Below are 60,948 nucleotides of genomic sequence, written 5' to 3'. Positions count from 1 at the left end.
CCTAGAAATCCGCCTACCTCAGAGCCAAGGACTCAGTAAACAGTACACACTGCCTTCCTGCCACTGTGCTAATTTCTACTAACACAGTCACAAATAATCAGCATTTTCTGCTTGTTTTTAACGGAAAGTAGGGCACTCAATGAAAAGGAAATAAAAGCAGAGTCAAGAAAGTGCCTTCTATCCATGGAGTACCCAAGTGTTGTGCGGCCACGGTATATAGGGATGTGTCAGCACCTGAGGTGTTTCCTTCTCTGAGCTAGTTTCTTTCCTGGAAATCATGTTGGGCCCTTAGCCTTATGGTTCACCCTGTTTTTTAAGATCATCCCGGGGTTTCATTCCCGTAACCGCTCTTCCAGCTGGCCAAGGGGGCGGGAAGAAACCCCACCCTCTTGCGCAAGCGCCCAGTAGCGGAATCCGCTGGGTCGAGGGCTTTAGTGTGCGCATGTGCAACGAGAGCTGCGGCGGGAAGTGTTGCGCAGGCGCATCCGATCCACTCGGTAGGTGGGGAGCTCTTGGAGACGGCGACCCAGGCATCTGGGGAGCCCCAGAAGTCGTACTCCCTTAAACCGTGAGTTTCAGACGGTTTGTTCCGTGGCGCGGGATTGTGAGGGATTAGGAACGAATTCTGGATGGTGACTTCGGTTTTCTCGCCGTGCAGTTCCTTTCCCCGCCCCCCTTCGGATCCCTCCGACCTGCGGCGGGAAAGTCGCGCGCCTGCGTACTAAGCATCTGGTTCGGTCTCTGGCCCGAGGGAAGCCGGTCTTTTCCGGCTGACCTCGCGGCCAGGGCTGGTCGGAGGATTCCCATTCATTAAGCCATCTCCTCCTCCGCCCAGTACTCGTAGCCAGGGTCGTATCAGTTCTCCATCAACTTGCGTGGGGCCTTGGACGAGCTTCCTGGCGCTCCCTGTCAGTGGCGAAACGGTTTTCTCCCTCTGTCCTTTTCCTGACTTCAAACCGCCCCTGGCGCTCGGCCCCTCCCCCACGCGGTCCCGCAGGCTACGCCGGACTCGCAGCCTCGCCGTTTCCCACTGCGCCGGCTGCTGCGCGGGTACCCAAGCCGGGAAATTCTCCCTGCAGCCCCCTGCCGGCGTTTCTGATAGGTGAAAATAAAGCACATGGAATTCCTTAGAAAAGGCCACAGTGTGCCCTACTGTGGAGGTTTGGACACATGGTGCATTTGAAAATGTTTGCCCCTTTGGGGGCAGTGGCATGTTTTTAGTGCGTGGTTTAGCGAGTGATCTAAACTTCTCCAGTGTTACAATTTTTACAGCTGCTTTGCTTTCCCTGTGGATGTAACCCCTTAGCTGGCATTTTGCATCCCAATTGTCTTGTGATGGAGGCGTCTTTGGGGATTCAAATGGATGAGCCAATGGCTTTTTCTCCCCAGCGTGACCGGTCTCAGGCTGAAGGCTCTCTAAAAAAAAACGAGCAGAATTTTAAACTTGCAGGTATGTGTTTAATTCCAAAGATGTACAGTTGCAGAGATTTTTCAGGCAACAATTCTGTGTTTTCAGTTGCTCTCAAAAAATAAGTAGATTGAATCTTAAAGTGAGTTGTGTGTTTCTATAGGACAGTGTTTTAAAACAGAGCTTCATATGATCTAAATGTAGGACTGAATTGCAATTTGGAAGACTGTAATACAACCCGTTTTACGGTTGAAGTTGTTATGGTCATCAATATTGGTAACTAAGAATGCAGAAATTTGATGATGCCCAAATTAAATTTCTCTTCTCTACCTGTGTTCTTGTCTCTACTCACCACATTGCCTTAAGCTTAAATTTAGAAATTGACACTGGAGATCATCACTTAAGTATTCAAAAGCAGAACTCACAGAGAAAAAAATATGAAATGTTTGTAGCAATAATAAAGCACCATATCTCAGTGTAGAGCATGAAATGTTGTTTGGCCATAAACCAGACCTTGGGGTGAAGAGGACAGGATCAAGCAGTGCGTGCTTTTGTACACTCGCATGTGTGCTTTCATTTCTGCTCTGGCACAGGACCTGGGACATAGTAGGTATTTATTAATAATAAATATTTGTTAAATAGAGGAATTCTAGTTGACTGTATTTGTTTTCCTGAAAGGGTAGCCAGATCTTTTCCATCTTTGTCTGAAGTGAATTCTGTGCTTGTCCAAAAGATACTTATTTTGACCTTTTGTCCATATATTCTTTATAACCCCACCCTAGAAAAATATGACATCACATACTTTCTGCTTTGATGGAAGTCATTTATCCCAGTTACCTAAACTTGAAACTTTAATCTTCAGCTGATGCTTTTTATTTGTTCCCCATATCGTCACCTAGCTTTATTTCTTTTTAATAGGTATGGCATTGTGTCTTCTTTCCATTCCCATTTCCACCACATTAATTCATTTCCTTACACTTTGTTCCTGATTTACAACAGTTTCTCACCTATGCTGCCTGCTTGCACTTTTCCATCCTTCAGTTCATCTGGTACGTTGGTGCTAGAATAATCTTAAAATGCCACTTTCATCCAGTTTCGTGGATACTGTTCCTCTTCCTTTCCATTTTTCCAGCAGTTAGCTGTTTTTTTAGTTCATCTTTCCCTTACTAGTCATTGGACACATAACACAGTAACACAGTCATTGTAGTATTCTTTTTCTATCGCTTAGGATTCTGCATTTTGTCTCCACTGTAAGCCCCTTGGTGGCAGTATCTCCTCTGGCTTCTGAAGTATGTTGTGACTTCAGCAGAGTATCTGAATGGATGACTCTGACTTGGTTCTGGCATCTTGTTTAGGAGAATGCCACTATTCTAATATTCTGAAAATCTGCTGGGAAGTAAAGAATGGGGTGAATTTTATTCCAGATTTCAAAAGTTTTGTAGCATTTATGTAACAGAATATTGGACATTATAAATAATACGATAAATTGTAAAACATGCTAAAACTTTACTATTGCAGCTCTTTTTAAAATATGATCCTTAATAACAGCTAAAATTATATAAACATAACTTCAATGGGGAGTAAAGCTGATGAGGTCCAGGCACGTAACAGTCTCGTAATCTAATTGGGAAAGTAAATCAAATTAGATCATAAGACAGGTATATCCCTGCACCTTATCAGCTTTACTCCTTATTGAAGTTATATTTTTGATTGGATGTTTTATATATCTTTGCATTCCCAGAGCTTAACAGTGTCCAGCACATAGTAGGTGCTTGAAAATATTTGAATGAATGATTTAATGTAAGGATATAAAGTAAAATACTTAGTGTAATGGATGAATAGCATGTCTCTTTATTTTGAGATATTTGTAAGATTTTTTATAACATTTTTCTGATAAACATGATTATTGAAAGTTTTGAAGTAAAGAAAGCCAAAATAAAGTCTTTTTGCATTATTGAAATATTGCCTGAACCGGAGTATGAGATCTTATTTCTGATCTCCATTTTTTGTTTAATATATATCTTGAATATTGCTGATGTAGTAAATATTCTACAACTGGATTTAAGGTCCATTGTATATTATATTTAATCACCTTTTACTGTTGACCCTATAGATTGTTTCTATTTTTTCCTATTAAGAAAAATGCTATAATGCACAAACTATCTGGCATAATATTGGTCAAATGTTTATTCTTTCACTAATTTGGCAAGCCTTTTTTTTTTTTTTTTTCTTTTTTGAGACACAGTCTCTCCGTCACCCAGGCTGGAGTACAGTGGCGCAATTACAGCTAACTGCAGCCTTAACTCCTGCACTCAAGCCATCCTACCCCCTCAGCCTCCTGAGTAGCTTGGATTACTGGCATGTGCCACTACACCCAGCTAATTTTAAATGTTTTTTTAGAGATAGGATCTTGCTATGTTGCCCAGGCTGGTCTCAAACTCCTGACCTCAAGCAATCCTCCCATCTTGGCCTCCCAAAGCACTGCGATTACAGGTGTGAGCCACCATGCCTGGCCAGTAAGCTTTTATTATTTTTTTTAAGTATCTTACGATATGCCAAGTTTTAATAAGTGAGAAAGAAAGTGTCTATTATATACAGACACTTTTTTAGGTGCTAGGGATAAATCAAAGCATAAAACAGAAATGAACACCCTGATAGTTAGACAGTAGACAGACAGTAAACAAAAGAAATAAATACTAATGTTCAAAAGTGATTAGTGTTACAAAGAAAATGTAAAAGGGAAGGGGAGATAGGAAGTATTGGGGAAGGAGATTGTAATTTTGGTAAGTATAGTTGGTCATAGCCTTCTGTAATATTTGAGCTAAGACTTCAAGGTGGTGAAGGAGTGAGCTGTGCAGATATTTGGGGAAGAGCATTCCAAACAGAGGAAACAGCAAGTACAAAGACCCTGAGATGGGAGTGTGCCTAGCATTCAAGAATAGCAAGGAGGTCATTGTGGCTAGAATGGGGAAGGTAATTGGAGTGAAGTCAAAGAGACATGTAAAGAGACTTTCTAATGGAGTGAGATGTGGAAACCATTAAGATTTTGAGCAAAATCGTGACAAGGTGACTTAGCTTTATCAGAATACTCTGTTTAAACTGTTTGCTATGTTGCAAGCTGACTGACTGCTGCATTACGGATAGACTACAGGCTGGCAAGGAGTGTAGTTAAGGAGAGTATTGATATATTAAAACCAACTTGGATATAGTATGTAGCAGAAAACGAAGTTACTTAAAATGTCAAAATAGAAACCTAGACCTTCATGTATAAAATAGAGGCATTTAAATAATTTTTAGCATATTATAATAGACTTTTCAGGGTCCTCCTCCAATCCTCAAGTCTATTTCATTTGTCTGTCTTTAGTACTGTTTTCCAGCTTTTGACATGAATGTACTTTTCTGCTTTCTGCTCTCGTTTCCCACTTCAGAATTTGAAGATATTGCATTCACTTTGGTTGCCAGGAAGTTTTACTGTTGTTTAAAATTGTTGAAGTTGTTCTGAAGTGACAGGAAACCTTAATAAACATTTTGAGTTTTGTAAAGAGGAGTAGGTACATAGTAAGTGAGTAGTGGTGTGGAAGCACCCTTAATGTTTCTCCTCCCCTTCACATCTGTTCTCCACTTGTCATTTTTCTTCTTAAAAACTTTCTGTAGCTTTCATGTGCATTCTCTCTTCTCTTCCTTAGCCACATTCTATTTCTTTTATTAGTATTATTATTATTGAGACAGGGTCTCCCTCTTCTGTCGCCCAGGCTGGAGTACAGTGGCATGATCATAGTTTAGTAACCTCAAGCTCCTGGGCTCAGGGTATCCTTCTGCCTCAGTCTCTGTAGCTGAGACTACAGGCCTGTGTTACAAAGGCCAGCTAATTTTTTGTTTGTTTGGTTGGTTTTTAACTTTTTTAAGAGATGGGGTCTCAAACACCTGGCCTCAAGCAATCTTCTTGCCTTGGTCTCCTAAAGTGCTAGGATTACAGGCCTGAGCCACCACCCCAGGCCACATTGTATTTCGTTGTCTCTCAGCCCTCCCCCTGCCCTAATCATCCAAGCCTTTTTTGTTTTTTGTTGTTTTTTTTTTCTTGTTACTGTCTTTACAGACATAGTTAATTTTTCCTAAAGTGTTGTATTCGACTTTCACTACTTGGTGAATGCTTCAGAACAAAACTTAGCCATCAACTGAAGGCTTCCTATCACCTTCGGAAATCCTCCGCAACCTAGTAGTATATGCATTCTTTTATTACAGGTATCACCTTGTATTAAGAATGATAACATGTTTCCTCTACTAGACCAAGCTCCTAGTGGCTGTACCACATTTATTAGTTTTTTTACATGCCCATTGCTGAGCATTTTTTAAAACAGTATTTATTTAAATGAATTAGTTCTAGCCAGGTGTGGTGGCTCATGCCTGTAATCCCAGCACTTTGGGAGGCCAAGGTGGGCAGATCACTTGAGATCAGGAGTTCGAGACCAGCCTGGCCAATGTGGTGAAACCCCGTCTCTACTAAAAATACAAAAATTAGCCGGGCATGGTGGTGCATGCCTGTAATTACAGCTGCTCACTCTCTTGAACCCGGGAGGCAGAGATTGTAGTGATTGGAGATTACATCACTGCACTCCAGCCTGGGCAACAGAGTGAGACTCCATCTCAAGAAAAGAAAGAAAATTAGAAAATATATGTATAATTAAAATAAAGGAATAAGTTCTGTAGACATCAGCAACACCTCTGTGAAACTGGGCAAATGATTTAACCTCCCTGAATTGAGTTTCCTTATCTGAAAAATCAGGATAATAATTCCTGTTCTGCCAAGATCACAGTACTGTTAGAAAGATCTGAAAAGATAAGGCATGTGCAAGTGCTTTGAAAATGTCTTAAACTTATGCTACATAGGGCTAGTAGAGCCTAGATGCTGTAATAAAATCTGAAGAGTCTTACCTAGTTATCTTCTGTATCCAGTAGTTTACTGGGTTTTGTATTATTGTGTTCCCTTGTTTTAATTATGTACATTTTTATAAAGAACTGATATTTATTTAAAAGTAGCAATTTATCTGTAGTCAAGGATAGAGAGTACTACTGGCAATTGGGACAAATTTTTAAAAATATGTTTTTACATGCTTGAGAGCTTTAGTAGGCCTTCTCTCTGAAAATATAGGGTGAATATTCAATATGTAAAATTTTACCAAGCCTTTAAGATGTTGTATCTTTACGGGAAGTAGTTTTCAAGAACATTGCAATGTGTCCTTGTCATGCCATCTAGTGATCACAGCACAAATTGTTTAGTCATTTTAAAAATTTGGTGGTTTTTCATGTTGTAATCTATACAGTAACAATGTATCTATTAGTATATAATTCCAGTATAGTAGAAATTTGGTGTATTTAATTATGGGACTGTCATTTTTGCCTGTTCAAGAGGTGTGTGTGAGTTACAGCAACTTGATAGGGTTTTAATCTTACAAGTTTTATTAAAACTTTTATTTATAATTAATTATGTTTTATAATTTCATTTAGCTTTTTAAATTTTAAGAAACTATAAAATATACTGTCATTGATTAAAAGTCTAAATTTTTGTTTCCTTGAAAGGTGTTAAAAAAGATATTGAGAAGCTTTATGAAGCTGTACCACAGCTTGGGAATGTGTTTAAGATTAAGGACAAAATTGGAGAAGGTAATTTGGGGATATGCTTTACTATTTTTACAAGGTCTTTTTTCCCTCCTGTTTTCCTTTTGTAATCTTGCTTTTCATTACTACTTCTTATTGAAAAATATACCACTTTTTAGACTATTAAGACCGTAGTTTTATTACTAATTATGGTAGCAGCTTTTCTTTTTCAACCTCAAAGAAAGAATAAATAATAAATATTTACAGTAAAATGAAATCCTGTTTTAATCTATTATGCCATTGAAACAGTTTTTACAATCTATTTTAGAATTGTTTCATTAACATTTTTAAAAACCCTGATATTGAAAAATTTAATACATTGTTTTACAGGCACTTTCAGCTCTGTTTATTTGGCCACAGCACAGTTACAAGTAGGACCTGAAGAGAAAATTGCTCTAAAACACTTGATTCCAACAAGTCATCCTGTAAGAATTGCAGCTGAACTTCAGTGCCTAACAGTGGCTGGGTAGGCAATTTAAACATATTTTAATTGAACTTGTATATAATTTATAAGATTTTAAAGTAGATGCTTAGCAGGGATGAGGAGATTGTATGTGAATTAAATACATTTTTCAGTCAAGTGTTTGCAATTTGCTAGCACTTTCCTTCTAACCTTGCAATAGTTAGTTAAATTTATAGTAATTCTTTTAGATTGGATTTCCCTTGAGGCTCGGCTTGATTTCCTGTCTTTTATCACTGCTTTTTGTAACCTTCCTGCCAAATCATAAACCTTGGCTTTCATGGTTTACATTATTTTGTAAATGTAGGGAACTCACATTTCATATTTCCCCAGCTATTGACAACCTCATCTAATATTTTATTTAGAATAATGGAATCATCTGGTATGGTTTCTCTCTGCTGGGTCATTTCTGTCAACATAAGGACATGATTTAGTATCTTATCCTCCTAAACTGCCCTCCTTCTTCCACCTGCTCCATCATTTCTTTGTTCCCTCCTTAACAGCCAGACTTCTCAACAATTATCTGCATACATTGTTCTCATTTCACACCTCCCTTTCACTAAATACTCACTGCGGCTGTTCTCCTCTAAACTGGAAACTATAGAGTCAGCCATTACTCTAGGCATCATTTAGCACAATTGACTTGAACCCTTATCTTGACTTCTGTACTGCCACACCCTCGTTGTTTTCTTCTTCCCTCATTTGGCCTTTCATTTTGTGTCTTTGCCAGCTCTTCCACTTCTATCTGACCCCTGAATGTTGGAGTTCCTCATGCTTGCTCTTGGGTTTCTCTGTATTCTCCTTAGTGTCCTCCATTTCCACATGATCTAAAGTAATGATTCCCACAAGTATATAGTTAATCTCAGACCTTTTATCGTAACTACAGGTTTGTATATATCCACTTGCCTATTTAACATTTCCATTTGGTGCCTGATAAATATCTCAAACCTAATATGCCAAAACTAAACCTTAACATGCCAAAAATAACCCCACCACAACAAATGTTCTTATCTACCCATCTCTGCAAATGGCCCATCTACGCACTTGTTCGGGCCAGAAACCTAGAAATCATCCTCATTTTCTGTTTCTCTCCTAAACCACATTAATCACTAAGTCCTAGCCATTTTGCCTCTAAAATATATCTAGAAGTTCATCCATGTCTATCTTCTCTGCCACTACCTCAGCTGAAGCCTAGACTATAACTGTAGCCTGCTGCGTCTTTCTCCCCTTCATTCTGTCTTCACACAGCAGCCAGAATGATCTTTAAAATATAAAATATATATGTATATAACTTAAATTGGGTCATTAGTTCCCCCACTTAAAATCTTTCAATGGTTTCCCTTTGTACTTTGAAAAAAAATCCAACCTTCTCATGCCTGTCTTCCCACCTCCTTCACTGTACTCCATTTCTTTAGTTTATCGAATTTGTCTCAAGAGCCTTCTTACCTCAGGGCCACTGCCCAGACTGTTTGCCCATTCAGGAAGGCCTCTCCCAGTCATTGCCTGCTGACCCTTTATCTTCTGATCTGAGCAAGAGTGAAACTGGACACAGGAGTTCATACTTGTAATCCCAGCACTTTGGGAGGATTGCTTGAGGCCAGGAGTTTGAGACCTGCCTGGGCAACATAGCAAGACCCCATCTTTACAAAAAACTTAAAAATTGGGCAGGCAGGGTGGCACACATCTGTAGTCCCAGCTACTTGGGAGACTGAGGTAGGAGGATCATTTGAGCCCAGGAGTTTGAGGCTGTAATGACCTGCGATCGCTCCACTGCACTCCATCCAGCGTGGTCAGCAAAACAAGACCCTGTCTCTAAGGAAAAAAAAAGAGTGACACTGCTTAAAAGATGTCTTCTCTGAATTAAATTAGATTCTCCTATTTTCTTCTAATTGTCATAGCATCTTTTGATTTCTTTCAAAGCCCTTACCATAATCTGTCATTATAAGTTACCTTGTTATTATCTGTATTGTCCACTAGGTAGTAAACTCCATGAGGACAGAAATTCTGTAAATTTTATTCACTGTTGCATTACTAATGTCTGTAATCCCTAACAGCAAATAACAGTGCCTACTAAATATTGAATGAATGAATAAGTAAGCCTGTTTGTTTCAGCCCTCTGTGTACTATAGAAGACAAGAAAATGAGATGGCCTCTGTAAAGAACGCTTGCATACGTTCTTGTACCGTAAATGTGATCATTCCTTTTTCTATACTTTAACTGTCTCCCTCTACCACTTTTTCTTTTTCTGTGCTTAAAAAGGTACATGCTAAAAATGCCTTCATCTGATCTTACAATGCAGTCAGGCAAATTGTCTTTAGGCTCAGCTTCCATTGTGTTTTATTTTCCTTCCTTCTGTTTTGTTTCTTCCTTTCCACTTAAATTGCTGTCTTAAAAATTACCAGTTAATTATTCTTTGCCAAACTAAAAGCCTCCCCTCAGTTATTCTCTTTGACTTCCATGCTAATAACTCCTCCTTCAAAATTCCTTTCCTATTTGGCTCTCTAACTTGACTTCTTCCAAGCTTAGTTTTCTTTTCTCACTATTAATTTTCATGTCTCTAGGTATCACTTCTCTGCAAGTACTCTCACTGACTTCTCACTTGTCTTACTTAAGGTTTAGTCCCTTATCTAGATAGCTCTATCAAAATGATGAGGTCTGGTTTTAGCTGCTTCTTTTACTGGCTTTACTTATGTTTTGATATCTCTATTGTTTTCTTACTCAGGCTCAAAATCATAGAAATCACCTTTGTCCTATTTTACTCTTTTATGAAGCAGTGTAGCGTAGTGATTAAGAGCATATGTCTGGAGCAAAATGCCTGGGTTCAAATCCTGGCTGTATGATCTATTAGTTTAGTGACCCTAATTTATTTATTACTGTTACCATCTTATCTGCTAAGTCTTATTAATCTTTTCCCTTTTTTCTCTCTCTGCCACTTCCCCAGTTACAACTATAATTACCTCGTTGGAATTATTATAGTAACGTCAAAACTGGTGCTGTTTTTGTTTTAAAAGAAAACTTTAACACAAGAACACAAGTCACTTATGTTTATATTATGTGATGATGATTTTAAGTCAGTTTTCAGCAATATGTATGCATTGCTAAAATTGCGGTTTTTAAAATTAGACATAAAGTTTCAGTCCCTCTGACCTTTCCTCTAAAAGTTCGTTGTGCATTTTTCCACTAGGGGGCAAGATAATGTCATGGGAGTTAAATACTGCTTTAGGAAGAATGATCATGTAGTTATTGCTATGCCGTATCTGGAGCATGAGTCGTTTTTGGTAGGTTTTAATATTTCTTGAATTTTTATTAGCTGAATATTTCATTGCAAACAATATTTGTAACTCATTTCATTCATAACTTTATTTTAGGACATTTTGAATTCTCTTTCCTTTCAAGAAGTACGGGAATATATGTTTAATCTGTTCAAAGCTTTGAAACGCATCCATCAGTTTGGTATTGTTCACCGTGATGTTAAGCCCAGCAATTTTTTATATAATAGGCGCTTGAAAAAGTAAGTATGAAGAGTTACTAGAAAATATTTACCCTATTTCTCTTTTAAAAAACAGTTTTGTTGTCTATATTTAAGGTATTGAACATGATGTTATAACATACATAGATAGTAAAAAGGTTACTATTGTGAAGCAAATATTTCGGTTAACCATTTTATTTTTGTTTTTATGGCAAGAGCAGCTAAAATTTACTCATTTAGCATGAATCCCATATACAATACAGTTTTATTACCTGTAATCTTCAGAGTGTGTGTTAGGTCTAGATTTATTTATCCTACATAACTGCTACTTTGTATCCTCTGACCTATATCTCTTAGATAGAACATACTGCAACAGCCATGCACAGATTATTTCTGTTTCAGTTTCTTTGTGATTGGGAAGGGAACTGTGGTGAAGAAGAAGATAAAATTGTATTCGTGGAACAGTGTACATTATTAGATATACCATGATTCAGTGGAAATAGCCTGAACTAACAGACTTAGAGTCTAATAATTTTTGACCTTAGATATGTCTGTTACTCTGGACTTCATTTTTCTTTGGACCACATGATAGCCAATTTCCTGTTTTAACATGAAAGTTTTATTTTTATGTATACTTTTTAATGCTGATTATAATTATAAGCTGAAAATAACATAAATACCTCTATATAATGGATCGTATTGAACATAGTAAGATTATAACTTCTTTTTTGAGCTTTTATACCCCTGACTTAAATTTTCTTTAATTGGATCAGATTTTAAAACCATGATTTTAATTTTTTAAACTTGCTTAACTAGAAATTATCTGCTATGATGCCATCTCTGCCACCATCAAAGAACAAAGGATTGTGTTTATGTTATGTATTCCTCTTCTGCCTTATGAACCCAGACCACTGGAAAAAGAGAACATTTGATTGATTGTGGGACACCTCTTAATTTGCAATCCGAGTTAGCTGTTAAATTCTTACTTTGTCTGGAAAACTTAGGTTTTTTTTCTTTTCCAGAATGCTATAAATCTCCCCTCCGCCAAAAAAAAAACAGCAGAATGTTATAAATTCCTGATTGATCCCAAAAAGAATTACAGTTTTTATGAGGATGGTTTGAGAGTATTACAATGTTACTAAGCTTTAATTGTTACAGATAAGTAAAAATGCTTAATTTTGTCTCTTAGGTATGCCTTGGTAGACTTTGGTTTGGCCCAAGGAACCCATGACACGAAAATAGAGCTTCTCAAATTTGTCCAGTCTGAAGCTCAGCAGGAAAGGTGTTCACAAAACAAATCCCACATAATCACAGGAAACAAGATTCCATTGAGTGGCCCAGTACCTAAGGAGCTGGATCAGCAGTCCATCACAAAAGCTTCTGTTAAAAGACCCTACACAAATGCACAAATTCAGATTAAACAAGGAAAAGATGGAAAGGTTCTCTCTCTTTTATTTCTTAAGTACTGACACTGTTTTAGAAATGTACTCCTTCAGCCAACAGAGGGAAATACAATACTAGGATAGTACTTGTAATTTAAAAAACTTTTTTTACATTTGTTATATGTATTCAGTTGATTAACTTTTCACTAAGATTTGTACTGAATCATTTTGGTTACTATTTTAAAACTAAAATTTACATTGTCCGTTTATAACGTTTGTCATTACCTATTATGAAATCATATTTTATGACAAAAATGGAAAATATTACATTTTCCCTGCATGTTAAAAAGTTCAGATTATCCTTTTTAAAAGAAAGCATTAGTTATAGGGGAGGAATTCTGAAGTGTCTATCTCCATTTTAGCTGCACAGCAAAATGTAACATCCATGCAGGTGGTTTTTGAATTTTTTTAGTTACATATATTTGTGGACTATGATAACATTGTATGGGTGTTGAATTCTGTCTAGACTATTTTCTCCTTTCACAGAAGTGGTTTGGTGCCTGAGAATGACTTGGATGCAGCTGTTTTTGTTTCATCTCACTTAACTCTTTCAAAACTATGGCAGAGTACAGCTGGCAGAAAGTGTTACAGATATAATCCTTATTTTCCTTGTTTTTGTTGGTATTGTAGGAGGGATCTGTAGGCCTTTCTGTCCAGCGCTCTGTTTTTGGAGAAAGAAATTTCAATATACACAGCTCCATTTCACATGAGAGCCCTGCAGTGAAAGTAAGTAATGTAGCTTAATAGCATAATGGTCAGTCAGTCATACACTGAAGAGAATTTAGGTAATAACTAGATTAACATTTATTATCAGAACTTTTTTTAAAGTAGAGTTTGGCTTTGGCAGAAGGTATTACTGCTTTGAGCATTTAGTCAAAACTTGTTTTCTCCAGTTTTTTTCTGAACTTTTCTGGTGGAATTTTTTCTCATTTTTGGTTAGCTGACTATTACTGCTCTTTCTCTAGAGGAAGAACGTTAAGGGCTTTTCTGTCATTGCTAGAGTGTGAGCTCCATACAGCTAGCTAACTGTTCTGACACATAGTTGATAGTGTAAAGATGTTTGTAAAGTTAACAAAATCATCATCAACGTAGATGATTTCAGATTGACTTAGGATATCTTGTGACAGCTAGACAGCATGAGCAACAAATTAAAACTGTGATTTTAGCCAATGTACTTGTGCAGTTTACAGTTCTGAAATGGAGTTAGACACTAGAACATAACTGTTTTATACTTGTATCAGGAAAAGTTCTAATAAAGTATAAGTCAAATATTGGCCAAGCTAGGACTAATGAGTAAATTTTAATATAAGGCGACTTTGCAGAAAAACCCAAGAAGACCTTAAACATTTTAATAGACAACTGTTTATTTACCGTCCAATAGCCATTCAGCAGTTCTTAAAGCTATGCTTCCGCTATTGCTTTTTGCCATACTAGCATTTTAGGACATCGTGTTAAATGTCATGAAAATAGAAAAATAAGACTTTTCTTTTACAGCTCATGAAGCAGTCAAAGACTGTGGATGTACTGTCTAGAAAGTTAGCAACAAAAAAGAAGGCTATTTCTGCAAAAGTTATGAATAGTGGTGTAATGAGGAAAACTGCCAGTTCTTGCCCAACTAGCCTGACCTGTGACTGCTATGCAACAGATAAAGTTTGTAGTATTTGCCTTTCAAGGTAATGTGTTTTGATGGTGTTATAAAATCACCAGCATGCTGCCATTAGAAATTGCATTGATTTGGGTGGATAATTTTGTGAGTGCAAGGGATCAATACAGATCAGTGAACTGCAGTGGGCCTTGATGCACAGCAGTAGTACCTTGAAGAGCAAATGATAACAGTTTTCATATATTATTTATTTAACACGGATATACTCTGGAAAACACATTTGTTCTTATATGCAAATAAGTAAGATGGGGTGGCTTTTAGAAGCTTCAAATCACACATTTTGCTTGCTGATGTAATCTTTTCTGTTTTCTCTTTTTATTCCCATTTATGTGGAGTAACCAGAACCAAACAGTAAGAGCTCCTCTCTTACTCCCACCTCCAACTCTTTGATTCATAAATTTCTCCCTTTCCTTCAAGACTTGGCTTTCATAAAGCCTTTCCTGATTAAGTCAAATATATAAGTGTATCTGTGATCAATTACTCCAAACAGAAATGAATTTTTATACCTGTGAATTGCTATTGGGTTCTATTTTTCTACTGTGGCTCTTATTATCCACTACTGCTTTTTCTTCTTGGAGGTTATTTTAAAACCTTTCTGGAGTAAATCTGGGGAACTAGTAGAGGGGGTAAAAACCAGTAGAAGAAAAATCGAGGCTTTTTATCCCACTAGATTATCATTTACTTCATAGTAACACTTACTATATAGGTATCGAGGCAAAATTTACTGTGAACTAAATTGATGAATGTTATCTTTTAGACTTACATAGTTCAACTTTAACGTAACTAGAGAAATCTTATTTCATCATAAGGCGTCAGCAGGTTGCCCCTAGGGCAGGTACACCAGGATTCAGAGCACCAGAAGTCTTGACAAAGTGCCCCAATCAAACTACAGGTATGTTTTACTGGAAATACAGAACCCAATTAAAATGGATTGTCCCAGATGTATTTTATTTTATGATCTTTGTCTATTTATAACTAATATTTGACCTCTTCTGCTTTTATTTAAGTTATGTAAGCAGTTCTAGCAGTGTGGCATTCCTATTTTTGAGCTAATGCTATTCTTTATGAAAGTTTTTAATCCTAATGTTGCCTCTCTTTTTTTTTTTAAACAGTTTATTCCATAGATTACATTTTGCGTATTTATTTACAAGATGATCTTACCATCTTGTAAATAAATACGCAAAATGTAATCTATAGAATTTTGTTGACATCAGCTTTATGGGGGAAAAAAATTATGTTTAATAGTTTTTGCCAACCAAAGACTTAAAGCATTTTATTTGCTTGCTTAATACCTCAAAAGTTTCCTGTGATGTAGATATAATTGTGTTTGATTAAAATTATTTTTGTTATATAAACAATATAATAGCAGTTAGAAGGTTTTGAAAAAGAAAAACGTCTTCCATAATCTAAAAAGTTACCATGGAGCTGGAATTCAGGAAACATCTTGAACGAATAGATGGATCCTGCTGTTCACTTGGATTATGGGCTTTGAAGAAATGCGTTCATTCATTGAATGTCTGTTCTTGCTTGCTAATGATAAAGTAAATAAATAAATAAGACCATCTGTTCACACTCTAATCAGGACACACTATCAAATAATTATAAAATAACCTGTTGAGTATGGTAGTAAAACTTATACAAGGTATTTAAGGAGTATCTAACTATCCTAACCCAAAAAGATTATGAAAGGCAATTCATGAAAGAAGTGACCTCTTAGAATGTAAATTGGGCTGGGAGGTTAGCATAGAGGCATGAGCCAAGGAACTCAAGAAACAGCATACAGAAAACTAAAAAAGTTTCATTTTGGCCGGGCGCAGTGGCTCACACCGGCAATCCCAGCACTTTCGGAGGCTGAGATGGGCGGATCACCTGAGGTCAGGAGTTTGAAACCAGCCTGGCCAACATGGTGAAACCCCATCTCTACTAAAAATACAAAAATCAGCTGGGTGTGGTGGTGTGCACCTGTAATCCCAGCTACTCGGGAGGCCGAGGCAAGAGAATCACTTGAACCCAGGAGGCGGAAGTTGCAGTGAGCTGAGATCACACCATTGCACTCCAACCTGGGCGACAGGGCAAGACTTCATCTCGAAAAAAAAAAAAAAAAGTCTAATGTTGCTAGAATATTAAGATGCAAGTTGAGGAATGGTGAGAAATAAACCTGGAATGAGGTAGACAAGGTCAGACCACAGTTGTTACAGTTTGGACTATATACTGTACATATAATCAAGCGAAAGAAGTGGCAATGGTATATTCTAGATGGATCATTCTGGCAGGCGTTCAAACAGTTTAGCTTTTGGAGAGTGGTGGCATGAATTTTTCCAGTTGAGAGGATGAAAATGTGAATGAGGGTATTAGTAATAGGAATAAAAAGAAAAGTGAAGGGTTGGAAAAGGCAGAGCTTGGTGGATAATTGGATGTAGAATTTGGGTGTGGTGTGGTGAGGGAAAAGGGCATTCAGGATATTTACCAGAGTCCTAGCTTGGGAGACTTGGATGTGTACCAGTAACCAAGGTGGAGAGTAAAGGAGAAGTAACTGGTTTATAGGGGAAAGTAAGGTTGGTTTTGGGTATAATTGGTTTGAGGTATTTGTGGGACATCCAAATAGAGATATCCAACAGAATCAAAGTTAAGTCTGATGCTCAGCGAAGGAGCTGGGCTAGAAATGCAGTTGAATGTCATCATTATATAAATGACAGTTGAAACCATGAAGTGGATGGACCAATCAGGGAGAGTATACAGAGGGAGAAGTTAAAACTCTGAGGAACATTAGTCAGCACTTAAGGCTTGGAGAAAACATTGAAGGAGCAGGCAGAGGTACCAAAGGAGCTAAGAAAGGCATGTAGGGCTGGGCACAGTGGCTCACCACGCCTGTAATACCAGCACTTTGGGAGGCCAAGGCAGGCAGATCACTAGGTCAGGAGTTTGAGACCAGCCTGGCCAATATGGTGAAACCCCGTCTCTACTAAAAAGTACAAAAAATTAGCTGGGCATGGTGGTGCATGCCTGTAGTTCCAGCTACTGCGGAGGCTGAGGCAGGAGAATTGAACCCAGGAGACAGAGGTTACAGTGAGCCGAGATTGTGCCATTGGACTCCAGCCTGAGCAACAGAGACTCCCTCTCAAAAAAAAAAAAAAGTGATACAGTAGCCGAAGGAACAGAGCAAATAACCTGGTGATACTAGGAGGTCAACAATTAGGAGAGATATCCCTTTAAAAAAAAAAAAAACAAAAACGGGCGGATCACGAGGTCAGGAGATTGAGACCATCCTGGCTAACACGGTGAAACCCCGTCTCTACTAAAAAAATACAAAAAAACTAGCCGGGCACGGTGGCGGGCGCCTGTATTCCCAGCTACTCCGGAGGCTGAGGCAGGAGAATGGCGTGAACCCGGGAGGTGGAGCTTGCAGTGAGCCGAGATCCGGTCACTGCGCTCCAGCCTGGGCGACAGAGCGAGACTCCGTCTCAAAAAAAAAAAAAAAAAAAAGCTTTTTAACATCAAGTTGAGCTGGTCGTAATCTTTAACAGCCAGAATTAAGAAGATTAAAGTTTCTATAGTGGGAATGTAAATTAGTACAACCACTATGGAAAACAATTTGGACGTTCCTCAAAAAACTAAAAATAGAGCTACTACATGATCCAACAATCCCACTGCTAGGTATATACCCAAAAGAAAGAAAATCAATGTACCAAAGAGGTATCTGCACTCCCATGTTTGTTGAAGCACTATTCATAATAGTCAAAATTTGGAAGCGACCTAAGTGTCCATCAACAGATGAATGGATAAAGAAAATGTGGTACTTACACACAATGGAGTACTATTCAGCCATGAAAAAGAAGATCTTGTCATTTGCAACAACATGGATGGAACTGGAGATCATTATGTCAAGTGAAATAAGCCAGGCACCGAAAGACAAGCATTACATGTTCTCACTTATTTGTGGGATCTAAAAATCAAAAAAATTGAACCCATAGAGAGTGGAAAGATGGTTACCAGAGGCTGAGAAGGGTAGTGGGAGGGTGTGGGGGACATGGGGACTGCTAATGGGTACAAAAAATAGTTATAAATGAATAATCCAGCATTTTGGGAGGCTAAGGCGGGTGGATTGCTTGAGCTTAGGAGCTGGAGACCAGCTTGGGCAACATGGTAGAACCCTATTTCTACCAAAAATACAAAAAAGTAGCTGGGTGTGGTAGTGTGCACCCGTGTACCCAGCTACTCAGGAGGCTGAGGTGGGAGGATCACTTGAGCCTGGGAGGCGGCGGTTGCAGTGAGCCGAGATCACACCACCACACTCTAGCCTGGGCAACAGAGCCAGACCCCATCTCGGAAAAAAAAATAATGAATAAGACCTAGTATTTGATAGCACAACGGGGAGACTATAGTCAATAATTTAATTGTACATTTTAAAATAACTAAAAGAGTACTTTGGGAGGCTGAGGCAGGCAGATCACTTGAGCCCAGGAGCTTGAAACCAACCTGACCAATGTGGCAAAATCCCATCTCTACTAAAAATACAAAAAAAAAAAAAAAAAAAAAGCTGGGCATGGTGACACGCCTGTGATCCCAGCTACTCAGGAGGCTGAAGCATGAGAATTGCTTGAATCTGGGAGGCAGAGGTTGCTGTGAGCTGAGACTGTGCCACTGCACTCTAGCCTGGGCCACATAGCGAGACCCTGTCTCAAAAAAAAAAAAAAAAAAAAAAGAATATAATTGGATTGTTTGTAACACAAAGGATAAATGCTTGAGGGAATGGATACCCTATTTTCCAGGATGTGATTATTACACATTGCATGCCTGTATCAAAACATCTTATATACTTCATCAATATATATACCTACTGTGTACTCAGAAAAATTAAAGTCTTTACAGCCACAAAAAAATAAAAATAAAATACTTTTTTAAAGGTTTCTATAGCAGCAGTTGGTGCTAGTGTCAGCTGAAGAAGAGCTTCTAATGTTCATTACTTTTCACTAAAATGAAAGCATTTTGACCAGTATGGTATGTAATTCTCAAGGATCATTCAGATTTTTTTCCCTCTTAGCTGTTTTTGGATTCCTTTTGATCCTATAAAATGTTCATTTACTTATTGTTTCCTAATGATTAAGTATCCTTTTAAATTTACCAACATGTTTCTTAAGAAAGAAACATATTTTGCAGTGAGGATTCTCAGTCCTGGTTGTACATTAAAATCACCTGAGGAACTTTTTTTAAAACATTGATGCCTGAGCCCTGCTTTGGAACTGTTCAATCAAAATCTCTGGGTCTGGGCATCTGAATTTTTTAAGGCTCCCAAGGTGATTCTAATGCATAGTAAATGTTGAGGACTATTGATTTAGATGATAAAATTATAGACTTGAAATTTATTTTTAAAATTTGTCTTCTATTGCAGCAATTGACATGTGGTCTGCAGGTGTCATATTTCTTTCTTTGCTTAGTGGACGATACCCATTTTATAAAGCAAGTGATGATTTAACTGCTTTGGCCCAAATTATGACAATTCGGGGATCCAGAGAAACTATCCAAGCTGCTAAAACTTTTGGTAAGCAGTTTTGTATTATAGAACAAAACAGAATGCCTTTGATTATCTCCTACAAATCACTTAATAAATTATTATGAAATTTTCTTTACAAATAAACATTGAGTCTTGATAAAGTTCTCTAATATTAAGTAGAAAATTCTTCAATTGCTTGAAAATAAACGTATCACCTCTCCTCTATACATATAATCATTTAATCTTATTAAGCACAAGTAATACCTTTTGCAGTATTTAAAGTTTACCTGTATAATTTTGTAGGAATAAGGAGTAAAATCTTAACTCCTTTTAGTTATGGTTTGACTTTTATTACATACATTTACCTTTAATAATATGTTTTACTTTTTTATTGTATTTTAAACATCAGATGTACTACGTCTTGGTACTTAGAGTGTCCTTGCCTTAAATGATCTTAGGCTATACTAACAAGTAAACAATTATTAATACAGTATAATAAGGATTAGGGAAGAGAATAGAAATTTGTGTTGTCAGGTTGTGTAGGTTTATGGGAGCAGAGAAGCAGAATGCATAGAAGGCCTTAACTGATGGGATATTATTGTAAACATATATTGGACATGGATGTCATCTCCTTAGCATGCAAGTTCTTCAAGACTGGGATGTGCAGTGTACTTCATAGGGCACGTGAGAATTATCTCAGCCTTGCTGTGGCCAACAGTCTGAACTCAAATGCCCGTTTAATGTTTATTTTCCAAGCTCAGTTATAGTTAATGCTTTCCAAGGAATAAGTGGGATTGAGTCAGCTTACTACCATACAATACAGAATACCCCAGGAGATAAAGGTTCAACCAGCCTACCTCAAGAGTAGCTGGGCTGCCTTGTGCTCAGCCCCAGGATCAGCGGGTCTTAACCGGGGTTGCATGTCAGAATTATCTGAGAATCTTTAAGAAATACATATGCCTGCCCACTCTACCTATTCTTGGAAAATATGATTCAGAAAAATAAGATACTTAGGAAGGCTCCAGCCTTGTTAGTTTGAAAAAACAAGTGATTTTGACTAAGAAACTACAGGTGTTTAAGAACCACTGCAGAAATTACTGCCCTAGCTTATGCACTAGTGCTATAGTCCAATCTATAAGAAAAACTTGGTGGTTGTGAAGAAAGCCTCATCTTAATAGAGGCTTGCCAAAATATGCTTCTACAGCAAAGTCGGTCCACAATTGTAACTATCTTGTACTTATTGTAAGAAAATTTTATTTGAAGATAATAGGATGAAATAATACATACAAGGGAAAAGTGACCATGAGTGGAAAACAAGATTGATATCTTAGAAATGGCATTCTTACATAATAATAAACATAACAAGTATGTTTATTCTCAACTGAGAAAACTTTCATCTACTATTGAATAACTTGGTGAGAGGTTTATGAACATGAAGTTTATGAGCCAACACCAAAATATTTTATTGAAGAGCTTGAATCTCCCCATTGGTAATCCAAGTTATAATCAGGGCCAACAATGGAAGTACAACATCTGACACAAAAATACTCCAGATCAAGTGCCATGATAGCAAGCAAGAGCTTTTAGAGATTTATCATTGTAATACTTGTTTTCATATTTGAAAAAAAAATAGGACCAGGCACGGTGGCTCACACCTGTAATCCCAGCACTTCGAGAGGCTGAGGTGGGCGGATCATGAGGTCATGAGATGAGACCATCCTGGGTAATATGGTGAAATCCCATCTCTACTAAAAACACAAAAATTAGCTGGGCATGGTAGCACACACTTGTAGTCCCAGCTACTCGGGAGGCTGTGAGGCAGAAGAACTGCAGTTGAAGCCAGGAGACGGCAGTTGCAGTGAGCCAAGATTGCACCATTGCACTCCAGCCTGGCGACAGAGCAAGACTGTCTCAAAAAACAAATAATAAAAATAATGCCATAGGACTTGTCTCAGTTGTATTAGTATGACATCTGTAGTTATTTCAGTCAGATCTTACTATAACTTTGGACTGAGTATAAAAGCCTCAAAATTTCAGCAAACACAACTGTGTTCCCCTTTGTAACCTAAAGAAATGACTTAGCTGAGATTAGCAGTGAGATCACCTTTACTTCTCTTATCTGTAACCTATTCCACTGTCCTCAGCCCTTAAACCTGGCTCCATTGTGGGTTGTCATTTAGTACTCAGTGAATTGTATTGGATAAATTAAAAAGAAAAGTCTTGAGCTGAAACAAATTCCTGACACATAGTAGTCTGTAACAAAGTATGTTGACCGATTGTGTTAGTTGGAGTTATTTTTCCTGAATGTTATAAATCAATCTTCTTTTTGGTCATATAAAAAAAAGCATATTGTATAACTTGGGGACATGTGATAACATATACTATTAATTATTTTATGACTTCAGAACAAGCTAATGAATAAAAAACTATGTGAGTATTCCCCTCTGGCTCTGATTTTTCAGAGAGAATAGGAATGATAGAATCAGTTCAAAAGTAAAAAAGGATTGGCATATTGTATCCTCATAGAATTTGGTTTTTGGTAATTGTTTCTTTTGTTTCCTCCCTTTCCCTCCCCTCTTTTTCCCCTGGCTTAGTTAAACATCAGTCCAATAGTTAGTTCAGAATAGGGAAAGGTAACTTTTTATCATCCTCAGCCAGATTAATGACTTTGTTGACAATCTACATTCCCAGAAAAGCATCTAAATGTTATGGTACTTATTGTTTAGTACATTTATGTTTAATAAGTAAATGCAAGGCAAAAATAATACATGATTGCCATTTGCGTGATTAACTTCTTTTTGCACATCTGATAATAAACCCATCAGGAAGTTGTTTCAGACATTTATATTTTTAAAAACTAAGATATAGTTTGTTTATTTGTTCATTCAGAAGCATTTATTGGGGCTTTATGTATGCCAAGTACTATTGCAAGTCTCTGCTTTGACAGAGCTTAAATTCTAGTGAGGGAGAGAACATAAGTACTATGAGAAATGAGTGGTACTGAGAAAGATAAAAGGAAAAGGGGAGGGAAGAGGCTCATTTAGGATAGGTTGGTCAAGAACAGCATCTCTAAGGATGTATGTTGTCATTTGAACAGAGTTGTTGAAATGAATAATGCCTTTTTGTCTAGTCCAACAGACATTAACTGACCACCTAACATGTACCTGGCATAAGCTGGGTTTGGGAGGTTCAAAGATAGATAAGACAGTTCCTACCTTCAAAGAGCTCACAGTCTACTAGGTGGGACAGACATATATAGGATAGCAAAAATAATAGTAGAACTCCTCCCAAGATACAGTAGAAGCTGAAATTGATCAATTCTCTCTGAGGGTGTCAAGCCTGAGGTGATTCTTGATCTGAGTGGTGATGCCAGTGAGAGTGTCCTGGGCACACAAGGAGTGCAGGACATCATAGGCAAAGACAGGAGTCATGTAGTCAAAGACATAGAAGGCTGGAAAGGAAGTAGAGTGGGGGCGTGGGAGCTGCAGCTAGTTAAAGATTGTAGAAGGATAAGATGAAGCTTGAGAAACTGGCAGAGTCAAGTGAGTGCCTGGCATAGCTTAGTAAGTCACTGCTTTCTACTTACTATCTCTCACTTTATCTCCCACTGTGCAATTCACATACAACTTAAATATAGCATGTGGTGCTCTATCTCACTGTATGTGTGTGTGTTTGTGTGTCCGTGTCCATAAAGCATATGTTTGAACTTTCATGTTTCTCATGAGAGAGGCTTCTGATATACTCAAATAATAAAATGGCTTTTTCTGTTGTTTTTTCTTCTTTTGCTTTTAGGGAAATCAATATTATGTAGCAAAGAAGTTCCAGCACAAGACTTGAGAAAACTCTGTGAGAGACTCAGGGGTATGGATTCTAACACTCCCAAGTTAACAAGTGATATACAAGGACCTGCTTCTCATCAACCAACTGTTTCAGAGAAGACTGACCATAAAGCTTCTCGCCTCATACAAACACCTCCAGGACAATACTCAGGGAATTCATTTAAAAAGGGGGATAGTAATAGCTGTGGGTGTTGTTTTGATGAGTATACTACCAATTTAGAAGGCTGGAATGAGGTACCTGATGAAGCTTATGACCTGCTTGATAAACTTCTAGATCTAAATCCAGCTTCAAGAATAACAGCAGAAGAAGCTTTGCTGCATCCATTTTTTAAAGATATGAGCTTGTGATGATGGGTCTTCATTTAATGTTTACTGTTATGAGGTAGAATAAAAAAGAATATTTTGTAATAGCCATAAGTTCTTGTTTAGAGACCAGAGCAGGATTAATAATTTATTTTAACATTTTAGTGTTTGGTGGCACATTCTAAAATATAGATTAAGAATACTTAAAATGCCTGGGATAGTTGTTCGGACTAACAACATGATCTTCTTTGAGTTAAACCTACCTAAGTAGATTTTAGGTGGGTTCCTTATTAGGTCAGATTTTTAGTTTCCCTAATTACTTTTCACTGACATATGCAGAAAAAGGAGCAGTTTTAGTTTTAATTAATTAAAATTAACGGATGTGATGAGGATTAAATGAATCAAAAGACTTAATTTGTAGATTTTTTTAGAGTTATGAGCTATGTATACTTTGGGGAAACTCAACCTGGTGCTGGTGCTCTAACAATGTAAGAAAAGAAGATAATTTCCTTTTCTAGAGGTACATATTACGCCTTTTATGAACACTAAAACAATGAGGAAGTGTTGGTCATGGGGCAAAGTATCACCTAAAATTGAATTTATCCATTTTTTAAAAACACTTTATGAAAGCATTTTAGTGTGAATTGCCATTTTTTCTTAATGGCTTCTCTATTTTCTTCCTTCTCTGCCCCTACCAAAAACATTCTCCTCGGAAATTACATGGTGCTGACCACAAAGTTTCTGGATGTTTTATTAAATATTGTATGTGTTTACAGTTGGGAATTTAAAATAATATATACACTGGTTGATAAAGGGAAGCTGCAGGACCAAGGTGAAGATTGATAGTCCAAATGCTTTTCTTTTTTGAGGTGTATGTTTTTTCACACCATCTTAGATATAATTAGGTAGCTGCTGAAAGGAAAAGTGAATACAGAATTGACAGTATTATTGGAGATTTTTCCTCTGCATAGAGCCATCCAGATCTCTGTATCCTGTTTTGACTAAGTCTTAGGTGGGTTGGGAAGAGAGAAAATGAAGTAGGCAAAGAGAAAAGGACCTAAGATAGAGGTCCATATTCAGAAATGATATATATCAATGACAGCATATCAAACTTCCTATGGGAAAAAGTCTGGTGGTTGAGTCAGCTGACAGATTTCCCATTTAGTAGTCATAAAATACAGAAATAGTTGAGGGACATATATTCATTTTGTTATTTTGAGCATTGGTAGATTAGTATATCTACCTAATCTGTTTGGTAATTATAGGGTATATCTATATAAACCATTACCATTGATCTGCTCTGTCTTATGCCATAATCTTAAAAAAAATTGAATGCTCTTGAATTTGTATATTTAATAAAGTTATCCTTTTATATTTTTTATGTCAGAGTACTCATTTGAAAAATAGCTTTTTTTTTTAAATTGACCACTGGGAATATTTTTCTTTTGAGATGGGTGAATGATGATATTTCTTCAGCAAATAGGTAGCATGTTAATGAAACAGTCATGTTAACACATATTCAGAAATTAAAAAGAAAGAAAAATTTACCAAAAGGGTAGATAGGGAGACATTCTCTAAGAAAGTTTAAAATTCAGGGCTGTTGTTTTAACTTTCCATTAATGGCAAAGAACTTGATTGATCCTGAGGGGGAAGTAAAAGGGAGCTAGTGTTTTTAAAGATACCTAGTGTTACAAATTAGTTCTCAGGGAATTTCAGTCCCACTGAAGAATATTGCCTCAATTTTGGACTAATATTCCTAATGTGCTAAATCAGAATTGGCAGCGAGCTTCTATATGCATATTCTTTAGGTTTTTACGCCTTCTGAAGACCATTTTTAAATAATGGGAAATGTTTCTAAAAGATTTGAATTAGGCAAAATAGTCATTTCTAGGGATAGACTAAGAAGGTAACTAGTTAATGCCATTTCCTCTTAATCAGCTATTTTTCACTCAGTTTTTAAAAATTCCTACTGCTCAGGCTCGATAAAACTTAAGGGTATTTTCACTTAAAAAGCCTTAGACATTTAGAACTATTAATATAACAAGCTACAAGTATTGGTTTTTGAAACAGGCTGAGCTCTAGCATTTTTAATGAAACTTTTCCTTATAAGGAGATGATTATAGTTGTCTTAATGACCTAAATAAAAGTGTGGTTCAATAATGGTTATTCCAAGAATTAATCATCGTTTATTTCAAGATATGAACAAGTCATCAAGTAAAACGTTAATCTTACTGTTCCTGGCATCAGCATTTTAGGGACAAAATAGTGTTACAGATGTCGGGATATTGATTGCATAAAATCTTGAAACCCACAAAACTCATAGGCTTAAGTCTTAGTAATTTCTGTTGTTTATGTAATTTCAGCCCTGCACGTCACTGAAAAGTTATTTATCTTAACAAACTGGCCAAATTTGGCGGGTAATGCTGTCTGCCAGTATCAGCAGATGTATTGTTTCCGCCTACATTTGTGCATGTTGTCTGTGGTCTTTAAAGAACATCATCTAACACCAGACAGAAATGTCAACTGTTCAGATTTTTTCCTGTGTTCGAAGAACTGATGTTGCTGTTTCCTAACTTTGTCAAATTATGTGTCTGAACTGTCTTCCTTTCTTGAAAAGTAGATATTATCAAACATGTACCAGATAAGTAATCAGAAGTAGTTAATATTGTGTCAAGTTACAGCACAGTTTTCAACAAAGTAACTACAGAGGTCAGTGCTAAGGCAAGTATTTAGTAAACAATGATGTTTTAGCTATCTAAAGTAAAAAGGCATGATCTTAGGAAAGTGATTGCAAATTAAAAGAAAATTTAAAAACTGAAGTTCGGAAAACAAAAGTAATTGCAACAGTTCAAGAGTTTAATCTGACCTGATTTTTTCCTCTGTAGAAGACAATGAACTAAAAGGACACAATTGTTCTTGATCTCTGTTTTGAGTGCTTTAAAAAATTAATATATGGAAGAGTTCAAAATGGGCAAAATAAAAACTTATTTGGAGAGCATACACATAGCTTTTATAAAGCAAGAACGATGACTAGAAAACAGATGTAAATGGTTTAGCATTTCTATTTAAGCATAAACCATGTGCAAAATTACTCTTCCGAATTTAACACATCATGTGTTAGCCATTAGCTGATTCCATCTTAGACCCTACTGAAGCAATTCTTTGAGGAAAACAGGGTTAGCACTAGAAAACTTAACATATGAAGGAAAATAGGGAATAAGTACTTTATAGATACACCTCTAGTTCTAGATTTAGAGAATGCCAGTGTTCCTCCAGCAGGTAACCAAGAAGTTGGATCAAGGAATGGGCTTCTGACATCCTGAAGAAATTGAACACTGTCAGCTGTGGTACAAATCAGAAAATGAAAGATCCATTGATTTCCTTCTAATCCGACTTTTTGCCTATGTTCTCTATCCACATTCTATTGATGTGTTTTTATACATGTATTCAATTATGTATTTGCCCTTTGTGTAAATTCCTTCCATAACTTCTCTGAAGACTAGCACATGATCTAGAAATGACTTTAGCTAGGACAAGACCAAGAAAGTAAATAAGAAACAGATGATCTGTAGCCTCACATTGTTGTTATTTTAGCTCTGTCCTTAAGAAAAAGGAGCAGGGCCAGGGGAACCCAGCCACCTCCAAATCTCCCTAGACACTCATCTTCATGCTTTTTTACCTGGTAGAAATTTATTTCTTCTGGCATGTTGCCACTGTCTCTACACTCAAAGCTCTGATTTAGAAAAAAAAACAGTCACACTGTGTGTATAAGTAATCTTTAGGCAAGTATTAGCAATGTATCTTTAAAATACACTTTTCCCCACAGTTTGTGAAATGAATGCCTGGTGTTCTGTGAGTGTCCTTTCTGTCATTTTAATTTTTTATTTTGAAACTCCATAGGTAAATGATCATACCACATGTGTACTCATCATAAAAAGGAACCTCACTATCACTTTTGTGTTTAAAAAAATTAATTTGCTTTCTTGACAAAAGCCAAAACCACTTTTAACAAGGGTGCCTATTTTCCTAAGCTTAGTATAATTTATTTGATCGAGAGTGACACCAAATGGTAAGAAAAACGAAATGCCTCATTCCTCTTACATAATGTCTTAACAGTAGACCACCCCACTTCCCCATAAAATGTAATTTAAATGAAGCCAAGATTCTAATGCCATGCTTTAGATTCAGAGTGGCCCCAAAGGGGCCTATGGATTTTGTAGTTGCCATTACCTGGAATGCCTTTCCCTCCAATCTGTATATCCGAAATATATTCATTATTAGGCCAGCAGAAATCCTACTTCCCTCTACAAAGCCTTCCCTGATCAGTCCAAATGATCATTTCCTTGATTCCCTATACACAGTTTATAAGCTTCTTGAAAGTAGAGACTACTATATATCCCCCCGTATTTTCCATTGCTGCATCTAGAAACTCGGGTACTCAGTCAAAACTTGGGAGTTGACCAGGAATCTGACACCATGGGGTTTTCCAAGCTCCACCAGAATAATCCCATTCTAAGGACAGCTCCTATCGTTCTTAAAACATGTAAAGGATTATACTGTTTTTCCCTTGGTCGTCTGTCCTAAGGCTTCTCAGTCCCACAACCCCCATCCCATCCATCTTAGTTCTAATTTCTCTCCACTCCAATTTGCTGGTGCTCCATTCCCATTGCTTTGACCTCAGTGAAGACAGAACAACTGGTGGACATTTAATCTCTAACAACTTTTTACAACCTTGTATAAGAGGTGGGTAAGCAAAAATTTTACAATTCTCTATTATAGTCATGTTTTTAGCTCCTATTGTGTACCAAGCGCCATAACAATTTAAAAGACCAATTTAAGGTCTTGTATGTATAAAATACGATGGGAAAGTATAATATACACATTTGATTATGCTTTGCTAATGCGATTCATCTTCATACACGTGGAACCCTATTCATCTGGATTTTTCTTTTCTTTTTTTTTTTTTTTTTGAGACGGAGTCTCACTCTGTCACCCAGGCTGGAGTGCAGTGGCGCTATCTCGGCTCACTGCAAGCTCCGTCTCCCGGGTTCACGCCATTCTCCTGCCTCAGCCTCCCAAGTAGCTGGGACTACAGGCGCCCACCACCACGCCCAGCTAATTTTTTGTATTTTTAGTAGAGACGGGGTTTCACTGTGTTAGCCAGGATGGTCTCAATGTCCGGACCTTGTGATCCGCCTGCCTCAGCCTCCCAAAGTACTGGGATTACAGGCGTAAGCCACCACGCCCGGCCCTCATCTGGATTTTTCTGAGACAGCTTCAATTCCAAAAACTCAATGTGTTCTGAGAATGCCAATGTTTCTGCATCCAAATTGCATTTTTAAGAATGTCTGTCTCAACTAGAAGTAGTATGAAATTGTTAGAAAGGCATTCCAGTTTTTTAGCTTTGAAAATATGTCCATTCTTAGGCCGGGCGTGGTGGCTCATGCCTGTAATCCCAGCACTTTGGGAGGCCGAGGCAGGCGGAATATGAGGTCAGGAGATCGAGACCATCCTGGCTAACACAGTGAAACCCCGTCTCTACTAAAAATGCAAAAAATTAGCCAGGCGTGGTGGCGGACACCTGTAGTCCCAGCTACTCGGGAGGCTGAGGCAGGAGAATGGCGTGAACCCGGGGGGCGGAGCTTGCAGTGAGCCCAGATCCACCACTGCACTCCAGCCTGGGTGACAGAGCGAGACTCTGCCTCAAAAAAAAAAAAGAAAAAAAAAAAATGTCCATTCTAATATATGTGGTATCGGAGGCTGTCTCTGCTTTGGGCACCAGCTGATGTGTATATTATTTAGTGAAATAGAGATTCTTCCGATGTCTTTTGAGAATGAAATGGGATCTTAAGCACTTTCATTGAAGTCTTAAATGTAAATATATGGATGTCACAACTGGGCAACATTTTAATGCCTCCTTACCATTTGTTGATTCAGAAATAAATCCTGATGGGAAGCAGCATAACATAAAGGAGTCAGCCAAGGCCAGCTTTTCCCTGTATTGTGAGTTGCAGTTTCCTCATCTGGAAATGGGGTTTATGTTGCCTACCTCATTGATTGGAGGAATGAGAGTATGCTCACTAAGTACAATGCTGACACAAGTACCTAACTGTTAACCTTCCCTCTTTCCTTTCTTTCCCTGGTTTCCTTTCATCTCCCCATACAGGGGAGCATTGTCTGAGAATATTCTTACATATTTCTTACTTAACCTGTTTTAGTACATAAGGGCTTTTAAACCACTGAGTGGAAAGTTGCTGTTATTTGAAATATTGTGAGCCTAACACTGTAGTAATGCTAATTTTCTGCAAATCATGATGTTCTCTCTGTCCATTAGATGGCAGGAGTTCCTTTGGCCATGTTCTGTGAGGAAGCTGCCCAAACATGTTTGGACTTGTGTATCAGTAAGGCTACTAAAAGAGAAAACAAGGTATACAAAATAAACTGGCTCTTATATAAGTAAAACAATTTTACCAGACAAAGGGAGAGCTAGTAATAATCTATTACCCCCCTCATCTTTTCTAGTCACAAATTTCTTGTATTTTCTATTCCTTCTCTTCTGGCCTTTTGCATATCCTGTTTCCTCTGCCTGGAGCACTTCTCCACCAAACCCCAGCCTCCTTCACCTAGCTAACTCCTCTTCATCCTTCAGGTCTCAGTTCAGCATCACTGCCATTAGAAAGACTTATTTTACCTCTCATTCTGAGTTGAGGATACCATATCTTTCCTCTACCCCATCTTGCTCATTGTATAGTACCCTGCTCATCATCTAGTAGTACCCTGCTCAAATGTTGCCTCCTCACACAGGCATCCCAGTTTACTCTTACTTTGTGTCTCTTTTTCTGGCATGTAGAATAGTGCTTGGGACAAGTAGACATTCAACCCTATGGTAAAAAATGACTTTGCTCCCTCAACACTTTGTAGCTTTCAGTCATTCCTGTTGTGGCACTTATAGCACTATGTGGTCAGTCCTCTATTCTATAACACCTACTAGATTGTGGGCACCAGAACAACAATAATCAGGTCTGTTTCATGCACCATTGCATCTCTAGTGCCTGGCACAGAATCAGGCCTCAATCAATATTTGCTGAAAAATTAGCACACATATACTATACGTATATGCACACAGTATAACTACAGTGAAGCGAAAATTTTTTGTTTGTTTTTTGAGGAGGTCAGTGAAGCAGAGGAGGAGAAATGGTAGCAGGGACCTATACCAGGCTTCCTTTGCTACAGCAGCATCCATATTCAGAGTCAAACAGGTGGGCTTTTGATAGCAGTTATACTAAGTAGGTTTTTGTTTTTGTTTCAAGACAGAGTCTTGCTCTGTTGCCCCTGCTGGAGTGCAATGGCACATGATCTCCGCTCACTGCAACCTCTGCCTCCCAGGTTCAAGCAATTCTCCTGCCTCAGCCTCCCAAGTAGATGGGATTACAGGTGCCCAACACCATGCCCAGCTAATTTTTGTATTTTTAGTAGAGACAGGGTTTCGCCACGTTGGCCAGACTGGTCTTGAACTCCTGACCTCAGGTGATCCGCCTGCCTCAGCCTTCCAAAGTGCTGGGATTACAGGCATGAGCTACTGCACCTGGCCCACTAAGTAGGTTTTATGTTGACCTGAATTTTCAATGAGTGAATTTAGAATTAATGTCAAACTTGTAGGAAGTTGAACATGGCTTGCAGAGCAAGAATTTGGGATGCCATAGAAGGTCTGAAGAGATAAAATAGATGTTTTTGAGCAGCCACCTGGTGACTAAACAGATACAGTGATATACAAATATGCAACAGAATAACCTATATGGATTTAGATAGTCAGCTATAAGAAATGGGCTGAAATATAACAGTTAGAAAAATACTCAGATTTGAACACAAGAACACTTCACAAGATGTGCTTTGGGTCTTCTTGTTTGTTTGTTTGTTTGTTTGTGACAGAGTTTCGCTCTTATCACCCAGGCTGGAGTGCAATGGCACAATCTGGGCTCACTGCAACCTCCGCCTCCCAGGTTCAAGCGATTCTTCTGCCTCAGCCTCCCAAGTAGCTGGGATTACGGCACACACCACCACACCTGGCTAATTTTTGCTCTGGGTCTTAGGTAGCAAATGATGTTCACATATGAGGCCTCCTCTGTGAAGGGCCCAGGAAAAAAAGTAGAACATGGCTCCAGCCAGTCTCTCAGAGTCAAGAAGGGCCTAGGGTTACTTCCATTTGTTGGATCCCAATATTTTTTTTCTGTTTAAGACTGTAACATGGAAAAAATGTTTGTATGCTAAGCACAAAAGGGACATAAAATTGTATAGACAGTAGAATAATGACTATGTAAACACACCAAAAATCTATGCACAGAAATGTTTAGGGGGACATTTAACACCAAAAGATTAACAGCGGTAGCATTTGGGTGGCAAACTGATTCTAAAATTTCCAAATTTTCCTTAATAAGTAGTAATTACAATTGCAACGGGAAATAATTTTTTTTTAACTACCCCTCTGGCTAAGCAGTGCAGTGTCGCTATCAAATACACATCAGTGGTTTTGGCCCTGACTCCTAAGAGGATGGCAAATGCCGCTGCCCCACTCCGCAACCACCCCCAAGAGAGCTTGAGCACCTCTGGCTCCGCTGAGAGAATCTTTGCAGCCCCAGCTCTCAGAATCTCTTCTCTTATTCTGCCTTATCCCCCCACCACATCATCTCCACTCACTTCCAGCTATATCTTTCCCCTTTCCTTCTTAACTCAGGAGGCAGGTTTGCAACCACAGGACCCACAAATAGAGGCCACGAGGTGGCATGTTTTCAAAGAACATGGTGCCTCTGTTTGGGACACACAGGAACTCAGATACAAATCATTTTCCTGCTGCTGGGTAAGTCATGCTTGGTGGCTGCTCTGGTTGCAGTTATGTGACATTATATAGCCTTTCCTGTTAACCCGTGATTCCAAGCACTCTCTCTTAACAATGATTCCTATCATGAATTTTCTACCCTGAAAAGCCAGGTGTGGGTACTAACAATTAAGATCATTTGGTTTCTAAAAGTCCATCCTCTCTGGGAAAGCAGAGTCATACAGTGGGTGGCATCCTGCAGATTCTAGTCTACGTTTGGGAAAGGTATACACCTCTTGCACTTTCAGTTTAAGGGACAAGTAAAAAAAAAGTAATTGCTTTTTAAAAAAAAAAAAAAAAAGCGCTAGCAATTCACAGCCTATTCCTGCCGCTGAACAGAAGTTGTGATGCCTTGATTTACTCCCTAGCAGCTATGTATTCTTGAGCAAGGCATAACCTTACTGTGCCTCAGTTTCTGGATCTGCAAGGAGTGTTGCCTGCATAAATGTTTGTTTAGGAACTTAGTAAAATGACAGACCACTCTCTCTGCTGTAAGAGGGCCATCAGCCAGCTGCAGCTCATCTCACTCAGGCCAGGCCTGACTAGAGCCCCTTCTTCCTCCAAGAGAAAGCAAGGAAAAGCAGCAAGCAAGCAGACATATCAGGTCAACGGGAGTGATCTACCATTGGCAACGAGGCTTCAAACAAACTGAAAAGGCTCTGGCTCCAGCACCCTATGCCACAGGCCAGACACAGAAGCCATGCAAGAGTGACTATCACACATACACACACATACAGGCACAGAGTACCACCAAGCAAAAAGGGGATAATACTGCAGAGAGGAACCCAAAGTGCAGCTTGAGGAACACAGGGAGTCATCCCGAGACCCTCACTTAGCTGCCATGGAAACAGCAAACACTATAAGCTTTGCTTCATTCGGTCTTCCAAAATGAAAACATTAATAGGGAAGACTCACTAACACTTGTGGCAAACACTGTTAGCAAGAATGCAATCTGTCTCTTGGGCTGCAGGACTCCATCTGCTTCAGCTGAACTCTCAGAAACTACAGATGAGAGCAATATAAGCATACGCACACACATGTATGCATATCTGTATGCAAACAGATGTATTTAAACGAAGGTGCATACACTGTGCTAAAACACAAACAACAGAAATCAAAGGTCATATGTAAAAAGGCTAAATATAACATAACACAGGCCTAGAACTAGCTTTTGGTCGGGAGCTGGGGAAAGGGGTGGTATCATCTAAAGACTATGTACACAATTTGTGGTGGGCAGGCAAAGCATCAGTGTAAACAACTCAGACTCACTTCACAATACTAGCCTACAGCAAAGTGTGATATAGCACATGTACGAAAATAGACTCCCACCTTGCTTCTGTACAAACCAAGCTTGGTAGGCATCCCCAAGAACCGTGAGTTTGTCTTGCTGACAGGGCACGGCACCAGGCTGCTGCTAAACCTTCCAGCCCCAGGAACTCACCCGCTACCCTCCCCTTTCCCTCCCTTTCAGGCCCCTTTCCCACCCAACACCTACAGCCTGAGGCCTGCCTGACCACCTAGCCTCACACAACTAACTGCAGTGACTAACTGCACAGCTTCCTGCGAGCAAGGTCCTTCTGTATTTGTCCCTTTCTCTGACCCCAAGATACAAGAAAACATTTCTGTAAATGTTTGGCACCTAAGAAACATGATGGTTGTGGATAATGCCACAAGTACACAGGGAGACCCAGTAACAAGACATGCAGGGTGAGGGCAAGGGGCACTGAGCTGCCTGAGCATTTCAAAACGAGGACTGTGGCTTCCCATACATTTAGCGGGGTAGGAGAAGGGATGTGCAGAACTGAAGACTTCGCCGGCTCCTCAGCAGCATGTACATTCAAACTGAAGATGCTTGAGAGCCTCACTATACCAAATCGTGAGTCTGGTCACTCCTCTAGCAAAGCTTGGTGCAGTGACAGCTAGAAAAGCCGAGTTCCAATTGAGTCTGCTGCACCAAGAGTCCTTTTGAAGATGCTCAGCAAAGTAATTATTTTCTTTTGAGCAGATGCACAGCACATCCATGGGAAGGCCATGTAAAAGGATGTTCTCCAGCATAGTCAAATAATCCAGTTCCACAATTATCTCAGTCCCCTCTGAGTTTCTTCCTGCTGGCGGCCCTCACTGTACAGAAATAGCCAAGCAGCATCAGGGTCAGTCATCAATGGTGGGCAACCAGAAGGCCATGTTGGAACACACGCTGGCAAAAGTCATGAACTTGGGGTTGAATTGCAAACAGGTAATTGGGCCTGTTTACCATCCAACACAGCTACTTTTAAAATACCTCTCTCTCCATTCCAGACATGGATCTTGCCGTCCTCTGAACCAATCATAATAAACTGAGAGTCCGCAGTAAATGAAGCCTCCAGTGTGACAGCTTTGGTGTTGGCATAACCCCCAAACGTGTGTATCACCACTCCTTTGAATGCACCAGTGAGACCAGTGAAGCTGCGGTTGGTGGAAATGAGGATGAGCTTGCCATCGTTGTTGATTTTAAGTCCTGTCCACTCACAAGTTCGATCATACTGCATCTTAAAGGGAGCAAATGGCCCCTTATCAAAAGAACGAAGGTCATAAAGTTTGACCATTGCAGAGTTGACACCAGCAGCAAAAATTAACCCTTCTGGATCAAAACAACAAACTGGCTTCCCTTTTATATGCATGAGGCCCTGGCAGTTAGGAGACCGGAGATCCCAGGGTCAAATGCTCTTATCAAGAGACGCAGAAATGAAAGTGTCATCCACAGATGACATGGACAAGAGCACTATCCTTTTGCTATGTCCGATACAAGTAAAGTCAGATACTTTCTTTGTTGTCATGCAAGGACAAGTAACGAATAGTATCGTCTGTTTTGTTAGAGCTGTAAACAGCTGTGTTTGCCGCAGGAGTGTATCTGATGAGGCCACGCCGTATTTCTTACTGAAGAGGGTTTTGGTTTGCCCTCCTGGCAGTCACAGAGCACGAAGGAGTCGTCGTCGCTGCTCGAGGTGATCGCCTCGCTGTTGGGGCTGAAATCAAAGCGGTTAATCTTGTCCGAGTTTTCGCAGAACACGTTGGCAATGCTGAAGCTCCGCAGCAGCACGCGGTCGGTCAGCTTCCTGGCGGCGGCTGGGGAAGGCGAGCGGGCGGGCTGCGGAAGGGCCAACCTGGGCGAGGCGGGAGCCGCGGCAGCTAGGGGGAATTCGGCCAACAGTTGGGCCGCCTCCTCCTCTTCCTTCTGCTTGGACGACGGTCTTCCGCCTGGACTGTGGAGCCTCGCCGGCCAACCGTTCGTCCTCACAGCCATGCCACGGGCAACCCGCTCATTGTGTCTGCCATCTTGGGGCGACAGGCAGAAGTCGAGCGGGTCCCAGCGTTTTTTTGTTTGTTTGTTTGTTTTTTTAAGTATTTTTTTAGAGACAGGGTCTTGCTATGTTGCCCAGGCTGGATTAAAACTCCTGGGCTCCGGTGATCCCCCTGCCTCAACCTCCCTAGTACCTGAGATTACAGGTACATGCCATCATGCCCAACTCTGTTATTTTTTTCAAAATGACAAAGCAGGTTTTTGAAAATGATAGTTTTTAAATATTTTCATCCCCCTGCCTCACCCTCCCTAGTACCTGGGATTACAGGTACATGCCACCATACCCAGCTCTGTTATTTTTTTAAAATGACAGGCCGGGTGTGGTGGCTCACACCTGTAATCCCAACACTTTGGGAGGCCGAGGCGGGCGGATCACAAGGTCAGGAGTTCGAGACAACCTGGCCAACATGGTGAAACCCCGTCTCTACTAAAACTACAAAACTTAGCCGGGCTTGGTGGCAGGCGCCTGTAATCCCAGCTACTCCAGAGGCTGAGACAGGAGAATGGATTGAAATCGGAAGGCAGAGGTTGCACTGAGCCAAGATCGGGCCACTGCACTCCAGCCTGAGCAACAAGAGCAAAACTCCGTCTCAGAAAAAAAAGACAAAACAGGTTTTGGAAAATGATAGTTTTAAAATATTTTCATTTAACAAATTAATACCTCTAACACATAATTTACAATGAATTTAGGTATTAAGTTGAGCCACATGAAATTGTTGATATTCAATCATTTTTTTAACCTAGAAAATCAATAATGTCATGTAGTTCAACCTAATACAACCTCATTTTGAGATAAATGTTAGAAGTCTATATTTGAGACCCTGCCTTTAGTGACTATGAGGACCTAGCTAACTGCACTGCTGCCCATCCCAACTCTCCCAATATTGATTATAGCCTTAAGGCTGAGGGCATCCCATCTGTGTGTGTGAATGGGGTCTAAGCCCTCTGACCAAGCAGTGGAGAATGAATACTGGGCTAAAAGAAAACTAAAATCTAGATTTCTAAATTCTAGACAAGCCTATAGTATATATTAAGGACAAGGAGATGTCTGATATATCTTTGTAAGGTTTTCCAAGTACAAATGCTGGAGGCTTCTCTGTTCCTAAGTTCCCAAGAAGAAAATGCAGCAGTGCCTGATGCCTAGTGGGCCTAGAGAAATATTAACTAACTGGCTCATTTTCTGCTTCACTCAACTGATTTTCTCCTCACTCTCTACTGCTAAAGATGAGACAGGTTCTGTTTTACTCATTCTCCCCAGCTTCAACAGTGAAAACAATGTTAAACAACTCCAGGGTCTTTCCTTTCCCTTTCGCTCTGCTCTCAAACATACACCATCCTCCCTCCTTAATTTCCTTTTCCACTTGCTTCTCCAGCCTTCCCTTTCGTTACATCCTTTTTGCCTCTGCCTCCTCCTGTGCCTCTGGTAACCACTGGGTAGTCAATGAAGAAGCCAGTGTGTTCCCCTACTGCCACATCATATCCTAAGCTCATCTTCCCTGACCTTGAGAGGGCATGAGGTGCATCTTGGTGCTCTCAATAAACCAAAGTTGTTTTAATAAGCCCAGTGAGACTAAGATGTTTAAATTCTTCTTCTCACTCTCATCACCGCAATGTGAGATGGATCCAGATATGTTGCAACAGCATAGCCTTGGGCCAGCAGCTCTTGAGTTATAAAATGTTGCAGCAAACTCTCCTTGCATAGCAATGTTATCACCCAAGAACTTCCTTTTTTCCTTCCCAGATACCATGTTTATACCATCCATCCAAGCAGGAGCTTAGCAGTGGCACATGAGTCCACTGAACCTAATGCTTCCCTAATTGCACAATTAAGAGGTGGCAGACATTTGAATTGGCAGCTGCACTGCAGTAGGTGGAAATAAGAACATTGTGTTCCTTTGCATGTGAAATAATGTATGGTTTTTCCAGCATATGATGAAGTTGCAATAAGAAGGAAAATCTGGACTTTAGCTTTTTGGTTTTCCTCTGGATATAAATTTTAGAGAATCTCTCCATGCTGTAAAACCTTGTAGCACTTCGTATCTGTTGTGGAACATCATTCCCTTTATCCTGCCTCTCAATGTCATGATTTGTATGCCTGTCTTATCTTTGAGCAGCTGTCAGGTCTTACCAGTTTTCACATTCCACCCTCATCCCTTTATCCACCCAATGTCTAGCATAAGTCCTTTGAATGCACAGAGTTAGCATTCAGTGACTATTTATTGAACTATTAAAGTTGCTTTGCTTTGGAGCTGTTTTTGTCTAACCCTTCCACTGCTCCATTTTATTTAGAAGGACTTAGGATTTAATATATTAGAAAGATGGCTGTAAGGGATTCAAATTGTCAGGTCTCAATGGTTGCATTTTCTTTGGGAAACTCTTAATACAAAGGAGTGGTCCCCAGTGATCACATCAGTGTTCTGAGACTCTACCTTGTCTCCCAAACACATCCTACCATAGCTGATTGATTCAGGGGATATACATAACAGGATGGGTCCATTGTCACTTCCAGATATTTAAAACCTTAAGGGAATGCGCTTGAGCTGAGTTCTAGTAAAGACTTGGATCCTGAGGGAAGATTCAAAGGCTTATCACTAGAGCTGCCCTTGTTCCCACTTCACCTGAGATCTGGTCTTTCTGCTCCTCCTTAAATCCTTTGAACTGCCCCAGCATCCTTCTGGAAAATCCCTTTTGTTCTCAAGTTGACTAAGATCCGTTTCTGTTGCACACCCTCAGTTGACCTAAGCCAACAGAATGATTGGAAAGGGCACAAAGAAAGCCTGCTGGGCTTCGAGCCTGATGCCGCCTTCGACTTGTTGTGTGATATAGTATAAGTCATAAACCAATCTGAACCTCACACACTCATCTTTAAGTCTATATTATCACCAGAGATTCAAGACAATGCCAGCAAGAATATATTGAAAGATGGATGGAATTGTAAGATGCAGATGTGGCAGAGAAAGTTTATTGTGGGAACAAGGAACGGCACAGGAAAAGACATGGGCATAGGAAAGCAGGGGCCTGTTTGGGAAGCAGAAGGAACCCCTCTGGAGCATAGGGTTTCTTGTTTTAAAACGTAGTTAATTGTTTTATTATTATTATTTAGGTATAGCAAGGCCAGCAGACTAGATGACTGTTATCAAAAAGATAGTTATACTCACAGATGCCAAGAGAAGCAGACATGCCACACCACAGGGGCCCACTCAGGGAAGCACCAGAGTCCATCAGGAGGCAGAAGGAAAGGAGAAAACATGAGCAAGAGCCTTTATGGTGGTTTCCAAGGGAAAGAATGGGCAAGGCAGATTAAGCAGATTAAGGATTGACTAATTTGAATAATTTCAGCTATTTCAGGGGCATAGGGACTACTCCTAGTTGTCTGCTAACTGGCCATGGAGTGATTAGGGCAGGGGATTATAGTCCTAAGTATGACAGCCCAATAGAGAAGGTATTTGCAGGTGTGGGCTCTGGATTGGGTGGTTTGCCTTTGAAAGGTATGCTCAAGGGCAAGTTGTTTATGGTCTCTAGGAATGGGCTAGCTCTGGAAGGGGCAGCGACTCCAGGGTCTGCAAGGCGCCAGATGTCAAAGCATTAAAATACAAAAAATAAATAACATGGTTAATACATCCCTGTAGCAAGACTAGAAGGAGGAAATAGAAGCTGAGTCTAGATCATAAGGGACCACAGATGTTAAACTAAGGAGTTTGGTTTTCATTCTGCAAATAATGTTCTGCACACCCTGAAGAATTCTGAGCAGAGGAATAATATAAGAGCTGTATATTAGGAATACTACTCTGGTGTCTTTGGACAGGATGGGGTAGCTTTAAGGGCCAGATCAACAGATCCCAGTAAATACTGGATGTGGGGTTGAGGGAAAGATAGGAATAAAAACCAACTTCAATATTTCAAGCCTTTGTAACTGTAGGATAGTGCTACTACTAACAGATGCAGGTGTCTGAGAAGAAGACATCTCTAACAGGAAACTTAAGAGGTAAGTGGGCAGAAATGATGAGTTGTGCTTCAGAGATGTTGATGCGACCACGTCCAACAGGAGTTCTCGTATAGTGTTGCTTGTGTGATTATCTGGCATTGTATGTGTCTCGACTCCCCAAACCGTCAGAAGAACCTCAAAGGACTTGTATCTTATTGTCTTTGTCCCTCCCTCATATCTAGTGCAGTGCCTCATTCCTCTGGTCCTTGTCAAGTTCCTTCACAAGGCTAGCACAGGCTATTTCGCAGGGGGCGCATCTACCAGAATTTGTCCATATGAAAGAGGAACCACTCTGGGCATTCTGACTGCCAGGCTGGGGTCTAAAGATGTCATGAGTTTACACACTCAGGACATGGATGAGACGTAACTCTAGTAAGCCATGGTTTCCTCATACTAAATAAAACCCTTTCTGAATGTTATTTAAGATCTTTTCCAGTGCTAAAATTCTGTAAATAATTTCTGAGATTTTGTAATGCTAGAAAGGTGCCTAGAGCTACCTAACAGATCAAGGAAATTGACTACCCTTGTTTCGTCAATATCAAGTTTAGGCAACCTCTTTCATCTTGACTCTTACTAAACCTTGTTGACCTAAGAAACAATTAATTCTAAAGGTATTAAAGTCTCTCTATTCTTTCCCCATCCTCTTAACCTTGTTCTTTCCTTATGTCCAACACAAGGAACCCCCACCAAGTTGGCTTATCTACTGGGGTGAGTAGGTCCCAATTTATGCTTCAAACACAACAGGCAGATGTCAATCACTGAACCAATTCAGGACTTCTTTGGAGTATCCTAATTATACTACAAGAACGTGGATATGAGTGGGCCATAAATGGCAAAGAAACATGCATGCAAAATGTAAAGTGGTATGAAGAAGAAAACAGTCAGAAGAAGGAAGGGGGAAAGGAAGTCACAGCTACTAAGGGTCTTCCATACATGGCCCTCTACTAGATTTCCTGGGTCCTCTTGTTAACCACTCCCATAGTGCTTTGAACTTCAATTTTAACATCATCAGTGTTGTAAACATATTCAATATCTCTCTTCCTGTTAGAATGTATGCTCCAAGGAGACAGAGACTATACAATGTCTGTCTTATTTACGTCTCTATTCTGGTTCCTCCCAGAGTTCCAGGCAAATGGTGGTGGCTGGGTATTACATGAATAATTGAATAAACACATTTAATCCTACAGTGCTGCAAAGTAACAATATAACAATATCACAATTTACAGAAGTTCAGGCTCAGAGGGATATAGTGACTTGCCTGTGGTCACATGACTAGAAAGTTGAAAAATCTGAAGACTGAAAGTGGGTACCTGGAGCCAGACTCCTTCGATTCCCCTGCAAGACCCTCATGAAAACTCTCCCATGCAGTGTCACAGTCACGTTCTGTGTTTGTTCTTTGTAACAGAAATGGGCCACAGCTAACTTAAGCAAAACAGTTTAATGGATGATATCAGGGGTTCACAGAATGGAAGAACAGTTAAGAAACTGGGGCAGAGCTGAGATTTCAGGAGCAGGAGTAAGTAAAGGTTGAATGAGGTCCATGGAATGAGGTCTTCTCCAACAGGTTTTTTCCATTCTTTCTCTTCACTCGGCTCAATTCAGAGTCCAGGAGAGAGAAATTAATTGGCTAAAGGAGGCCAGAATGCCTTATTGACAACCCCACCAAGACTGTATGTAATGGGGAAGAAGAAATTCCCCCCAAATAATCCAAGTGATCTTACCAGAAAAAAGTGGGAGTGTGTGCTAGGCATCCAAAAAAATAGCAGTGTCCACTACAAACTGCTACATGGAGACTTCCAGCATCCTGAACCAGAAATAAGTCCCCTTGTCAAGCTGCTGCTTTCCCTGTCCACCTCTAGGAGGTGTTCGTGGAGGATGGAGGGATAAATGGGGATCTCTCACAGTGCCATCCTTGAATGCCAGCAGGGCTTCTCCTTAGAAGTTTCTAAAGTGTTGAAGAAAGTGAGAACTCACTTGTCTCCCATCCAACACCCACCCTCCCCCCAGCTGACCTGATGAGGCTGTTTTTTCGTTGTTGCTTCTGTTTTTGTTCACACCTTCCTGTGGGATCATTTCAAACCCCTATTTCCTGATGACCCAACATCCTTCTGCAATCAACTAGCAGGGGGTGAAGCTGCCAAAACCTCAGGTAGCAGCCCTGTTGGGCACTGTTTTCAGCAACATCCTGTGCTCACAACTTTCCAGCTCAGCTCTAAATGCCAATTTTGGTTTGTGAAAATTTCCATGGCCCCCTGCTAAGCTACTCTTCTCATATCCCAGTTCACAGGTACAGAGATGTTGGCCTCTCATGCTGGGTCCCAGCCACCACCCTGTCCTCTGTGCCATCATTACCTTATACCCGGCATTTTTTTATGTTGGTAATATGCTCTGACTTCTGAAGCATCCCAACAACACCTTTCGGGAGGGGGACATATCTAGGAACCCCTAGATATGGAACCCTTTTATAGTCACACAGTGTAATGGTGGCAGAACCAGTACTGGAAACCAAGGTTTTTGGCCACGGTTCCAGCCTTCTTCACTAATAAGGCCGCTTATTCAGTTCAGTGAGAGGCTTATAATTCTTCTATAGTACACCCAGAGAACCACAATTCTTCAGTTACAACAAAGCTCTGAATTTTCTGTCGAAGTAATTGGTTTCAGAACTTTCCCTCACATCCCATACATCACTTCTATATACATTATTTTTATATTTTTAATTAATATTTTTTCTTTTTTTCTTAGAGACAAGGTCTTGCTCTGTCACCCAGGCTGGAGTGCAGTGGCCCAATCATAGTTCACTGCAGCCTCAAACTCCTGTCTTCAACTGACCCTCCCACCTCAGCATCCCAAATAGCTGGAACTATAGGTGCCACCATGCCTGGCTAATTTTTTATTTTTTCTAGAATCAGGGTCTTGCTATGTGGCCCAAGCTGGTCTTCAATTCCTGGCCTCAAGCAATCCTCCTACCTAGGTCTCCCAAAGTGCTGGGATTACAGGCATGAGCTACTGCACCCAGCCAATATACATATTATTTTTAGTGGTACAACTACCTTGAGATTTACCATTAGCCTCATTTCAGAGGGAAAAACTGAGGCTTAAAGAGGGTAATTTGTCTCAAGTACATATAGTTAGTAAGTAGTAGAACCAAGATTCAAACCTAGCATGCTGGCTCCAGAGCCCCTGTGTTTTTTCATTGCACTTAAAATCATTACTATCTCGCATAGGTGTTTTCTGTCCTCCTATAACCACACACACACACACACACACACACACACACACACACACACACCATCCTCTCCCCAAGGACCTATCTAGCAGTCTCTCTGTCATTTGTTTTAACAGCTTTCTTGAAGTATAGTTTACATACCATAAAATTTACCTATTATAAGGGTACAGTTTGATTTTAAGTAAATTTATACACTTGTACAATAATCACAATTACAATAATAATTCAACTTTAGAATACTTCTATATTTTGCCTTTTCTAGAAATTTCACATAAATGAAATTATACAAAACATTTTTTATCTCTGACTTTTTCTACTTAACATGTTTTTGAAATTCATCCATATTGTTGCATGTATCAGCAGTTCATTCCTTTTTATTGCCAAGTAGTAGTCCATTGTGTGAATATACCACATGTCCACAGCTAATGGACATTTGGATTATTTCCAGCTTGGGCTAGTATGTATAACATGGCTATGAACATTTGCATATAAGTCTTTGTGTGAATCTGTGCCTTCATTTCTCTTGGGTAGATACTTAGGAGTTTAATTGCTGGGTCATATAAAAAATATATGTTTAACATTTTGAGAAACTTCCAAACAATTGTCTAAATCAGCTATACCATTCTATGGTTTCAATTTCGCCACATCCTTGCTGACACTTGATATTGTCAGTGGATATTAATAGTTCATTATAGTTTTAATTTGAATTTCTCTAATGAGTAATGATGTCGAACATCTTTTTATATGCTTATTGACCATTCATATGTCTGCTTTGGTGCAATATCTATTCAAATCTTGCTCATTAAAAAAAATCAGTTTGTCTTACTCAATTCTTTATATTTTCTGAATATAAATACCTTATCAGGTATATGATTTGCAAATATTTTATTCAAATCTGTGACTTGTCTTTCCATTTTCTCAATGGTATCTTCTGAAAAAACAAAAGTTTTAAATTTTGATAAAGTTGAATTTATTACTTTTTTTAAGGATCATGTTTTTGATATCACGTCTAAGAAACCTTTGCCCTAATCCATGTTTCTCCTATGATTTCTTCTGGGAATTTTATAGTTTAACTCTTACATTTAAGCTGTGATTCATTTTTAGTTAATTTTTGCATATGGTTGTTGTGAGGTCAGAATGTAAGTTAATTTTTTTTTTTTTTTTTTTTTGCACAGGAATATCCATTGCTCCAGCATCATTTATTGATGACTATTGAATTTGACACCCTTGTCAAAAATCAATAGACCATAAATGTAAGAGTTTATTTCTGGAATCTACTCTGTTCTATTGATGTATATGCCTATCTTTAAGTCAATACCACACTATTTTGATCACTGTAGCTTTATTTTTTAAATCCTCCAACTTTGTTCTTTTTCAAAGTTGTTTTGATTTCTCTAGGTCCTTTGCATTTTCATATAAATTTTAGTATCAGCTTGTCAAGTCCTATTTTGATATGGGTTGAGCTGAAACTATAGTTTAACTTGGGGACAACTGCTATCTTAACAATATTGAATCTTCCGATCCATGAACATTGTGTGTCTCTCCATTTGTTTAGATCTTTTTATATTTTTCTCAGCAATGCTTTGAGGTTTTCAGTATATAGATCTTCTACTTCTTTTGTTAAAATTAGTCCTAAGTATTTTATTCTTTTTATGCTATTATGAGTGGAATTGTTTTCTTAACTTCATTTTGGACTGTTTGTTGTAGTGTATCCTGCAACTTAGTTTGCTTATTCATTCTAGTAGATTTTTATAGATTTCTTAAGCTTTTCTACATACAAAATCATGCCACCTGTAATAAGGACAATTTTACTTCTTCCTGTTTCAGTCTGCATGTCTTTAATGTCTTTTCTTGCCCTTTTGCACTGGCTAGGATCTCCTGTATAAAGCTAAATAGAAATAGTGAGAGCAAACATTCTTGACTTTTTCTGCTCTGTCCTTTGCTCTGTTTTCAAAGGGAAGCCTGATGCTTCTTGCAGAGAAGGAGAAGGTAAAGCTTTTCTGCTTCCTTAGGGGGTCTCTTCAGTATCTCCTCCTGCTTTCTTGCCTAAAAGACTTATGAAACTCATAAGATACCATCTCTCTCTCTCTCTCAGAGGTCCCTCTGGAGCAGCCTCATCCTCAGCACCAGAGTTTTAGTACCTCGGAGGAGTAGCACTTGCTTTTTGGCCCCTTCCATGGGGATTCAGTGAGAAGGAATTAAACATTAACTAAAATGTTTGGAACTCTGATGAAAGATCTTCCCAAACCCCAAAAGGAGCTGAGAATGAGTCTCAGGAGAAAACCCTGACAGCTGAGACCTTCCTAGGCACTGTGGGGTTCTGCACTTAGCCCCTATCTCTACACTCCAGCTGCCTGTGCTCTCTTTTCTCCCGTGCTCTTCAGAGCACCTGCTACACTCCAAACAGTCTAATCCCTCTAAAACCTCATAAACCCACCGTGCTCATCTCCCGGGCTTTGGCTATGCTGCCCCTTCCCTCCTGGAATGCCTTCCCACTTTCCTGTGCTTGTCCATATCCTGCCCATCATTCAGCACCTTACTCCAGTTCTTCCTCTTCCACAGAGCTCTTCCTGATCATTCTGGCCCTAAGAGATAGCTCTACAGCTGTACTCTGACTGCCACCCAATTTAGCACATGATCACAGCGGGTTTGTACCATGTAATTAGTATAGGTTTTCCCTGGCCACTTGGATGTAAGAAACTTCGCATTTATTTGTTCTACATTATGATCTCTGGCTTGGCGCTAGCCACGAACACAATGAGAAATCTAGTATCAGCCACTAACAGGGACGCCCCCTCCTTTCTGAGGTTCCTGCAGTGGCTGTTGGGGCTGGCCTTTCTTTCAGCACACTATTATCACTGACAGGTTATTCACTCTTTATGCCCCAAAGCCGATTAGGTAGCCAGTGCCGCTATGCTGAACCCAGTGCGACTTCTCAGCAAATCCTTGTTGTGCTGAGTCCCCCTCCTGCTACCCTCCCAGGACCTGTTCTTTGTACCTCTCCGCACCGCGCAGTTTTCCAGTGCTCCTCGACTCCTCGCAGGGCCGGGCAGTAGCCACTCCGGATTGCCTAGCCTTGCCCCTTCGTGATCATGGAAGTGGGCGGGGAGCGTGGTGAGCTGGTGTGGCTGGAGCGAGAGAACCCCGAGGCCCGGAGCGGAAGTCAGCACCCACCCCCATGCCACGTCCCTGGCAGTCCCGGCCTTCCCCTTCCGGGGGCCGCCCTGAGGCCTCGGGCAACCTCATCCACGGCCCTGGAGCCCACCATGTCCCACGGTTCGCGTTTTTCCTCCTGGAGACTGCATGCCTGTCTTTCCGCTTTGCCAGTGTCCTTCGCACGCGGAGGGCCCTGAATTACAGAAGTCGCTTTTCTCCAGTCAGTTCAAGCCAGCCTGGCCGAGTCCTTCATTCTCCTTTGTCAACGAGGCCAAGACTCAGTTGTTCACCCAACTGTGTCTTGCTGGGGGGCAGCCCTTTTCCTGCCCTTCCCTTCTGTCTCAGAAGCCCCAAGTGTGCCTTTCCCCGACCCTGCTCTGAGCGCATGGAAAATCTGCTTCGGTCGCAGATCTCGAGTCGTTGGCCTCCCCTCATTTCTGTCTTTCGCTTCTGCCCGCGTGGGGCCACTTTGGTATAGGTGGGAATGAAGCCGGGGAGGGAGGAGTAGATGGGAACAGTTTGCAGCTGGCAGCTCGCTGATTGAGTGTTATTTTACTGCTGGGCCGAAATGACCGCGGTAGTGCTCCCGGGGAGGCCTCTATAGCTCCATGCACGATGTGTCGTGGACCCATCCAGTGCTGGCCCCGTGCAGGAGCACAGGTTGCGGTCTGGTCGCTGCCCTGGGAGCTCAACATCGGAGCTGTCAGAGGAGAGTGCCCTGTGAGTGCGTGAGAAATGGAGGTATTTCTTTCCAGGATTTACCACCCGATGTATTTTCAGGGAGAATCTTCCTAGGTACCTCCACTTCTCAGTCCCTCAACTCAACAGCCTCCACCCATTTCCACGAATCCGCTGGATTTGCTCTTGCAAAACACGGTGTGGAACTGACTTCTAACTGGAAGCCTTTCTTTTCCAACCCCATCCACTGCAATTCTTCTGTTTTCAGCACTCTAGGGTTCTGTTTGATTTGTGTGTGTGTGTGTGTGTGTGTGTGTGTGTGTGTGTGTGTGTGTGTGTGTGTGTTTAGCTCGGGCTTTGAAAGAATCTGAAATCTTATCCTTTAATTTCAAATCCCCTAAAGCCAGAGAGTGCATCTTTCCCTGTCCCACACAGTGCCTAGTTCAGTTCTTGTCCCACAGTATATTAACCAACTGCCACAAAGTCTCATGTATGCCACACAACTAAACACCAGGACGTCTGAAGGAAAAACTCTAGAGTGGCCCTTTGGAGCAGGAAGAGCTGCTACACTCCCAATGCCATCTGAGAACTGCCAGGTCCCATGATGCCTTCTCTTGTGTGTAGACTGAGATGTTTTCATTAAGGGTAACACGGTGATTTTCTGTTTGTGCTCCCTTAATCAAAAAACAAAAAAAGATTTGGTGGGAAAGGCAGATGGAAGTTCTTGAAGGGGGTTACTTCAGAGCAGGCCTTTCTGAGCCCCCTTGAGGCACACCGTGTGTGTGTGTGTGTGTGTGTGTGTGTGTGTGTGTGTGTGTGTCTGGGACCCCAGAGTCAATCCAGATGATGCTTATATAGTTACATTTGAGAACCAATGGTAGGTAGATCTTTGCTACTCTAGTCCTCAGGCAAACAGCATCAGTCTCACCTGGGAGATTTTAAGAAATGCAGAATCTCAGGACCCAGCCAGACCTACTGAATAGGAGTCTGCATTTTAACAAGGTCTCTAGATGATTGGTATATACATGAAAGTGCAAGAATCACTGCTTTATTAATGACTGCTCTGGGACACAAGCTTAAACTTAGGCAACATAGACCTCTGGTCACCCATCCTATCAGGGAGATCGATGGTAGGTGGTGGGCTAGGGAGAGGGTGAGAGGAAATCTGAGCAGCCACAGATCTCAGGTCCTCTCCCTCCCAAACTGGGCCCTGATTTAGAAATATGATCTCAAGAGCCTATCTTTCTGTCCCCAGTTTTCACTGTAGACAACTTTCTAATAATTGAACTGTCTGTTCTGCCTGTTAGTTGCCTTTGTTATTATCGTAATCATTAGTGGTTGCTGGAAGTGGGGCAGGGTGTGTTTAGGCGAGCAGGGGGGAGTGTTAATGAGCCCATGGGTCTGATGTGATGAGGAGATCCCTGGTGCCTATCACAACCCTGTGCTTTTATCGCATGCTCACCTACACACCCTCCACCCCTGAAGAGGTTTCCCCCGGCCCCCTGCCCAGTAACTTACTTACTATGAATATTCCGTTTCTATATCCTGTTTCTGCTTTTACTAGTTCTTGATATTTTGACTTTGCATCCTGTTCCAGACCCTTAGCCTGCTCCCTAGCCTCTAATCTGACTCTTCCATTAACTGTCAAACCTTCAACAGATAATTCCTTTAGCATCAGCTCTGCACACTAGTAAGTGCCGAAGATTCAAGGTGAACCCAAGACACAATCCCTGCCTCATGGGGTTTACAGCGTTGTGTGGACATCCATCATTCACTTAGTCCTCACTGCACCAGGGACTGCACTAAATGCTTCACTTATATAATCTCACTTTCCTCAGTCGTAACTGTCAGGTTGTCCCCACTTCATAGATGAAGAAGCCATGGCTCAAAGACATAAATAATTTTCCCAGGGTCATAGCTAATTGGTGGCACAGGCAGGAGGATTTAAGCCTAAGCCTGATTGCCTCAAAAATGTCTGAAACCACTCTATAAAAGACTGTTCTTCATCACTGTATCTCTGATGCCCAAGACAGTGCCTGGTATGTATCACACAATCAACATTTGTGGAAGGAAGGAAGGATATTGTTTTGAACCATCTCTTGGGCTCCACCCTTCAACCACAGAACCACCTCAAACCCAGCCCTGAGGTTTCTCAACACCTCTGGGCACCACATCTTCCTGCCTCACAGACCCGTCAGCCCCCACCCTACATCTGAGGCCCTCCCTAATTTATCCCTGCCTCTTAGGGGCAGTCAGCCAGACCAAGAAACCCTTCTTCATCTTGTCTGAGTATAATACATATAAAGTTTATCCAAGCTTTCTACCTAGAAAACACACACACACATCCTGAAGCTTTATAATTTACACAGCAGTAATAAGAATGTTGAAGGAATTTAAGTAGATGGATGTGGCACAACCTTAGCTCTCCTGATGTTTTACAGACTGCCACACTATATACCAGCCGCCTCCCACAATGGCTGTGAGGTGAGAACACACCCTTCTTCCAAACTACTTCACACTGCCTCCTCAGCATAAATATAAGATTTTCCCTTTTCTATTCCTCTTAAGAGAAGAAGTATAATATAGGCCAGAGAAAAAATATAATATAGGCCACAGAGACTGACTTAAGTTTCTTGTGGTGCAGATGAGAATTTGATTATATTGTGACATTTCTCTTTTCTGTAACAGGGTGGACCACAGTGAAATAAAGTCCTAAAATGTATGAAAACTGTTTAGACCACCTAAATTAGAATCCTTCATTTGCTAGGCCTTTCAGAAAGCTTTCTCAGGACTTCAAAATACATGGTAGGGATTAATTCCATTTTACAGACCAGCAAACTGAGACAGAAGGTGAGGGAGGGAATTGGAATCATGCGAATGGTTACGGCAGGCTGCAGGGCACAGAGACTTTGGCACGCTTTACTCTTTCCACTATACCACATACTGTCTCCCGAATTGAACATTTTGATCTTCTTCATTATAAAATGACTCAGATAAAATACATCTATATGTTTTCTTATTTCTCGCTTTTTTTTTTTTTTTTTTTTTTTTTTGCCACTCTAGAACTGTAAGCATTTCTCAGACGTTCACAATGGGAAGTTTGAATGTTAAAGTTGGAGAGATTGTGGTTAATAGCTTGAATTTTAGAGTCAGGAAAACCTGTTTGTACTCAGGCAAGGTAACTGATATGGTTTGGATCTGTCCCCACCAAATCTCATGTCGCGATGTAATCCCCAGTGTTGGAAGTGGGGCCTGGTGGGAGGTGATTGGATCATGGGGGTGGTCCTTCATGAATGATTTAGCACCATCTCCTGGTGCTGTTCTCATGATAGTGAGTGAGTTCTCACAAGTTCTGGTTGTTTACAAGTGTACAGCATCTCCCCGCTTCTTTCTCGCTCCTGCTCCCACCATGTAAGACAGGTCTGCTTCCCTTTTGCCTTCAACCATGATTGTAAGTTACCTGAGGCCTCCCCAGGAGCCGAGCAGATGCCAGCATCATGCTTCCTGTACAACCTGCAGAACCGTGAGCCAATTAAACATTTTTTCTTTATAAATTACCCAGTCTCAGATATTTCTTTACAGCAGTATTAGAATGGACTAACACAGTAATTAACCTCAGTTTTCTGACAGGTAGCTAGAAATTACTAATACGTCCCCCAGTGGCACATGTTCCAAGGAATTAAATGAGATGATCTATGATAAGCACTTGGCAGAGTACCTGGCACATAGTAAGCACTAAATAAATGTTAGTTCTTGTAATTGTTACTAGAACTATTATGTGAATCCCTCAGTTTCTCTGAAGAATCCTCCTTGTTTTGTGTCCAGCAATACTTGACCTTTACAGCCTTTATCCAGGCAATTTTTGTCTTTTTTTTTTTTTCTTGACCTATTTTCTGGCTATAGCTTCTAGTTTCAAGATTGTAACCACATCCGTTTAGTCTTTACACTTATTTCAGACATGATACTTAAACAGATTTTAGTTGATTTTCTGAAGATAATATTAAGTCACGGAACAGACCCCCTACATGCTCTTAAAATCTGATAACTCAGTTCTAAAACGCACATGCCTCAGGGTCCAGAGAAGTTAGATCAGGTAGTGGAGGCCCAAGCGCAAGAATTCATATTTCTTTTGAAAAGAGAGTTTGCTTGCTTTAGCTTCTAAAGCAATAATTGCATTTAGGGCATCAAACGCTTTGAGACATATTGCAATAAAGGGGTTTAGTGTATACAAATTCCATTATATCAAAACTGTGTTCACCCCTGGGATTTCGTTGAGTCTAAAAAAGGTATTCTCCAGAAACAGACCTGCTCCCATGTGACCACTCGAGCAAATTTAATTATAAAAGAGTCAAGATATTGATGCCAATTGACATTGGTTTTTCTCTGATGCAGAATGACAAATACGGCCATCTTCTAGTTCTCATTTGAGACACATCCCAACTTGGTCATTCAGTATATTTACAAATCTATCTCAAAACAAAACGTTTGCTTTTTAATTCTCTTTTGGCCTCCTGGGATTATTTATTTATTCAACAAACATTTATGGAGCTCCTACTATGTGCTAGCTACTTGGCAACATGCTAGAGAGAGAGGTGAACAAAGTACTCCTTCGAAGCCCTATTCTAGTGAAGGGAGATGGCCAATAATCAAACAAACAAAATTCATAAACAAGAAAAGTATCAGAGAGTGGGAAGCACTACACAGAGAATTAGAATAGGGAGATTCAACAGAGAGTAACTGGATGACTTCTTTATATCAAGCTGTCAGAAAGGTTCTCTGAGGAAGCAACATTTAAGCAGAGACACGTTTAACGTTTGAGCAGAAGAGGCTTCCTGGAAGAGGAAAAATTCTGGATCCAAGGTTCTAGGACTTGAATAAACTTGACATTCTGTCTCTGATCTCCTCTATGTTACCTCATTAAATTGTGAACTTCAGAAGGTCAAGAACTGGATGATCCATTTTTGTGATTAGGAAGTGATTCCTTCAATGAACCGACTACCTACATTCTTGTTAGAACTTTCTCAGCTGTGAATCAGACTTTTTCAGGAAACTTCTACAGTCTTTACTTTGGTGACTACAACCACAATACTTAGTTGCTCTCAAGCGGAAAACTGGGGTTCATTCAAGACTTTAGTGTTTGATCAAGATATTTTGCTTGGTAAACTATTTTTTGATACGGTTTTATTTTCCCCATCTAGCTGGAATAAGATCGTCAAAGTTGGTCATCTTACCTGACATAGCCTAGATATTTTCTTCTTCAGTACTACACTTAGATGTCCTCACCTTTACAGAGTACATATTAGGGTAACCAAGGCTAGGTTGTAACAAATAAGCCCTATAGTCCTTCTGTGGCTCTCCTCTAAGCAGTGACTTAGAGATCCATATTGTTTTCATCTTATATTGCTGCCATCTGGATTCAGAGGTTACAACAGAAGGGAAAGAAAGTGAGAACATGAACAGTTGCACAGTGAATTTTATGGCCAGGCCTGAGAGTAGCATACATCATTTCTGCTCTATCCTATTGGATATCCAGTCATGCGGCCCCAAGCTAAGAACTCCCAAGGGTATCTAGGAAGTGTAGTTTTCACATGTGCTTGGGAAGAGATAAATGGCATGAGATTTGGTGACCCCCAAAGCTTTATCTCTGCTATAGGAAGCCACCCTTCTCTGTTATTCTCCTCTTCAGTCTGGGTTAGGTGCCCCTCTTCGATTGTAGCACAGTCTGATATATAATAGGCACTAAATATGTTTGTTGGTTAGATGAAAGGAAAGATGTATTAATTGCAACCTATGATCTTACATCTATTAAAAGAGTAAACTAGAATTAATCTGTATTGAATTGATTAACTAATTAATAGAAAATTCTCTATTCATTCAAGATATGCCTAAGACTTATAGGAAGAAATTGAAACTACACTGTTAAAAAATAGACTAGATTGGGGATCCCTAGGAAATTCCTTTTATTATTTCAACACACAACCTTAGTAGCCAAAGTCACTCCAACTCTCCTCCCCTCTGAGTCACTCTGGCAATCACTCTGTAGTTATTTCAAAGATTGGGAAATTTTCTGAAGGCAACATGGCCTGTTGATGGCATTGACTTTGGCTCCCCTCACCATCACTCTCAGTGTTGCCATAAGTCGGTTTTTAAGGCCCTGAAGTTGGCTGCCCTTGAAATAAAGTGGGAAAACCTGCATTTGTGGGCCAGCTTGGTCCTCAGCCCAGTTCCCCAGCCAAAGACAGTGAACAATCCTGTATTTGTGGCATCCTGAGCCTGCAGTGACCTTCCGGGCCAGCCAGGATGCCAGAGGGAATGCACATTCTCTGAAATGACAGTAGAGGAAGAACCAACCCATTGCCTCAGGACTGATGAATGGGTCCTCTTTTCCCCCTGGGACAGCCTTAACAGGGCCACAAGTAGGGCTTAACTCTTTTCTATCTTGAGCTTTATACATAAAGGCTGATCTATTTTGTTTCTTAGCTGGAAATTAATTGGGCTGAAAATAGATATTAGTCCTCAATGCTAGCTGAGGTTATTTATTTATTTGAGTGATTATTTGATTAATGTATTTCTTTACCTTAATACTAGAGAGCAAGGAGTATGTCTGCTTTGTTTTTCATTTTATTCCCTAGTGCTTAGAACAATGCATGGCAGAGAGTAAGTTCTAGGGAAATACTTGTTTACATGACGAATGACTGTGGCAAACCTTGTCTCAAAGCTCAAGCTCTTATTTTGTTTTGTTTTAGCATCATTTCCCCTGAGAGTGATCATTTCTACTTCTTATTATAAATATAAAATGTATATCAAGTGGCTTCTGTTGCGTGTTTTTGACTCAGTGAATCCCAGAACCATCAAGACAGAGGCTGGGGATCAGCCCCTTCACCAGCTTTCAACTGCTTCTTATTATAAATATAAAATGTATATCAAGTGGCTTCTGTTGCGTGTTTTTGACTCAGTGAATCCCAGAACCATCAAGACAGAGGCTGGGGATCAGCCCCTTCACCAGCTTTCAACTGCTTCTTATTATAAATATAAAATGTATATCAAGTGGCTTCTGTTGCGTGTTTTTGACTCAGTGAATCCCAGAACCATCAAGACAGAGGCTGGGGATCAGCCCCTTCACCAGCTTTCAACTGCTTCTTATTATAAATATAAAATGTATATCAAGTGGCTTCTGTTGCGTGTTTTTGACTCAGTGAATCCCAGAACCATCAAGACAGAGGCTGGGGATCAGCCCCTTCACCAGCTTTCAACTTTGGGCTGGTGGTGAAGCCTCTTGTTTTCAAATTGCTTATGTATACATGTATCCTGAGTGTAATCAACAGGACTGCTCCACAAACTCAGGGGGCAAATACTGTCACATTTAGTTTCTTTACATAAAACAAGTAGCCTAAGTTCCCATGGTTTATCAGATTGTGGGATTAGCAGAAAGTCTAGCCTCTCTGTCTTGGGGCCCTCTGTCTTCCCATAAATTTTCCAAAATCCCAGTGGTTTACATAATTCAAAAAGAAGGGTCAGCCTGACCTTCACACTCTAGGGGTGAGATGTTGCTGATCACTGCCACATGGCTGTGGAAAGTGCCCACTTGAGCCTTCAGATGATGTTAGTCCAAGGCTTTGCATAGGCTATTGAAGGTCTATCTGAGTCTGTTTGTGCTACAATAACAAAATGCCTGAGCCTGGGTAGTTTATTATCAACAGAAATTCTTTCTCACAATTCTGGAGGCTGGGAGTCCAAGATCAAGGCACTGGCAGGTTCAGTGTCTGGTTCCAAGATGGCACCTTCTTGCTTTATCCTCTGAAGTGGAGGAACAGTGTGTCTTGCCATGGGAGAAGAGAGGAGGAGCAACATGGACCGAAGCTAGTTCCTCACACTTTTACAAGGCACTAATCCATTCATGAGGGCAGAGCTCTCCTGACTTAATCACTTCCCAAAAGGCCCCACCACTCAATACCATCACATGAGGATTAAGCTTAACACATGAACTTTGTAGGGAACATATTCAAACCATAGCAAGGCCTCCGCAGGAAAATCATCAACCTTGTGTTCAGCTTAGCCAAGATGGCCCCTTGCTTAAGTTCCCAGAACTGCAGAAAGTTAGCTCTTAGTGCTAACTTTCAGTCCCTTGTGTGACCTTTCTGCAAAGATCCAGTCATCCAAAGGGGTTGCATCAGATTGTATGAGGCTGTCCAGCCCTACAGACCCCAAACTTCGGTATACTCTTCATCCCCTGGGACTATTACATTGCAGGTCTGGCAACTTTTCCTATTCCATCTTTGAAACATAAAAAGTCCTCATTATTTCTCACTTCCAACAAATAGGGCTACCCACCCACTTCTTCATACTGGTCACCCGGATGGTCTCTAGGAGGCTCTATTGCCTTCAGGAGGAGGGAGCTACCTGCAGTGCTTTAGGACAGTCTGTATTCCCAGACTTTCTGACACCTTTTTTAGTAGAGAAGAGAAGCTGCAGGGGAGATGGAGAAGGAAGAATGAGGAGAACACTATAATAGAAGCTAAATATCGGCAGATCATTCTACTACACAGCTCTTCACACTGACTGTGTAGGCAAATTTCCTGTTTATCCTAAGCAGAAGGCATGCTTCCTTCTCTAAATTGTACCTACTCAAAAATTTAGGCTACAAACTTACAATCAGGAAGAAAATTGAAAGCTCTTCCTGTTGAGTCATCTGACTTCAAAGTGCTGGATCTTTGCTGGACATTGTAGTAAATTAATTGAAAGTTTTGTGCAAAATATTATTTCAGGGGATGGGGTAGGCTCCTAGGATGAAATAGCAGCGTGTTTGTGAGGTCAAATTTTTGCTTCTTAGAATAAGAGTCACTTTGATTTTAGTAGGGCAGGATCAGCGGTGGGAGGATAACTCATCCACACATACCAGACATTAATCCTTCAGTGAAAGATGGGAGTGGGAACAGAGTGATCAGGGTATCCCTGTGAGGCAAGGAAGGGATCCTGACCTCTGGTGCACCTGACCTCTGGTGGACTGGCTCTTGGGTCCAGCTCAAGGTTCCTTTTCAGGGCCTGTGGCATGTCCTCCAGGCCATACTGCCGGCACCTATTTGTTACTGTCAGCACCTGGCTGTGGTAGGGGAAGGCAGACACCAATGATTCACGAGGCGTGATCCAGAGCATTGTAACCATTAGTAGTAGGTGTGAAAGGAAATCATCAAACCATGTGAAGGTGGGAAAAGTTGTCACAAGTTGCAAATCTATAAGACAAAACTGTAAGACCAATGAAAATATTGAAACAATTCACTGCACTCTATGAGGCTGCTGTGAGAAGCAAATGAATCAAGTGTAAAGCCTTCAGGTGTCACAGAAATAGGCCCCTGATCGCGCCTCAAACCATAAGACGTCAGAGCATGAAACACCAGTGAGGGAGAGTGATTGAGTTTCACAGATAAAGAGCCTATGAGCAAAACCAATCTTCCTTTCCTCTGAAGTGTGCCCCATTGCTGAGTCATGCTGGTGAGTTATCACGGTTTTCCTCTTGCATGATTTTCTTCTGTAATACTCATTTCAGAAGTTAAAAAACAACAACAACAACAAAACAAAACACAACAAAAATCTGGCTACCTGTTTCTCTTTTTAATCCTGCATTTTAACAGACAGGCCAAGAGCAGGAGCAATCAGTCTCCCTGAGGATTTGCAAAGGGGGATTCCGATTGTGAGCGAGCTGTCATCATTCTCCTTCAGTTGTTTAAATGTGATTCCATCTAATTCAGTTCCATAGCAGGTGCGGAGCATTTTATGTGTGCAGACACTTACTAGGCACTGCTAGGATGGACAAGGACAGGCAGGATGCTGCCACTGCCCAGGTGGAGCACATCATCAAGCGGGGGCCACAGAGACATAGACAAATAGTTACCTGGAACTACAATGTGGAAGAGAGGAGGGAGTGATAGACTTTATCTTAAAGGAGTTAGGGAAGGCTATAGAGAGGGCGATGTGTGAGCTGGGTCTTCAAGGACAAGTTGGCCTTGTGGGCAAGACAAGAAATATCAAATAAGCTGAGTGGGAGCATAGAGTAAAGGCCTGGGTGCATAGAAGTGCATGGGGTAGAATGAGAGCCAGAATGTGTGTGGCTGGATGGAGGGTGGGGCAGATGTTAGAGCAGTGGTGTTCTAACAGGCAGGCAGGTTTGGGGTACGAAGGGGCTTGGATCCTTGCTCAGGATTTAGGCTTGAGGCAGAATTTCACTAGTACAGGCCAAAAGCTGGTGGCCCTGGAACACAATGTGCAAGTGGCTCAGATCTCACAGGAGGCTGCTTTAGGATGGAAGGTATTTCCTGGAGACTTTGCCACTGATGCCAGAAATTCCCAGCATTTCACTCACTCCTCAGAGGCCTCTGGAAATGTGCCCATGCATGCTTCCTGAAAGGGGTAATACATTCACAAGCTGACCCCACTCTCCTCGTGCTGAATGTCACTACCTAAAATCACTCACATTTCTGGAACTCAAAGGCAGGCTCTGGAGCTAGGCTACCTGTGTTCAAAGCCCAGCTCTGCTACTTGCAGCCGTGGAACCTGGGGCAACCGACTTAACCTCAGAGGCCAGGTGACAGCGAGGCACCCACATGAGAGGTGAGGCACATAGAGATGCCAGCTGCAGAGTGCAGAGAATGTGGGTGCAAATACATTCCTTTGCCCTCACACACCTTTTACCCTCACCATGCCAATTCCCAGCAGAATGCTCTAGAACAGTGTTGACCAACAGAAATATAATATAAACCAGGTATGCAATTTAACATCTTTCTGGTAACTCAATTACAAAAACAAAAAAAAATGGAAAGAAACAGTTGGAATTAACTCTTTCCCCAGAAAACGTTGTAAAGAGTATCATGAAATTAACTTTAATAATATACATGTTAACCAAATATATCCAAAATATTTTCATTTTAACATGTACTTAACATTTTTAAAAATTAGTGAGATATTTTACATCTTCTTTTTGGGTACTAAGTCTTTAAAATCTGATGTGTATTTTTTTTCTTACTACATACCTCAGTTTGTACTAGCCACATTTTAAGCTGCCATATTGAATAGCACAGCTCTAGTGCAATGGCCCAAATGACTGTACTGAAATCATAGCAATAGCTACTATTTATTGACTACCAGCCGAGAGACCTTGGGCAAATGACTAACCCTGTGCCTGTTTCCTTCTCTACAAAACAGAAGTAATAATACAACTTAACTTATATTGTTGTGAACATTAAACTGAGAGATACAGCTGAAGTCCTGAATAAGATTATTGTTTCTCTTTGCCTTTGCACATGTAATTTCCTCAGCCTGGAATGCCCTGTCTTCTCCACCTGCAAATCTTTATTCATTCTTTTTATTTAATTTTAACTTTGCAAAGAACATTTTTATTGAAATATAAATCACATACCATAAAAATCACCCATTAAAGTGTCCAATTCAATGACTTTGGTATACTCACAGCTTTATACAATCATCACTGTAGAGTAAGTTCAAAACATTTTTGTCACTCTCCATCCCGCTTCCCCCTCCCCAATCCTAGGCATCACTAATCTACTTTTCTATTTTTGCTTTTATTATTGTTGATACATAATAGTTGTATGTATTTATGGGGTGCAGTGTGAAATTTAGATACATGTATGCAATGTGCAATGATCAAATCGGGATAATTAGCATATCCATCACCTCAAACATTTATCACTTCTTTGTGTTGAGAACATTCAAAATCTGCTCTTCTAGCTACTTAAACATATACAATAAATAGTTGTTATTTATACTCACCCCATATTGCTATAGAACACTGGAACTTATTCCTCCTATCTAGCTGTATTTTTGTATCCATTAACCAATCTTTGGCTGTCTTCCCTCCCACCCTTCCCTTCCCCTTATTCATTCTTTAAGACCTTGTCCAAATGTCGCCTCCTCTGTGAAGCCTACCACCTTCTTTCTTAGGAAGCATCAGGTGTTCCTGGCTCTGGACCAACTCCTAACTTTGTTCAGACCTCTGTAACGGTGCTTCTTACCTTGCTTTGTGATTGTTTCCCTACCTGTCTTCCACAATGAATCTGGAAGGGATTGCTGTATCTCATTCAAAGATACAGAATTTCCACTTTTTAGTGTCTCTGAAATCAGGGTGCATTTATGCTACAATTGGCTGTGTGTGTGTGTGTGTGTGTGTTTTTTTTTCCTTGCTTGGTGAGACCAAACTAAAAAAGTAATGGCACGATGGGAGCATATGGCATAGATTGGATACACGTTGGTATTTGTCCTTGTGTTCCCAGTCACTGAGCTCAATAAATGTAATAAATGTGTTGAATGTACTGACAACACTAGTAAAAATTTACTGCAATTACCACACATGTAAATTATTTGGCTGGCTGCCTCTCCTCTGCTCTGGATGGTAACCTCCCCAAGGGCAGAGACTGGGGGCCCTTTCATAGCAATGGGCTGGGCATCTTGTGAGAAGCCAAAATGTAATACGTGGTTTTTGAGGAAAATGTGCCCTTAAGTTGCAGGCAATGAAAGAAATCCCACCTTCCTCACTACAGCATGATTAGGCTTTAAAATTTCCTCCACCAAAATATCTGATTACTGCATTAGGAAGCAGAGCAGTCCAGCTAGAGTGCAGCTGAGAAATGTGCACTCGTGGGACCAGGAGAGAGAGAGCATTTCCCCTCAAAGCTGCACGTTTCTTCGGAAACCCCATAGGGCTCCAAACAGATTATCTTTCAAAGAACTCATTACAAGGCAAAAAGGGCTTTTAAATTTCAAGTGTTTTAACAAAAATTTTTTTATCCAGAAGTTCCAGTATCTAATTGTGCTGTTTGTCTCCAATTCATAAAACGATAAGCAGGCCGGGCGCGGTGGCTCAAGCCTGTAATCCCAGCACTTTGGGAGGCCGAGACGGGCGGATCACGAGGTCAGGAGATCGAGACCATCCTGGTTAACACGGTGAAACCCCGTCTCTACTAAAAAATACAAAAAACTAGCCGGGCGAGGTGGCGGGCGCCTGTAGTCCCAGATACTCGGGAGGCTGAGGCAGGAGAATGGCGTGAACCCGGGAGGCGGAGCTTGCAGTGAGCTGAGATCCGGCCACTGCAGTCCAGCCTGGGTGACAGAGCGAGACTCCGTCTCAAAAAAAAAAAAAAAAAAAAAAAAAAAACGATAAGCAAATAAACAGAATCATGCCAAGAAACTCTTTCATCAAGAGAGCTCCAACTATAGCCTGATACCAATCATTAGAGGGTTAAATACAATAATGCTGAGTCCAGAAAACGGGATGGAGGATGGGAACATGGAGACCTGGTTAGTGGTGATCTCCAAGCTAGACCCTATTGGAAAGAAGGTATTTTAAAAAACCCAAGTATGAAGCGTCTGGAATGTACATAGAGCTCCTATAAGCAAATATTGACTTTTAAATCTTTGAGATTATCTCAAAGCTGTTGTTTGAAGGTGCACCTTTATTTTTTCTTGATGAGTGGATTGGAGTTCCTGCCAAATAACAAAAGGACTCAGTCTATTTGAGGGCTGTGGCCCAATTCAGACACACACAGACAGCATCCCCCAAACTACCACCATTCTTCCCTAGGGGAAATCATGTCTGCTCTATCTCTAGTAGTACAAACACCTTGATTAAACTAAGGATGTGTGGTTTTACTCCTCCTCACCACCCCTTATCAGCCCCCACCGCTCCCCGCCAGTCCCCCAGAAAAGAAAACCAATGCAGCTAAAGTAAATTGCTCTTTGCCTCACCAAACTGTCAACCTGTGAGGTAGGCTCAGGTTATAGTCCCAGGGTTAAGCCTGGCTAGATTTTGGCTGCAGGGACTCCTGGGAGTACCGGCTAACTAGGCCCCTCTGAAGGCTCCTGCATCCTGTACTTGAAAAAGAAATCAATCACAAACTTTTAACTTCCTGCTTTCCCTTCTCTTCCTTCTGTCTTCAAGTTCAGTTTAAATGAAA

The 60,948-nt window shown here is 40.4% G+C and overlaps 1 protein-coding gene and 1 pseudogene across 12 annotated transcripts; one reads left to right on the top strand and one right to left on the bottom strand.

Moving 5' to 3' along the window:
• The first annotated feature begins 433 nt into the window (after positions 1-433).
• CDC7 (cell division cycle 7) lies at positions 434-25,109 on the top strand. Of its 12 annotated transcripts, none has more exons than XM_005542756.5 (12): positions 434-497; positions 1,307-1,450; positions 6,986-7,069; positions 7,394-7,529; positions 10,708-10,801; positions 10,892-11,034; positions 12,182-12,431; positions 13,065-13,160; positions 13,929-14,107; positions 14,907-14,989; positions 19,487-19,636; positions 23,381-25,109. In XM_005542756.5, the coding sequence occupies exons 1-12, from the start codon at positions 443-445 to the stop codon at positions 23,773-23,775; spliced, it is 1,809 nt and encodes a 602-aa protein (XP_005542813.4). In that variant the 5' UTR covers positions 434-442; the 3' UTR covers positions 23,776-25,109. The 12 variants fall into 12 exon arrangements, with proteins under 12 accessions (XP_005542813.4, XP_015288408.2, XP_073857858.1 ...); XM_015432922.4 differs by having other exon boundaries at positions 1,273-1,450; XM_074001784.1 differs by having other exon boundaries at positions 471-568; positions 1,390-1,450.
• A 9,342-nt stretch (positions 25,110-34,451) lies between these two features.
• On the bottom strand, positions 34,452-36,080 carry LOC123572487 (WD repeat-containing protein 82 pseudogene; annotated as a pseudogene).
• Between the last annotated feature and the right edge of the window lie 24,868 nt (positions 36,081-60,948).

This window comes from Macaca fascicularis, chromosome 1 (assembly GCF_037993035.2).
Source record: "Macaca fascicularis isolate 582-1 chromosome 1, T2T-MFA8v1.1".
Taxonomy (NCBI): Eukaryota; Metazoa; Chordata; class Mammalia; order Primates; family Cercopithecidae; genus Macaca; species Macaca fascicularis.
Note: the sequence above shows the minus strand (reverse complement) of the source record. Positions and strands in the feature narration are given on the sequence as shown.

Coding starts and splice junctions, on each gene's coding strand:
- CDC7 (XM_005542756.5), top strand. CDS start 443: ATGTGCAACGAGAGCTGCGGCGGGAAGTGTTGCGCAGGCGCATCCGAT. Junction 14,108..14,906: donor TGTAGTATTTGCCTTTCAAG/GTAATGTGTTTT, acceptor TTTCATCATAAG/GCGTCAGCAGGTTGCCCCTA. Junction 19,637..23,380: donor CCAAGCTGCTAAAACTTTTG/GTAAGCAGTTTT, acceptor TTTTGCTTTTAG/GGAAATCAATATTATGTAGC.